The 69,162-nt window shown below is 43.8% G+C and overlaps 2 protein-coding genes and 1 long non-coding RNA gene across 3 annotated transcripts; 1 reads left to right on the forward strand and 2 right to left on the reverse strand.

Moving 5' to 3' along the window:
* Positions 1–1,351: 1,351 nt before the first annotated feature.
* Positions 1,352–16,765, reverse strand: LOC127186248 (uncharacterized). Its single transcript, XR_007830376.1, has 3 exons — positions 16,655–16,765; positions 2,748–2,837; positions 1,352–1,432 (listed from the first exon to the last, which is right to left on the reverse strand). It is a non-coding gene; the product is annotated as an uncharacterized LOC127186248 (long non-coding RNA).
* A 111-nt stretch (positions 16,766–16,876) lies between these two features.
* Utp14a (UTP14A small subunit processome component) lies at positions 16,877–41,850 on the forward strand. Its single transcript, XM_051142692.1, has 15 exons — positions 16,877–17,011; positions 18,319–18,394; positions 19,149–19,219; positions 20,136–20,200; positions 24,277–24,419; positions 24,836–24,994; positions 31,754–31,873; positions 31,952–32,046; positions 32,767–32,890; positions 32,975–33,052; positions 33,831–34,218; positions 36,934–37,331; positions 38,054–38,247; positions 38,366–38,465; positions 41,548–41,850. Exons 1-15 carry the CDS (start codon positions 16,986–16,988, stop codon positions 41,815–41,817), a joined length of 2,307 nt encoding a protein of 768 aa, XP_050998649.1. The 5' UTR covers positions 16,877–16,985; the 3' UTR covers positions 41,818–41,850.
* A 2,472-nt stretch (positions 41,851–44,322) lies between these two features.
* Positions 44,323–44,644, reverse strand: LOC127186251 (40S ribosomal protein S27-like). Its single transcript, XM_051142695.1, has one exon. It carries the CDS (start codon positions 44,615–44,617, stop codon positions 44,363–44,365), a length of 255 nt encoding a protein of 84 aa, XP_050998652.1. The 5' UTR covers positions 44,618–44,644; the 3' UTR covers positions 44,323–44,362.
* Positions 44,645–69,162: the final 24,518 nt, after the last annotated feature.

Below are 69,162 nucleotides of genomic sequence, written 5' to 3' on the forward strand. Positions count from 1 at the left end.
AAAGAAAGAAAGAAAGAAAGACAGACAGACAGACAGACGTGCCAGGGTAAAGATGGAGCAGAAATTGAGGGAATAGCCAATAAATGACTGGCCCAGCTTGAGACCTATGCCATGAGAGAGCCCATCTCTGGCAGTATTAATGACACTCTGCTAAACTTCCCAACAGGAACCTAGCATAACTATCACCTGAGAGGCTCCACCCAGCAACTGATGGAAACAGATGCAGAGACCCACAGTCAAAAATTAGGCAGAGCTTGGGCAAATCTATGGAAGAGAAGGATGAAGGAATGAAGGATCTAGAGAGGTCAAGGTCACCACAAGAAAACATACAGAACCAACAAACCTGGGCACGTAGAGGCCCACAGAGACTGAGCCACCAGAGGGCACAAATGGGACAGACCTAGGCCCTCTCTGCACATATGTAACAGCGGTGCAGCTTAGTCTTCATGTGGGACTCCTAACAGAAGGAGCAGGGCTGTCTCTGACTCTGCTGCTTGTCTTGGGATCCTTTTCCCCTAAGTGGGCTGCCTAGCCTAGCTACAATAGATGATGCACCTAGTCCTACTGTAATTTGATATTCCAAGGCAGGTTGATATGCATGGGACCCTTTTCCCCTAATTGAGCTGCCTTGCCTAGCCACAATAGGAGAAGATGCGCCTAGTCCTTCTACAACTTGATATGCCAAGGCATCTTGATATTCATGGGAGGCCTCTCTTTTTTTGAGGCTTTTCTGAGGAGAAAAGGAGGACAGGACGGGAGGATGGCAGGGAGGTGAGGTGACAGGGAGGGACTAGGAGCAGAGCAGGGAGGGGAAGCTGCAATCAGGATGTAAAAGTAATTAATTAATTAAACAAATAAAAATTAAAACCCAGAACACCATAGTTAACCAGGTATGTAACATGGGCTATATAATAAAATCATATGAAAACAAAACATAAAAACCAAAAATGATTATCAGATTAGATAAAAACAAAAAAATTTTTAAAAAAAACCCGAAGACCACATATATACTTTGTGTGAAAAAACAGACTTTGGGCTAGACCGATGGCTCAGTGGATAAAGGTGCTTGCCACCGAGCCTCATGACCTGAGTTTGATCCCCAGGTCCTACACAGGGAATCAGGGGAACTGACTCCTCTAACTTGTCCTCTGATCTCCACATCTATGCTGTGACTTCTGCTCACATGTAGGTTAAATTTATTAAGAAGTTAAAAAAAGGAGTCTATCTTAAATATGAAGGAACATACAAATGACATTTTTAAAAGATGAAGAACAATCTATCATTTAACACCAATAAAAATAAACCTTTTGAAATGATATCAACATCAAAACAGATTACAGACACAGGAGTAGTGCTCACCTATAATCCCAGCATTCGGGAGGATAAGGCGGGAATGCCAAATTCCAGGCTGGCCTGGGTACGTAGTGAGCACCTGTCTCAAAAAAAAAATCAAAATAGATTTCAATTACAGAATATTACTAGAGTCAAAAATTGGAATTTTGTGATGTTAAAAGGACCAACTCAAGAGAGCATAAGCTAGAGCAGGGCCACGGTGGCGCACACCTTTAATCCCAGCACTCAGGAGGCAGAGGCAGGTGGATCTTTGTGAGTTCAAGGCCAGCCCAGTTTACAGAGTGAGCTCCAGGGCAGCCAAGGCTACACAGAGAAACCTTGTCTCGAAAAACAAAACAAAAACATAAACTGAAATATTTCTATACCATTATTTGTTTTTTGTTGCTGCTTAGCAAATTACTACAAACTCAGTGATTTAAAGCAGCGTGTCTTTTCCATTTTCCTCTTTACATGGATAAAAGACTGACAGTGGCTTCTTAGCTAAGTTCTCTACCCAGAATTTAACAAGGCTATAATCAAGGTAACTTTTGTTCTCTTACGTTAGATAAACAAGGAAAGAATATATGTTCAGGCTCCTTCAGGGACTTGGAGGATTTTATTTCCTTGTAACTGTATGACTGAGGGCCACACCTTGACCTATTTACCAGATTAACCTAATGGGCACTTCTAGAACACACCAATCACCAACAGCATAATAGCTATTTATTTTTCTTTTTTAAAATTTTTAAATTTTATTTTATTAATTTATTCTTATTACATCTCAATGGTTATCCCATCCCTTGTATCCTCCCATTCCTCCCTCCCTCCCATTTTCCCCTTACTCCCTTCCCCTGTGACTGTGACTGAGGGGGACTTCCTCCCCCTTTCAAGAGCCCATAGAATAACTATCAACATATACCACAGATAGAATCACCAAACAAGTTGCAATATACTGTGAAGGATTAAAATAATAAAATGTATTATCTCTAACTACAACTGAATTAGGAGTTGATAAAAGAAAGACTTCTGGAAAATCCTGAAATACTTCAAAAGTAAAGAGCACACTTATCGTGGCTGGAGAGATGGCTCAGAGGTTAAGAGCACTGACTACTCCTCCAAAGGTCCTGAGTTCAATTCCCAGCAACCACATGGTGGCTCACAACCATCTATAGTGAGATCTAATGTCCTCTTCTGGCATGCAGGAAGAGCCCTGTATACATAATAAATAAATAAATAAATAAATAAATAAATAAATAAATAACACCCGTATCAATAACCCATAGGTCAAAGAGAAAATCAAATGGAAAATTCAAAATAAGTTGGAACTAATAGGAATTTAAATTACAATAAAATATTTGAAAACTTCCGGGACACTGAAAAGCAGTACTTGGGGGAGAAAGAAAGGTTTATAATACCTGGTGCTTATGTTATAAAACAAAAAAGATCTTCAACCAGTGACCTCATCTTCAATTTGAAAAGCCTCAGTAGATAAGAGCAAATGAAACCTAAAGTAAGCAAAAGAAGTAAAATTAATTATAAATTAACAAAAATTATAAAACTCCAGTCAGTTTCATCAGGACAAAAGATAAAACACACATAACAAGAGTCTATAGACATTTGAAAATGACAGTTGATTTATAAGTTCCTAACAATGAACATGAAAATGAATATAAGACAGACAAATTTTTTCTTTTCTTTCCTTTTCCTTTTGTTTTGTTTTGTTTTGTTTTGTTGAGACAGTGTTTCTCTGTGTAACAGCTCTGACTGTCCTGGAACTCACTCTGTAGACCAGACTGGCCTTGAACTCGCAGAGATCCACCTGCCTTTGCCTCCCAAGTGCTGGGATTAAAGGCGTGAGCCACCACTGCCCAGCTCAGACAAATTTTTTAAATCCCACAGCTTGAGTCTAGAGAGATGACTCAGTGGTTAAGAGCACTGGCTGTTCTTCCAGAAGACCAGGGTTCAATTTCCAGCACCCACATGGCAGCTCACAACTGTCTGTAACTCTAGTTCCAAAGGATCCAACAGCCTCACACAGATACACAGGCACGCAAAACACAAATGCATATAAAATTAAGATAAAATAAAATAATTTTTTAAAAAAAAATCCCACAAACTGCCAAAGTTCACTTGAAGAAAAAGGAAAGCATACAAGGGCTAAAGGCTTTTGTCAGTGGTTAAGAGCACTTGTTGCTCTTGGAAGGGACCTAGGTTCTATTCCAATCACCAACATGGTGGCTCAAAACCATACATAACTCCTGTTCTAGAGGATCTGACATTCTCTTCTAACCTCCTTGGGCACCAGGCACACATGTAGTACATATACATACATGCAGGCAAAACACTTAAAATAAAATAAAAATTGAAAACAAAACAAAAAAGAAGTATGAAACTGGGCATAGTGGCACGTATCAATAATCCTCAACGTGGGGACCTGCATTGCGCACTTTAAATGAGTGAAAGCATGGCATGTTGGGAGGGAGGGTGGGACCAGGAAGAGAGGAGGGAGGGGGCTATGACCAGGAAGTAAAGTGAATAATTAATAAAATAAACCCTCTATACAACAACAATAAAATCACAAACAAGCCGGAGCTGGTCTAGTGATGCATACCTGTTATCCCAGCACTCAGGCAGCTGGAGCAGAAGGATCTCAAGTTTCAAACCAACCTATGGTACTTACTGAGTGCAAGGCCAGCCTGTGTTACATAGTAATATCCTGTCTCAAACATAACAAAAAAGAACTCTAAACAGAAGTTCAGCAAATCAACCTGCCAGAGGTGGCACACACCTTTAATCTCAACACTCAGGAGGCAGAGGCAGGAGGATCTCTGAGTTGGAGGCCAGCCTGATCTACAGAGTGAGTACCAGGATGGCCAAGGCTACACAGAGAAACCCCATCTGAAAAAAAAAAAAACAAACAAAAACAAAAGAATCAAACAAACAAAAGGGTCCAACAAATCAAATCCAACAATATGTTCAAAAGTATAACACATCAAGCCGGGCATGATGGTCCAGGGCAGCCAAGGCTACACAGAGAGACCCTGTCTCGAAAAACCAAAAAGAGATGTGATTCACCATATTAACAAACTCAAAATAAAAGCTAGGGCTGGAAAGGTTCCTTCGTAGTTAAGTACACATGCTGCTTTCCCAGAAGACCTGAGTTCTGGTCAAGTACCCACCTCAGGAGGCTCAAAACCCCAATGAGTGCAGCTCCACAAGAGTTCAGCACCCTCTTCTGGTCTCTGCGGGCATCAGCACTCACATGTGCATAGACACACAGGTACTGTTCTTTTTTGTTTGTTTGTTTGTTTTTTATTTTTTGAGACAGGGTTTCTCTGTGTAATCTTGGCTGTCCTGGACTCTTTTTGTAGACCAGGCTGGCCTCGAACTCACAGTGATCCACCTGCCTCTGCCTCAGAAGTGCTGGGATTAAAGGCGTGCGCCACCACACCCTACACATACTATTCCTTTTTATTTAAAAAGCCACATAATAATCTCTATAGCAGTGGTTCTCAACCCATGGGTCTCAACTCCTTTGGGGGCTGACTGACTCTTTCATGGGGGGGGTCACCTAAGACCACCGGAAAAAACAGATATGTATGTCACAATTCATAACAGTGCCAAAATTACAGTTGTAAAGTAGCAATGAAATAATTTTATGGTTGCGGTCACCACAACAGGAGGGACTGTATTAAAGGGTCACAGCATTAGGGAGGGTGAGAACCACTGGTTTATAGGTATAGAAAAAGCATCTGACAAGCCACGTTCCTTCCTAAGGAAAGACATGGTGGCAAGAGCAACTCTAGTTGTCTTTAGCAGAGGCCACCAGACAGCTGGTCACGTTGCATCCACAGTCAGGAGGCAAAGGGAATATGAATAGTGTCTCCACTTGCCTTCTCCTTTTGATGAAGTCTAAAACTCGGTCCCGTGGTTGTGCTGACTACATCTTCAGGGCGAGTCTAGCCTCCTCAGGTAAGCCTCTCTAAAAACTCCTTCACACATATATCCAGAGGTGTGAGTCCTAGATGATTCTAACTGACAGTGGCGATAAACCATTACAATGATAAAGCAGATGTATACAAACAAAACCCCGTACAATTAAATATTACATAATGCTGAAACATCAAATGCATTCCCTAAGATTAGGAGCAAGCTGGGCATGGTGGCTCACATACACCGTTAATCTCAGGCAGAGGCAGGTGGATCTCTGTGAGTTTGAGGCCAGCCTAGTCTACAAGGCAGTCCAGGACACACAAAACAGACCCTGTCCCAAAAAACAAAAACAAATGAAAAAAAAATTAGGAACAAGGCCTGGAGGCATGGATACCCACTCCTACTCCTCGATTCAACATTGTACTGCAGGGAGGCTCCAGTCACTGCAATAAGGAAAAGGAAAAAACCTGCCTGAAGATTTAAAAGGAAGAAATAGGGTTAGAGGTCAGGCGTGGTGGCACACTCCAGGAATCCCAGCACCTGGGAGGCAGAGGCAGGCAGATCTCTGAGCGCTCCAGGCAAGCCTGGTCTACAGAGAAAGTTCCAGGATAGCCAAAGCTATACAGAGAAGCCTTGTGTTAAAAAAAAAAAAGGAAATAGAGTTATGGGTGTAGCTAATGTTTATTGTGTAGGGCCTTGGGTTCCCTCCCCAGCATTGCAAAAAGAAAATGGGGGAAAGGAGAGCACACAGGAGGCGAAGAGAGAGGTGAAGAGGGAGGCGAAGCATGCGAGGGAAAGGAGAAGGAGGGGAGAAGAAGGGAAAGGAGAGCACAGGAATAAATCTCCTTTGGATTTTTTTAGATGACATGATTATGGCACAATAGAATCCTGTATCGAAGCCAGATGTGGTGGTGCACACCTTTAATCCCAGCATTCGGGGAGGCCAGCTCAGTCTACAAAGCAAGTTCAGGACAGCCAAGATTACACAGAGAAACCCAATATCCGGAGGGGGGGGGAAGGGGGGAAGGGGGGTGAGAGGAAGAGAGTGGGGGAACAGGGCGGGGAGAGAGAAGAGATCTGGATAAAAAAAGACAGCAGATCATGACTGGGCATGGTGGCATAGGCCTTGAATCCCAGCACTAGGGAGCCAGAGACAGATGATGGACCTCTGAAAGTTTGAGGCCAACCTGGTCTACAAAGTGAGTTCCAGAACAACTAGGGCTACATGGTGAGACCCTGTTTCATAAGAATAACAACAAAACCCGGGCAGTGGTGGTGTACACCTGCAGTTCCAGCACTTGGGAGGCAGAGGCAGGCGTATCTCTGTGAGTTCAAGGCCACCCTGGTCTACAAAGTGAGTCCAGGACAGTCAAGGCTACACAGAGAAACCCTGTCTCGAAAAACTAAAATAATAATAATGATGATGATGATGATGATGATGATGATGATGATGATGATGATGATAAAAAACAGCCTTAAATTATTTCAGGAGATGGCAGGCATAAAGGTACACATCTTTAAATACAGCACTCATAAGGCAGAGGCAAGTAGATTCCTATGAGTTTAAGACAAGCCTAGCCTATATAGTGAATTCCAGACCAGTCAGGGCTATATAATAGCCTGTCTTAAATAGAGAGGGTAGGATTGCAGGATAAAAGATTTCAAGTAACAGCAAATAACTGGAAACATAAGTTTTAAAGGCAATACAATTTTAAACAGTGTAAAAATAATCAAGCACAAACAAATCTACAAGACCTGTACCCCTGAAGACTTTGAAACAGCAGTATAATTAAAGAAGACCTAAATAAATATAGGTTGGTTCATTGTTCAGATAATTCAATGTTGTTGAATAGAAATTGTGTCCAGGCCAGCTAGGGTTACACAGTGAGACCAGTCTGAAAAAAGAAGAAGACGAAATTGCGTCCAAATTGATCTAGAAATTTAGTAATTTCTAATCAAAACCCTAATAATATTTCCTTTAATAAATAAAAAAAATACTGGAAAAGTACAACAAAAGCATAGCTACTTGGTTCTAATAGAATTCTGTTACATGAAGGAAAGAGCCAGGCAGCCTTACAAAAATAGCTAATTTTAGGACGGGAACAGGAAATATACAAGCTCTTATAACATCTTGTGGTGCCAGAAAATAAGGAAGTGCCCAAACGAACTGAGCAAGACCACTTTGATGAGAGTTCCTGTCTCAAAGGGACACAAGAACCAACGGAAAGCATTCCTAGTGATCAAAGGCACAATAATTTCAGCAACAAAATAGTGCCATGTTGAATACTAACCCAAAGCATAAAAGAAATATTCATGAGTTCATAGCATTATAGTGATCAAATAGCTTAAGATGAGGTACCAAGCCTCACTTTTTTTTAAGAATCCAGAGTAATAATTGGGGTAGTCAATCCTCGAAGAGAGGCAGCATTTCTGTCCTTTCCTTGAGTATGAACTGCAAGACAGATGTCCTTCCAAATGGTACAGTAGGAAAACAAGGAAGGAGTCAATGAACAGTGGATCAAACTTGACAACGTGCTACCCAAGCCAGTGGCCAAGGGCTCTCAGCGGCAAAAATTCACGTTGATAACTGCACTTTGGGCATAATATGATGAAATGGCATGCTACCTCTGTAGTCTTTCCAGCAATGCTGAAATCTATCCATGAGGAAAACAACAGCCAGGGTGGCGCATGCCTGCAATCCCAGGATTCTGGAGGCTAAAGCAGGAAAGAGGATCATACACTCAAGGCCAATCTAGACTACATATCAAGTTCTAGCCAGCTATACTACATAATTAGACTCTGTCTTAAAAACAAAAAGAAACTGTTAAATTCCAATAGGAGAATAGCCTACAAAATACCTAATTAGTACTGTTGGAATTGTCAAGGTCACTAAAAGCAGGGAAAGTCTGAGAGACTGTCACAAATGAGAGGAATCTAAGGACAGGTGATGGATAAACGTAGTTGGCATTCTGGATAACAGTCTGTAACAATGCCAGTAATGGTGATGCACAGCTTTGATCTCAGCACTTGGGAGGCAGAGACGGGGATTTCTGTTAATTCAAGGCCAATCTGTTCTACATAGTGTGTTCCAGGACAGCCAGAGATACATAGTGAGTGAAACCCTGTCTCAGAAAATAAATGAATAAATAAAAATTAAAAAGTAGAAGTTTAAGGATTCTAAAACAGAAAAAAAGGATTAAAAACTAAGGAAATATGAATTCAATAAATAGGTAAAAACTAAGAAAAAAGAATATAGTGTGGAGTCTGATTAATAATAATGTATCAATTGAGTATTATAATATTAGATGCAGAAATATATTAAAAGGAATAATAATCAGTGAGAGTGGGAGTATAATTAGCAGTAGAGCTCCTACCTAGCATGCATGAGGACACCTTGGTTCCTTCCCAAGCCTAAATTTTTAAATCATAAATCATTCAATGTAATTAATTATTTTGACAAAATTATATTGAAATTTAAATATTCACTTTATTAAATGCAAAAAAGTTTGAAAAATTCATGCCCATTCATGATATTTAGAAAATGTTGGTAAGATGACAATATAAAAGACGACTTCCTCCATCTAATAATAAGGATCTCTAAAAGAAGGGCTACACTGATGTCTTAGCAGTTAAGAGCACTTGTTGCTTTTATAGAGGCCCCTCCATTTCCACCACCCATGTGGTGGTTCAGAACTACCTATAACTGTCCCGGAGGTCCAATGGGCTCTTCTGACTTACAGAGGCTCATGCATGCATTTGGTACATAATCATACACTCAGGCACACACACATGAAAAAAATAATTATTTTTCAATTGCTAAGATATAGCTGTAGTAGCAGAAGACACATCAGAAGGACAGGATCACAATTTCAAGGCCAGCCTGGTCTACATAGTGAGTTCCAGATCATCCTGGGGCTACGGTAAGCTCCTGCCACAGAAAAGGAATCTATGAACATCTTACAGGACCAGGAAGATGGTTCGACAGGTAAAAGTGCCTGATGCACGAGCCTGACAACCTAAGGTCACCAACTCCAAACCCCCTTTAAAAGTCCACTTATGATCCCAGCACTCCTACAGTGAGGGAGATGGGAGAGCTGGCCAGAAGCTCATGAGCCAGCTGTGGAGTAAACAGTACAGTGACAGAAGAACAAGGGAGAGAGACCTTGCCTCAGCAAGGTGGAAAGAGAAAACTGAGTCCTAAAAAGCTGTCCCCGGACCGCCACACCTATGCTATCGCATGAGCATATATGCTGTGTATGCACATGTGAACAAAGAGAGAAAGAGGGAGGGTAAATAAATAAAATGTTAAATAAAAGAAAATCCTACACCAAACATATTTAATGGAGAGGTGCTGAAGCTTTCTCCAAAAGAGTTGAAGGCAAGCAAAGATATCTACTTTCATCATTTCTTTTTTTTTAAAGAGTATTTATTATGTATACCATGCATATGTGCCTGCTTGCCAGAAGAGGGCACCAGATCTCACTATAGATGGTTGCGAGCCACCATGTGGTTGCTGGGAATTGAACTCAGGACCTCTGGAAGAGCAGAGAGTGCTCTTAAGCTCTGAGCCATTGCTCTGGCCCTTCTTTCACTATTTCAATTCAAGATTGTCCTGGATATCCTAATCAATGCAAAAAGGCAAAGAAACAAAAGGCACTCGTTTTTGAAAAGAAATGAAGTGTGTTGGTGCTACTTTTTAACTCTATTTTATTTGGGGTTCCTTAATTCTCTACTGCCCTTCCAACCCCCACCCCCACCCCTAGGTAGGAGAGAAATAAGATTAGAAGGGACAGGGGATGTAGACCTCTTTAGACTTAGTTCCGGCTGGTTAGGGTCTTCGGGTTCTTTGGGAAAATACCAATCTCAGTCATCAGGATATCTAGCAGTCCAATAGCAAGCAGCAAACACAAAAGCAGGAAGAACCAGCAGCTTCCCTCTTCCTCTATCCTTCTCGAAGCCCTCATGCCTTCCTCTCTCTAGGTGCTCATATTTCTACCTTCTCCAAGTCCTCAGAATTAAACTGTCTACAGCTGGCAATGACCATGTCCCCCTCCCAGCCACAAGGGGCAGTTATCAGCTGTGGATAAACTAAGACAGTCTGATATGCCACACTAGGGATTAAAACAAAAACATAATTATATAACATAAAGCTGAGTTGTCAAAGAAACCAAAACTACAAGTGTGTGTGTGTGTGTGTGTGTGTGTGTGTGTGTGTTGCTGGGGACTGAACCCAGAGCCTTATACATGCTAGGCAAGTACACTACTATTAATTTGTAACCTCAGCCCACCTTAAAATGTATTTTTATGGACTGGGGAGATTGCTCACTGGTTAAGGTGCTTGCCACACACATAAATACTGGGTAGATGTGGTGCCTGTAATTCCAGCTTTGAAGGTTGGAGATAGGAGATTCCCCAAAGCAGACTGGCTAGTGAGACTAGTTATATCAAAGGGAAAACTCTGGACTTGATAGGGAGACCTTGACTCAATGAAAAGATTACTGTATCAATCTTGGGCCTCCACATGCAGTCAAACATATGTGCACACATACCCATACACATGTGCCCACACCCATGCAAACATGCAAACATATACATGCATACTCACTGGAAGGGAGAAAGGAGGAAAGTTTTGGGGGTATTGTTTTTTGTTGTTTTCTTTTGAGACAGGGTCTCACTAAGTAGCTCCGACTGTCCTGGAACTCATTATGTAGACCAGGATGGCCTCAAACTCATGTGAGTCCACAAGACTCTGCCTCCCATGTGCTGGAATTAAAGGCATAGATCACTATGCCCAGAAGAAAAAAAATTTTTTTTTTAAATTTTGAGAAAGGGATTCACTAAATTAACCAAGTTGGCCTTAAACTTTAGAAATTACAGGTTTGCACTATCAGACCTGGAAAAAAAATGTGTTCACTTAGAGATGACATTATTCATCTGGAAAGTCCTCAAGAGACTTCAAAACCAAATATCAGAACTAATTAATGAGCATGATGATATCACAGGTCATAGATAAAAGATTTATTTTTATTAATTTTAACAATATGGAAAGTGCTCGTGTCTGTACGTTGGTATGTGCATGTGATTTTAGGTACCTGTGGAAGCCAGAAGCATCTGATGCCCTGGAGCTGGGGTTACAGACAGCTGTGAGCTGCCTGAGTGGTGTTGGGAAATGAACCCCAGCTCCCTGGAAGAACAGCAAGTGCTCTTAAGCACCAAGTCATATTTCTACCCCATATTTTAGACAGGGTTTTGCTATGTAGCGCTGGTTAATCTGGTACTAATTGCGTGGCATTGACTGGCCTGAAATGCTTTGAGCTTGAGTCAATCCTCCTATCTCAGCCTCAGTGTGATAGAAACACAGTGCATCTTACTCTTTCAAAAACAAATCAGCTTGTGAGTGGGTTGGTGTTTCCCTCCCTCTACTAGGAAACTTGTCTAGTTAGAGGGTGTCCTCTTCAGTTTCTATGACCCCTGCTACTAGGAGTCTCAGCTAGAGTCGCTCTCTTATCCCCCTGGGAGCCTGCCCTGACTTAGGTCTCCAGCTTGTCAGAGAGATGGCCCTGCCCACATTTTCTTTTTTCTCTACAGTTTCTGTCCTCCCATTCCCACTCTCCCAAGGTTTGCTCTTCCCCCTCATCTCTCTCTGTTTCCTCTCCTATCTTGTTCCATCTCTTCAACCACTACCTCTGTCTATTCTATTTCCCCTTCTGAGAGAGATTTAAGCATCCTCCCTTGTATCCTCCTTATTACTCGTCTTCTTTAGGTCTGTGCACTGTAGTATGTTTATGCTGTACTATATGGCTAAAATCCACTTATAAGTGAGTACATACCATGTGTGTCTTTTGGGTCTGGGTTACCTCACTCAGGAAGCTTTACCTCAAAATTGGCCCTGCCTACAAGATGTGCAGGGATAGAGTAGATAGAGCAGAGATTGAGGTAATGTCCAACCAATGCCTGGCCCAATCCAAGACCCACCCCATGAGGGAGAGCCAGTCTCTTTACACTATTAATGATACTCTGCTATGCTTGCAGACAGGAGTCTAGCAGAGCTGTCCTCTGAGAGACTCCACCCACAGTGCCTAGAAACAGATGCTGAGACTCACAGCCAAACATTGGGCAATGCATAGGGAGCCTTGTGGAAAAGGGGGGTGGGGAGAAAAGGACCTGGAGGTGACAGAAGCTTTACAAGAAGGGCAACAGAGCCAACCAATCAGGACCCAGAGGGGCCTGGTGAGACTGAAGTCCTGATGTGACTTGATGAGCTGGATGGATGGGAAGGGGGAGATTAGGAATAGGGGAGGGAGGGTGGGGGAGAGGGAGGGAGGGCAAGACAGGGAGATGAGGAGGGATGGGGCTACAACCAGGATGTAAAATGAATGAATGAATGAATTAATTAATTAATTAATTAGTTAGTCAGCTTGATATTGCTTCACATATCATATACTTCATTCATTTAACATATACAAGTCAACTGGGCATGGTAGTGATACACACCCAAAATTCCAGTGTTCCAGAGACATCACTCGGGGGGTCATGTCTGTAATCCCAGCATTTGGGAGATGGGGGCAGGAAGACTAGAACTTCAAAGTCAGATCTGGCAACATAGTGAACTTGAGACTAGCTTGGGCTATGTGTGACACTGCCTAAAATAAACATAATTTAGGAGAATTGACATTTTCCAACACTTCTCTAGTTATTACTTTATCTCCATACTGTTCTGTAGAATTCTATGTAGACACAATCCCCATTGTATACAATTCATCCTAAGGATATTATGTTTTTAGTCTTTTTAAATAGTAGTTTATAAAACTTCTTTCTTTCTTCTTAGTTTTTGAAGATAAGGTTTCTCTATGTAGCCTCAGAACTCGCTATATTGGCAGTGATGGCCTCAAACTCACAGAGATCTGCCTGCCTCTGCCTCTCAAATGCTGGAATTAAAAACATGCATCACTTTTCTACATGTAGCCATCCAGTTAGACCAGCACCATTTGTTGAAGATGTTGTCTTTTTTCCATTCTATGGTTTTGGCTCCTTTGTCAAAAATCAAATGTCTGTAGGTATATGGGTTTATTTCTGGGTCTGTGATTCGATTCCATTGATCAACCAGTCTATTTCTATGCCAGTACCATGTGGTTTTTATTACTATTGCTCCATAGTATAGCTTGAAGCCAGGAAGAGAGATACCTCCAGAAGTTCTTTGCTGTATAGGATTGTTTATAGCTATTCTGGTTTTGTTGCTGTTGTTTTGTTTTTCTATATGAAATTTAGAATTCATCTTTCAAGGTCTGCAAAGAGTGGCGTTGGTATATTGATGGGGATTTCATTGAATCTATAGATTGCTTTTGGTAAGATGGCCATTTTTACTACGTCGAACCTACTGATCCATGAGCATGGGAGATTTTTCCATCTTCTGAAATCTTTTTCAAATTCTTTCTTTAGAGACTTGAAGTTCTTGTCACTCTCCTACATAACTACATATTTGCAACCAGTTTTACTTAGAGTAAAATTCAAATTCTTCCATCATCTATGAGGTCCTACATGACCTGAACTCTTATCTCTCTTCCCATTGTCTGTTATTTCCTTATTACTCACTTTGATCCAGCATTCTGACTTTTCTGTTTCTAAAATATTGTAAGGTCTTCCCAACCCTGAGCGACTGTGTATGCATTGTTGACTATGCCCCAAACATTCCTCCCCAGTTCTTTGCAAAACTGGTTCCTTCATATCCTTTAGGTTTCAGCTACAATATGGCATTGGCATTCCTATAATTCTATATTAGACAGAACTGAAAGGCCTAGACATAGTGGTGCACACCTTTAGTCCCAGCACTTCAGAGGTAGAGGAAAGCAGATCTGTGAGTTTGAGGCCAGCCTGGTCTACAGAGAGAGTTCCAAGATACCTGGGGCTACACAGAGAAACCCTGTCTCAATAAAACAAAGAAACCCCAAAAGTCAATGATTTCTAAAAATGCTATTATTGATATTGTATATAAAATATTAAGACATCATCTATCCATAAAAATATAATTTGAAGTATCTTAGGAAAGTGGCAAGTAAGTCAAAGAGGATAGAAAAAGCTTGTATTTTATTTTATTTCCTTAATAATAGTCTCTTTGCACCTTTTAAGTAAGGCCATGATATGGTCTAATTCCATAATTGGATGGAGAGACAAACGATTGAAAAACTGGTTGAGATGATTGTCATTATCACAGTTAACAATTATTGAGCCTTTGATGTATGACTAGCTACTTTAAGAGTTTTCCATTTATTTTACTGTTTCATGTACATATTGTTTCATTTAGTTTTCTTAGCTACCTAATGTAGTATTAGTCCCTTTTTTTCTTTAGAAATGGTCTCATGTAACTCAGGCTAACCACAACACTCACTATGTAGTCGAAGACGAGCTTCAACTCCTGGTCTTCACGCCTCTTCTTTCCAAGTGCTACAAATACAGACATGTTCCACTGATGCCTGCCTGGCTTTATCATCCCATTTAAAAGATAAAAAACAAAGATACATAGGGCCTAAATGACTTAAGAACTACTAGTCTTGGACAAAAATCAGCAGCTTGCCCCCAACACTGACGACAACCTAGTTCAATCCCTGGGACCCACACGGTGGAAGGAGATATGACTCCCATAAATTGACTTCTACCTTCTACATGCAGCATGCCATGTGTCCCCCTAACAAACACAAAGTAAAAATTTAAATATGTTAAAAACCTAATAAGTGACAGAACTAAGTTTCAAACACAATCTAGCTTTAAAACTCATAGTCAAAATGCTACAATTTCCCCTTTTCTATCAGATTACTGCAATACCACAGACCTGAAATTGCAAGAATCTAAATTAATATAAAGACAATAATTAGGGAAAGTTGAAAGCTATTTGAGAGAGTCAGGAAATTAAACTGATGGTGTGGGGGAATACCACAGAATGGTGAGTCAAAGATGACTCTCAAACATCTAACTTGATTGAATGACCAATCAATAAATCGTCGTTTATGGACCATTATAGAAATGAAGAATACAAGAGAATTCTGGTGGAAAAGGCAGAGATCACTAGTTATTTTTGTGTGCTTGTGGAAACAAAGAAGTCAATCACATATACTAGCTTATAGTTTAAGAAAGACATCCAAGCCGGGCGTGGTGGTGCACACCTTTAATCCCAGCACTCAGAGTTCAAGGCCAGCCTGGTCTACAAAGTGAGTCCAGGATAGCCAAGGCTACACATATAAACTCTGTCTCAAAAAAAGAAAGAAAGAAACACATCTAAGCCATAACTGTAGATTTTGGAGTTCACATCTTAGTTTTAAAAGCAATTTTCCTAAGGAAGAACAAATGGAACAAAGAGGCTGACAGTAGAATTCTAGGAAACACCATCATGTAGGGAATACATTTATTAGAAGTATCTAGAAGAGAAAACGGAAGAAGATGGTCACAGACCTAAGACACCAGGAAAGAGTCGTCAGGGAACTCTGGGGTAGAGTTTCAACAACATTAAAATTGCTCTTAAGACCACTGGAAAGTAGTGTCTATGAAACCATAGAACATAGCTACTTTGTTCACCAATGTATCAATAACTCCTAAAACTCTGGCGCATAGTCAATGATTAAAAAAAAATACTGAATGAAATTCTGGGAAGACAAAGACTAAGAAGTATTATTTTACTGAAGAATTTTAGAGTGTCACTAATTATCATAAGAAATTTCAGTGCAACCGTTGGGGAAAACAAAAATGGAAATGACCTAAAAAAAAAAAAAAGTGGCTAGAATGTCTTTATGCAAGAAGTTTCAGGCTGCTAATATATATAGCTCAGTGGCTAAAAGCATTTGACCCCAAGCCTGACAACCTAATTTTAAGCCCCTGAAGCCAGATGGTGGAAGGAAACTCCTACAGATTTTCCTCTGGTTTCCATATGTGTGCAGTGACATGTACACACACACACACACACACAAAGAGAGAGAGAGAGAGAGAGAGAGAGAGAGAGAGAGAGAGAGAGAGAGAGAGAGAGAGAGAGAGAGAGAGAGAGAGAGAGAGAGAGAGAGAGATTATGTAGCTCTGGAAGAGTGCAAAAGATCTTCCTGCCTCTGCCTTACCAGCGCTAGGAATAATCCAATAACTCATCCTTGAATGGCATTTTGTTTTGTAGGAAAAAGGAACAGTGAGCTGCAATCAGAGGTACACAGGATCAAAAGGAATCCTCCTTCAGATGAGAGGAAATTTACATGTTCAAGTCTCCTCGATCCTTCTGGCCACTATGCGGGAGTTCAACACAGCCTGGGACTGGCCAGTGATTGAGTTTGTGTGACACAGGCCTGGAGGCTTTGTTTTCTAAGCTTTTGGCAGGGCACGGGATCCGTCCCCGACAGCACAGCACTCTCGCCCTCACCTCACTCATCTTGGGCAGCAAGAAAACCGAAGGACTAGGGAACGCCGGCGCTGAGTAACAGAGCTCCGAACAGAACCGGGACTGCAAAGTCCCACCCACCAACAGTGCCGCCCCCGGCTAGGCAACGGGGTTTTGCACAGGCCAATCCTGAAGCGCCTGGTTTTACATAGGCCAATCCTTAGGCACAATTCTTCGCAAGTCCCTCCCTAGGCGGAAATGACGCGTCTTGTCGTGCGTGATTGGCGGAAGCAAAAATTGCTTTGCGGCAGGCAAGAAGCATACTCTCTTTTGGGCTTCCGCTCTTGACCCATGTGAGAGACAGGCTGCAGTGATGAGCCGGATCAAAGCTACGAAGGGGTAAGGAGTAAAAGGGAGAGGAGATCCTGGGTCTCTTTGAGGGCTGAGTTTCCTGTATGTAGGGAAGTGGGAGCCACCTTCTACCAAACAGCAGTTATTCGCCTCCTAAGATTATCAGTAATTAATGTATCTGCGATTTATCATTAAAGCCCCTTATGTTCATTTTGCACCTCTGTTTCTCGGCTCTTTAGTTGCATCGCTGTTAGGCCTGATGATCGTCTGCTCTTGGCAAAGTTAATATTGAGTTCCTTTTATTTGTCACGTGCCCGTTTTCTGCCTCTGCCACGCGCTACGTGCGCGGGCAGTGCCAAGTTGTGCGAGAGTCATCCACAGTGTATTTCCTCCCCTCTGGTATTTAATGTGTTCCCCCTCAATGTTAGAAAATCTAAGTGTAGTCTATTTGGCAATGTTTGTCTAGTAAATACCGAGATACACTGTTAATTAATAGTAGACTCTAAATTCTAATCACCTTAGTTACACACCCCTTTATTCGGTTTGTTTCAATTATTCCGCTATCTCCGCAGTTCTGGGAACAAATGATCGAGGTTACACTTTGAGTAGGTTGCAGTTATCAAGGCACCTGACCAGTGGGAGATGCATAGAAACTTTAATAGACTATTTAAAAGGTTGCCCAGGCGGTGGTGGCCAAGCCTTCAATCCCAGCGCTCCGGAGGCAGAGGTGGCAGCAGCAGCAGCCGCCGCCGTGGCGGCACAAATCTAGGACAGCCAGGGCTACACAAAGAAACCCTGTCTCAAAAAAAAAAATATTTTAAGAAATTAGTTAGGAAACTGCCTTTGCCTCAAAAGCCAGCAGTAGCATCAATGGTAAAAAAAATAGTGCCAGTCACTAACCAATATTAAGTTTTTCTCTTAGCGATTTGAATGGTTTTGACACCTTGGAAGTGATGCCTGGCTTCTGTCTAAATGTCACATTTTAACAAATTACTAAAAGTGCTCTTACTGTTTTGCACCTGTTCTCAGACTCAGAACTGAACGAACTGACTATTGATTTAGACCAGTGGTTCCCAACCTTCCTAATGCTGTAACCCATTAATACAATTCCTCATGTGGTGATCACCAACCATAAAATTATTTTGTTGCTACTTCATAAATGTAATTTTTCTACTGTCATGAATTGTAATATAAACACCAGATATGCAGGATATCTGACATGGGTGACCAATGGGAAAGGGTCTTTTGAACCCCCATGGTGGTCCAGACCCACAGGTTGAGAAACAGTGGATTGGACGTTGTTTTAATAGGGTTATTTTATATGCTAATATTTCTATGTTGCCTTTTAAAAACAGCCTCTTGGCTTTGAGCCAGCAAGACGAACTAGTGGATTTGCCAACCAACTACCCCTTGAGTGCCAGCGAAGATGAGGTGGGTGACAACTGTTGAAATGACTCAGAATTTTGGCAAACAACACATTCCTGGAGAGGAAAGGGGGAAAAAAGTGTGTGTGTGTGTGTGTGTGTGTATGTGCGTGCGTGCGTGCATGCGTGCGTGTAGGGGAGTAGCTAAAACTCCAACTTGTGCTCTCGGACTTTTAAACCTATTCCCCTGACAAAACTACTTCAATTATTTTTCCTTTTTGTTTTTGAAACAGGGTTTCTCTGTAGCCCTGGCTGTCCTGGACAGCTTTATAGACCAGGCTGGCCTCTGAACTCAGAGAGATGCACCTATCTCTGCCTCCCTGTGTGCTGGGATTAAAGGTGTGCACCAGCACCACACCCAGCTATAAGTAAAATATTTTAATTCTGGCACTTGGGAGGCAGAGTCAAGTGGAGCTCTATGGTCTCAAGGCCAGCCTGGTCTACACGATGAGTTCCAGACTAGACTCAGTTACATAATCAATGCTTCTGTATGAAAATGCTTTATGCAGAAACAGTATTTTAAGCTGTCTTCTTAAAAATCAGAACATTAGCTCCTAAGGATGTACATTGCCTGTATAGTGTTTAGATTCTGAAACAATTCCTATTTCCAGTTCCAGCTTGTATTAGAGTATTTGCATATAATAGCTTATCTGATTCCCCTGTTCGCCACCAACCAGAACCAAAAATTTTATATAGACTTGTTTCCAAGTTGTCTTTCCTTCCTCTTTGTCCTAATGGAGATTTTCCTTTTCTGTGTCTAGGGGGACAGTGATGGAGAACGAAAGCATCAAAAACTTCTGGAAGCAATTGGTTCCCTTAATGGAAAAAATAGGTAACATCCCAGTCAGCCTGAATAACTTATAGTTAGCTTGCTTTCTTTCTTTCCTTCTTTTTCTGTGTTGGGGTATACAATATGCCACTTGGCACCAGTGGAGGTGAGAGGAATATGGGGTGAGGGGTTACTTATAGGAGCTAGAATGACCCAAAAGCACCAGTATTGCCAAAAGCTCACTGCAACACTTGTAGAGTTGGTTCTTTCCTTCCACCATGTGGGGGATTCAGGGATCAAACTCAAGATAGTTTGGCTTGGCAGCAGTGGCCTTTGCCTCTTGAGCGATCTTGCTGTTCCTATAACTAGCTGTTTTTGTGAGACTTTTACTAAGATTCATTGGGTGTCTCTTGTAGCTACACTTAAGTGTGGCACATAGTAAAAAACTGTATGATTGTTGGCTATTTTCCTTATTGCTATAACTGTATTAAAACATTTCACTTTTGAAGCTTTACTTAATTCACTTACAGTCTTTTGAAGCATTGAATAAATATTAACCCCATTAAAGAAATTAATTAAAATTTATCTCCATTGTGAACCATTTATAAGTGACTAGTCCTGTATTCAAGTTCTTGTGGGCTTAGATCTTTTTCATTGTACTACGCTGTACTTTTGAAGGGCTAAGTCTATGTAAAAAGATGAAATGTAGATTAGGCTACTAAGTCTAAGTTTAGGAACAGTTTGGTTGCTCAGTGACAAAAGTAGACCATTGCAGGCCTGTACTTTAAAACCAAAGCTGCTTTTGAACAAAGAAGTATTGTATTTAAAGATGTACCTCAGTGGTAGAACACCTACATAACATATATGAAACCCTAGGTTCCAGCACCTTAGAAGCAAAATAACGAAAATGAGTGTGTTCCCCATGTGAGTGTGTCCGTTTCTATTATATTATTTTGTTTTTGTTTTTTCCTAATTTCAGGTGGAAAGTGCCTGAGAGATCTGAGGCTAGTCTGAAAGTGTCTGAGTTTAATGTTAGTTCTAAAGGTAAGTTTTTAAAAGGTATTTATGCATGAAACCATAAATATTTACCTCTGAAAATGGATTAAGGGTAGTCAGATGAAGAATGCTAAGGTCAATATCTCCTGTGGACCTCAATAAGATGCTTATTACATAAAGTGGCTTGATTTTTGAGGCAGGGTTTCTTTGTGTAGTCCTGGAACTTGCTTCGCAGACCAGGATGGCCTTGGACTCACAGAGATCTGCCTATGTCTGCCTTCTGAGTGTTGGGATTAAAATTGTGCCGCTGGCACCCAGCTATATGAAGTTGCCTGAGTGATGGTAGCCTCTTCTCACTAGCTTAGCTGTCCTGTTTGTATAGCTCTTTAATGTTCACAGATGCATTTGTATCTCAGTTCTCTTGTGCTTTGAGTTAGGACAGATACTCCTCTGGAACCATGTTCTGTGTAGAAGGACTTTCACTTAACACAGTATCTTGGCTCTTAGTCTTTTTTTGGTTTGGTTTTTTTGAGACAGGGTTTCTCTGGGTAGCCTTGGCTGTCCTGGACTTGCTTTATAGACCAGGCTGGCCTTGAACTCATAGCAATCCTCCTGCCTCTGCCTCCCGAGTGCTAGGATTAAAGGCGTGTGCCACCACTGCCCTGCTGGTTCTTAGTCTTTATTAGAGCCATGCTAGAATTGTTTCGTGTTGGTGAACCAATGAGTTTATAGTGGGGTGACTAACAGGAATATGGGGTGAGGCATTACTTATAGGAGCTAGAATGACCCAAAAGTACCAGTATTACCAAAAGTTCACTGCAACACTGGTAAAGACTGCACCCCTAGACTTCTTGCAGGAATTGAACAAGAAAAGCCTCTGCAGCTAGCTAGTCAGGTCTCCTCCCCAGCAGTCGTCAACCACTTCTGTAAAGTTGAGGGGGGGAGGGGTGGCTTGGATAAACTTGCAAGTTTCAACTTTCCCAGACACATGTCATTTGTTTACCTCACCACGAGTCTTCATGGGCTTTCCCCTCCCTCCTATGAGAATATTTCAATTTGTAAGAAACTGCCTTAAAAGAGGCCATCATTTTCCTCCCTCCTTCACTGTGTTCCCTTAGACTTAAAGAGGGTAATGCAGATGTCCATATGGCTAAGCATCGTGCCACTGTACCACAGCAAGTTAAGGCTGACCATGGCAGTGTTCTTTTCCTCTAGTGCTTCAGAGTTTCTGGTTTTATGTTGTAGTCTTTTTTTTTTTTTTTTTTTTTTAATTCATTTGTTTATTGTGTATACAGTGTTCTGCCTGCTTGTACACCTGCATGCCAGAAGAGGGCACCGATCTCATTATAGATGGTTGTGAGCCACCATGTGGTTGCTGGGAATTGAACTCAGGATCTCTAGAAGAGCAGCCAATGCTCTTAACCTCTAAGCCATCTCTCCAGCCACTTACATTGTAGTCTTAAACCCACTAGGAGTTTGTGTGTGTGTGTGTGTGTGTGTGTGTGTGTGTGTGTGTGTGTGTGTGTGTGTGTGTGTGTGTGTGTGTGTTTTGTTTTGTTTTTAATTTCTGGCTTCTGAAACATCAGCCATCTTCACTATGGTTTCCTCCCAAAGCAGCATGTCACAGAGCAAAGAATCATCAAGATAGAGTCTCCCAGGCTCCTCAGCAGAAAGGAAACACAGTGACAGATTCTTACGTGGCCTAGGGAGATGTCAGACATCTGTTTTTGTTGTTGTTGTTGTTTTGTTTTTTTTTAATTTTTTATTAATTTATTCTTGTTACATCTCAATGGTTATCCCATCCCTTGTATCCTCCCATTCTTCCCTCCCTCCCATTTTCCCCTTATTCCCCTCTCCTATGACTGTTCCTGAGGGGGATTTCCTCCCCCTGTATATGCTCATAGGGTATCAAGTCTCTTTTTGGTAACCTGCTATCCTTCCTCTGAGTGCCACCAGGCCTCCCCATCCAGGGGACGTGGTCAAATGTGAGGCACCAGAGTACGTGAGAAAGACATATCCCACTCTCCACTCAACTGTGGAGAATGTTCTGACCGTTGGCTAGATCTGGGTAGGGGTTTAAAGTTTACCGCCTGTATTGTCCTTGGCTGGTGCCTTAGTTTGAGCGGGACCCCTGGGCCCAGATCTGCCTATCATAATGTTCTACTTGTAGGTTTCTAGGACCCTCTGGATCCTTCTACTTTGCCATTCTCCCATGCTTCTTTCATCTAGAGTCCCAATAGGATGTCCTCCCCTCTGTCCCAGTTTCCTGGTAAGTGAAGGCTTTCATGGGACATGCCCCTTGGGCTAGTATGCAGATATAAGTGAGTAGCCCCTTTGCCTTCCTGTCTATGAAAGTAGTAACTAAAGAATGTGCACATATTAAGTCTTGGAAAGGCACAAAGTTTAGCCATATCTAAGGTTTTGGGGTTTTTGTTTGTTTTTCTTTTTTCATGTACCCCCAACCACTCGAGCCCATTGCTATTCCTTGAAGTAAGAGAGGAAGATGAAAGGACAATATCACCCTGTTAATTCCACCTTTAATCCCAGCACTTAGGAGGCAGAGGCAGGCAGATCTCTGAGTTGGAGGCCAGCCTGGTCTACATAGCTAGTTCCAGGTCAGCCAGGGTTACACAAAGAACCCCTGTCTTAAAAAAAAAAAAAAAAGGCAAAAACAAATAACAAAAATACATGCTTTATCTGGTGTAGTGGCATAAACCTTTTATTCTCAGCATTCAGGAGGCAGAAACAGGTGGATCTATGTGAGTTCAAGCCCAGCCTGTTCTACATAGCAAGTTCCAGGCCAACCAGGGTTACGGTCTGAGACTCTGCTCCCACCAAAAAAAGAAAAGGTTTAGTAAGTGGCATAATTACTGTATATAGATACCATTTTTTCCACCCTGTTCTAAACTTAGCTTGAATAAGTTTTGGGCTTCTGGTGATCACTAACGGAACCTCTCAGAACAGTTAACAATACTATCAGTAAGCTAATTGAATCAATTCAACAGGTATTTATTGGGGTTCGGCTGTGTGTCTACCAAAGTAACTATCAATAGTAGGTGATGGTTTTGTATTAAGTCAACAATGAAGAATATGGCATGATCACATGGGCCCTGCAGTTTAGTAATGGAGGGGAGAAAACGAAACCAGGATAATGCAGCTGAGCATAGTGGCCTGTGCCTTTAGTCTTGGTGCTTGAAAGCGGTAAGGTCAGGAATTGGAAGCCAACCTGACTGCACAGTTCAAGGTCAGCCTGGTCTACATGAGCCCTTGTCTTAGAAGCAAAACCCAAAGCCAGGACGGTATAATGACTTAAGTGAATACTTCGGATTGTTTGGTCGTGAAGGTCCCTCAAGAGGAAGAGTTGAAGGAAGGAAAAGTCAACCATGCAGAGGTGGGAGAAAGCATTCCGGTCACAGGAACAGCTTAGTAAGAACGGTTAAAGAAACCCAGACCAACATTGAGATGTAACAAGAATAAATTAATAAAAAAAAAAAAAAATTAACTCAAAAAAAAAAAAAAAAAAAAAAGAAAAAAAAAAAAAATAAATAAAAAGTAAGTTATAAATTTTTAGTGCAAAAAAAAAAAAAAAAAAAAAAAAAAAAAGAAACCCAGACCATGTTTGGAAAATTCAGGAAGAGGATTCAAGTATGAGTGCCTGAGTACTGTACTCCAGTATGACTATAGTACATTGATGGGGGTTAGAGAGGAAGATGGAGACCAAATCCCATATGAGGTTTATTAGATTCTACGTGTAATGAAACACCATTGAGTCCTTTTTAGCAGGATTGTGACATTGAGATACACATTTTCAAAAAGTGACTGGCTGCTATGGGAAGCCTGAATTGCAGTAAGAGAGTAGAGCATAGGGACCAGGAAAAAGGTAAACAACTGACATTTTGAATTCCTGCTATTCTCCTTAGTTCTACCCACTAACATATTTGGAAATGTTTGCCATTAGTGGTGTCATAGTCACTGTGGCTAGGGATAAAGGATTGAAGTAAGAATTATTTGTACTTCCCTATGCATTTGCCAGCCTATCAGCATTGTTTGGGCCACTCCCCACGCTACGTTGAGATTTTTGTCTCACTTCCAAAACTGACCAGAAAATTGGCCATTTTCTACAGGTTCTGGAGAAAAATTGGCCCTTTCAGATCTGCTTGAACCTGGTAAGACCTCATCCCCATTGGCTGCTGTAAAAAAGCAACTGCGCAGAGTCAAATCGAAGAAGACTCTGGAATTACCTCTTAACAAAGGAGAGCTTGAACAGGTAAGGTCCATAGAAAGTGCTCTGTTAAAGGGAAGAGCTGGGGCTGGAGAGATGGCTCAGCGGTTAAGAGCACTGATTGCTCTTCTAGAGGTCATGAGTTCAATTCCCAGCACCCACATGGTGGCTCACAGCCATCTATAATGTGATCTGATGCCCTTTTCAGCACTGTATGCATAATAATAAATAAATATTTTTTTAAAATAATAATAATAAAGGGAAGAGCTTGAGCTAGAAGGGGGCAGAGTGGGGGGTAATGGAGAGCCCGCTGACATCTTCAGAAGTAAGCAAGCACTGTCTCTAGGCTTCTGATAGGGAGCAGTGGGGACTAAAAACACTGATCCTGACCTCGTGTTATCGCTTTGTGTTTGCTGTGGAGTTTCATGGCCCTTTCCACGTATGTCCTTTGCCTGCTTTAGATCCACAGAGAAGTGGCCTTCAGTAAAACTTCACAAACCCTCTCCAAATGGGATTCTGTTGTTCAGAAGAACCGGGAAGCGGAGCAGCTGGTTTTTCCCATGCAGAAGGAGCCATCTTCTTCCTTTGCTCCCATGGAGCATATGTTTCGTGACTGGAAGGTGGGTGCAACAAAATGAAAGCAAACCTTGGGGTACAACTTGAAGACTCAGAACTTTCTTCCAGTTTGAATGAATAGATTAGGCCAGCTTAATGTCATTTCGTTCAGTGGTCAGAAAAAGAAAGGAGAGACAACATATTTTAATTGTCAATCAGCTAATAGCCCAGCCACACAGTAGCTCTATAGTAATTCTGCTCATGCTTATTGTATTCAGAACATGGTTTTGTAACACATCTCACCACAAACAGAGGAACATGGACATACATACGAATAATCCCAGCACTTAGAATGTTTAAGCCTAAGAATCAGGAGCTTGATTTGAGGTCAACTTGGGCTAGCTACATGAGACAATAAACTAAAAGAGTGTGTCTGTGTATGTATGTATGTGTGTGTATGTGTATATGTATGTGGTTTTTTATACATATATGAAATTGATTTTTATTTATGTTCATTGGTGCTTTGTCTGCATGTGTGTCTGAGAGTGTCAGACCCCCTGGAACTGGAGCTGTAGACAGACTTGAGCTGCCATGTGGCTGCTGGGAGTTGAACCTGGGTCCTCTGGAAGAAGAGCATCCAATGCTCTTAAACCATTAAGCCACCACCCTAGCCTCTGTGTTTTCTTTCTTATCCCTTAGTTCTGTTTTGTTGTGATGCTACCACTCAAAAATATATTACTGTTTAATGACGCGAACTTTAGGAAGTCACTCACGACTCTGAGTTGAAGGGAGTGAGGAATATTTTAAAGATGCATTACCCAAACACTGGCCCCTGCTACTTTCTATGTGGGTATGTTAGTTGGATAGGTTTTAAAGTACCAGCTTTTCTTTATTATCAGGTATTCTTCTCTCCTTATAGATGTTGCTGGCAGCTGGGTGGTGGTGGTGCACGCCTTTAATCCCAGCACTTGGGAGACAGAGGCAGGTGGATCTCTGGGAGTTCAAGGCCAGCCTGGTCTACAAAATGAGTCCAGGACAGCCAGGAATGTTATACAGAGAAACCCTGTATCAGGAAACTAAAAAAATAAAATAAAATTAAATAAATGGTGCTGGTAGTAAATGATGAGGTTCAGGTAGAATGGCACTTATGCTTTTGGCGAAATTAAAGTTGGTCCCTAGACCACTATATGAAAAACTCCTTCAGAACAGCCAGCCTACTTTTCTAGTATGCCATTGGTATGGAGTCTCTACTAGTATGGCATGTGTTAAAGAAAAAGTCCTACATACATATGTTAGATGCTTCTTTATGTTTCTTTGCTTTCTAAAAACCAGAAATGATGGTGATGATGGTCTTTTATGTCAGGAACTTGAACTAATTAAAACTATTCAAAATTACATTGTTTGTCGCCTTAACTAAACAAACTTTACAAAGTTGTCCTCTGCCACCCACACCCACATCACAATAGTAAGTAAACATATTATTTATTTATTTATATATATGCTTTTTTGGGGGGGTTGGGGCTTTGTTTGTTTTTTGTTTGTTTGTTTTTTGGGGGGGTTGGTTTGGGTTGGTTGGTTTTTTTTTTTTTTTTTTTTTGAATCAGGGTTTCTCTGTGCAACCTTGGCTGTCCTGGACTCATTCTGTAGACCAGGCTAGCCTTGAGCTCACAGTGATCCGCCTGCCTCTGCCTCCAGAGTTAAACAGTCATTTATTAGGGAATTAAGCTCTGTTTTCTAATGGTATTTTTGAAGTCACTACCATTCTCTTTCTGGGATTCTTCCCTTTTTCCATGAAAAAGAGATCAGGTATGGAGTGTGCCTGCAGTATAAAGGGAGACTTTAGGAAAGATTTGAGGCAATAAGTTTTGGGGTTTTTTTGTTTGTTTGTTTTTATGATTTTTTTAAGACAGGGTTTCTCTGTGTAGCCTTGGCTTTCCTGGATTTGCTTTGTAGACCAGGCCAGCCTTGAACTCACAGCGATCTGCCTGCCTCTGCCTCCCGAGTGCTGGGATTAAAGGCGTGCGCCACCACGCCCAGTATAAAGACAGGTTTTTGGGAGTTTTTTGTTTTGTTTTGCTTTTTTGTTCTTTGTTTTTTCAATATAGGGTTTCTCTGTGTAGCCTTGGATGTCCTAGACTCACTCTGTAGACCAGGCTGGCCTCAAACTCAAATCGTTCCGCATGCCACTGCCTCCGGAGTGCTGGGATTAAAGGCGTGCACCACCACCACCCAGCAGTAATAACTTTTTGAGGGCTCAAAAATACAAGTTTATTGTTGATTTAGAGTTTGATTTATATATTCATGGTTTTTACCCTCTTTTGGATGGAGAAAGTAGTAGTTTGCACAGTGTTCTGCACCTTGCTTTTTCCAAATGCTGGTGTAATCTGGGAGGTAGCAGAAGACTGCCATGTTGGTGAAAGAGACTACAGTAAGACTGCACAGCCTCTTCATCAGTGAGTGGGGCCCATAAGCTATACTTGGAGTATACTGTGCCATTCATTCTAAGACTGAGAAACTATGCTAGTGTGGCACAAAAAGAAAAAGGAAGGAGTTTCGGCTATCAGCTTCCAGTTCTTTCTTTACAATTTAAGAGTTCAAAGTACCAAAGTGGGTAATAGGTCAGGATTCTAGAGGTGGACAATCAAAAAAGCCTCATCACCCTTCATTCCAGCTGATGAGACTTAAGTGAGACAAAGCACAAGAAAGTGTTTGTAAAATACAAAGTGCTCTAAAGGATGCAAGGTAACTTATACCCGTCTCTCCTTCCTTTAAGTTGGCACCTGCATTTCCCAAAGTGTTCCCCTTTAAACCCTTGTCTCAGCATGTACTCAAAGAGAGAGTGTTCAGCATGGAGCCCAACATGGTGGTGCACGCCTTTATTCCTGACACTAAGATACAAAGACAGGTAGATCCAGGGCTATACAGTGAGACCCTGTCTCAGAGGCAGAAAAAGGAAAGGGGAGAGAGAGCAAATAGATGATGAATGCCTCGACTGGAGAGTGAAGATTTGCAGTGTACACTAGGTGTTTTTTAAGGCGGTGTCTTGCATTAACCTCTCTCAGTCCTGGAATTGCAGGCACACGCTACTGTACCTGGTTCCTTTACCAGAATTTTAAAGGCTATGAGCAAAGACTGAATACATCTATTGGACCTAATCTGAACCACGAACTAATTTGGTAAAAAAGTGAAGTGGCGGGCTCCATATCATAGCTTTTGCCTGCAATCCTAGCACTCAGGAAACAGAAGAGGGTTGCTTTGACCCATCTCAGAAAAGGGGCAGTCTGCCTAGGCATAGTGTGAGTGCCTGTAATTCCTGCGCTTAGCAGAGTAAGACCAAAGGATTTCTAGTTCAGGACAAATTCAAGCAACGTAGGGCTGGGTATGGTTATGGCCTGTAATCCCAGCTGTTTAGGAGAATGAGGCAGGGAGTTTAAAAGGTCCAACCAGCCAAGGCAATTTAGCCATTTCTATCTCCAACTAAAAAAAATTTAAGGTTGAGAATAGAAAAAAAAATGGCAACGTTATTGTGTTTTAAGCTTTTACAAAATGAAGCAAATCTCAGTATTATCTCATGAAGGGCTGGTCTCTGCTGCTATGTCTACTATCTTCCCTTCTTGTCCCATTGCCGCTTGTCTCGAAGTGCATTAGTGATGGGTTGCCAGATTGCCTTATCCAAATCGCTCACAAGCTTCAACCTCTCTGACAACAGCATTGATATTCTGCATTCTTAAATAGTCTCCCATCCTTGCCTTCTGTCATGTACTTCTGAGGCCTTATTTCTCCAGCTTTTCATAGGCCTTTTAATTCTTACTCGGAGTTGACTGTCACTCTGACTCTCAATCTGTCCCAGACTCTAGTCTCACAGCCTGTATGACACAAAAGGCATCCCGGGGTCTCCATGCACACTGTCCCAACCGATCATCACATTTCTAAATTCCCAAGCTTTGACTACCACCTTTATTTAGTTAGCAGCCTAACTCCCTATTTGGTCACCTAGGTTGAAAACCTGCATCATTCCCGTAGCTGTCCCCTCCCTAGCACATGTGGTGGGATAGTCTTAGGAACTCTGTCATGGCTCCAGGTACCTGCTTTCTGTTTTCATTTTTATTTTTTGCTACCCTTGTCAAGGTCCTCAAAACCATCAAGATTTCCATTTTGAAACACAAACTTCTTTGTCACTCTCCTGTTTAAAATCCATCATGGGCCAGTGAAATGGCTCAGTAAGTCAGTGTGCTGCCTGTCACGCCTGTCAGCTTGAATTCTATCCCCAGGACCCACATGGTAAAAAGAATTGACTCCCAAAAGTTGTCCTCTGACCTCCAGCTGTGCATCATGGCATGAGCACACCTACACACACACACACACACACACACATACACACACACACACACACACACACACACAATGAAAAATAGAAGACAAAATAAAAAACACCTAGTATTTTGTGCTGAACAACACATTGTTCTCTTATGTACCACTCATTTCCTGGTACCTGTGCTTTTATTTATGCTCATCTGTTTGGACTATTCCCACCCCTGGAAGAATTGCGCTTAAGCCTCAAAGCCTGAATTTAAGAGTTCCTTCCTTCCCTCTCTAACCCACCCACCTCCTAATCAGAATTAGTGGTTCCATCTTGTGTGCTTACCTTTATAGACTAACATTTAACCCATTAATGTTACATTGTTAGTAGCGTGCTCTGAGCTCCTTGAAGACAGGATCTATCTTAATTAATGGTGTAGTCCTAGCACCCCTCACAAGTGCCTCGAATGTAGCTCCAATCAATAAATGTTGGCAAATTGAATTGAATCTGAAGGGCGATTACAACATCGTAATATAAATCACCTTGTAGCCTGTGATTGATCACTGCTGCAGATACTAAAAATGGAAGAACATGCACCTTTCCCATTCACGGGAAGAGGTTTATGGCTAAATCAATAGCACCGTGGAACATGTGATGATGTGTATTTATGCGTTTCCTCAGATATTTGTAACTTTTACACTGACCATGATGCATGTGGCTACTGGAGAAAAACGTGCATAAAATGTGTGTGAGGTTTGAAACTGGCTATTGCCTAAAGCGGTCTTTGTCCCTTGTCAGGAGGAGGGACAATGGCATGATTGGCCTGATTATTTTAGTCATCCTCACAATCTCAGTCAAACAGCAAATCGGGGTTTTGATTGGCATGTGGTACACAGTTTATTTCATAGATACCACCTACCATGCAGAAGTAAGTGGAAAGTAAGGAGTTGGAGCCAAAGTTAGAAAATGAGTTAAGTTTTAACTTCACCGAAGCAAGATGATTGCATGAAGGTCATAATTTTTCAGAAGCAATGTCCTTTTATGCTCAGGAAATTAAACCACATACCTTGCCTTAAAGTAAATTACTAGGCACATGTGCCTAAAAATGACTGTTCTTCTTGTCTTGTTTGTAGTGAATGAAAAGTTAGGAGCCAGACATAATAGCGCATACCTGTAATGCCAGCACTGGAAGGCTAAGAGAGAAGTTTGAGACCAGCAAAATATATATATATATATATATATATATATATATATATATATATATCAACGTCCTGGATCATAAAACAAAAAAGAGCTTGAGAATTACAGCTCAATGGTACAGCACTTCCCTAACACACACAAGGGCCTCGGTTCAGTCCTCAGCACTACCAAAGTAAATAAGTACATGAAAACTAGAGTTCTCTGGTAGCGCACGCCTTTAATCCCAGCACTCGGGAGGCAGAGGCAGGTGGGTCAATGTGAGTTCGATGCCAGCCTGGTCTACAAAGCGAGTCCAGGACAGCCAAGGCTACACAGAGAAACCCTGTCTCGGAGGGAAAAAAAAAAAGAAAAAAATTGGAGTGCTCATCTGGGTTGTTTTTTTTTTCCATTTGATCAGTGTCAATGCTTAAGGTCCAATGGCTTCTTCCCTGTAGAACTTTTGTTTTGGTTTTTTGAGACAGGGTGTCTCTGTGTAGCCTTGGCTCCCTGGACTCGCTTTGTAGTTCAGGGTGGCCTCCAACTCACAGAGGTGCTGGGGATTACAGGTGTGCACCACCTCACCCAGCTGTAGAACTTTTTGGTTTTTTTGAGACAGGGTTTCTCTGTTTAACAGCCCTGGCTGTCCTGACTCCCTTTGTAGACCAGGCTAGCCTCGATCTCACAGAGATCCACCTGCCTCTGCCTCTCGAGTCCTGGGATTAAAGGCGTGCGCCACCACCACCTGGCTATAGAACTACTATTCCTTTACTTTTGTTTTGCCTTTTTTGAGTCAGAAGCTTGCTATATCACCCCGCCTGACCTTGAAGTTGCTGCTATCATCTGCCTTTGTCTCCCAAGTGCAAGGATTATAGGCATGCACCACCCTCACTTCTGATAGTTTGGGGCTTTTACAATTAGCATGACAATTTGGTGGTGGTCTCCCAGCCTTTGATTTAAGGGTATCATGCTTAGATTCCTACGAAAATAGAGCTCTATTTTTAGAAAACTTTTCTCATAACTGATAACAGAAAATGATCCCCCAAGTAATATAAAAGAGACTCAAGTATCCTTGAGGAAGTTGTCTCCATTAAACTTTTAGCACCTGCCTATAATCACAGCACTAGGGAAGTGGAGACAGGAAAGCACCATGACTTCCAGAGTAACGTGGACTATAGCGAGTTCCAGGCCAGCCAGGGCTAACTTTCTAGAGTGAGGGAGAAGGAGAGAGAGCGAATGAGTGAATAATGGATGTATGCATTTTTGAAATTCAGAATGAAATAAGGCATTGTCTATTCCTCTAAACAGCTAGAACTTAAGATTTGGCATGTCTTGTTACCTCCTTAAGGCAAGAACCCCTCTGGAACAGGAGGTCTTTAACCTCCTCCATAAGAACAAACAGCCAGTGACAGACCCTTTACTGACCCCTGTGGAAAAAGCCTCCCTTAAAGCCATGAGCCTGGAAGAGGTAAGTGTTGTAGACCATTTCACACACCTAGCGTCTGGCCTCAAGTCCAGGAGTCATTGTAAATGTCATTCATTGTAGGCTAAGATTCGCAGAGCAGAGCTTCAGCGGGCCCGAGCTCTGCAGTCCTACTATGAAGCCAGGGCTCGAAGAATGAAGAAAATCAAAAGTAAAAAGTAAGGAAGCGGTGGATCTCCTGGAAGACAATGGTGTGGTTAATCACAAACTCTGTGAAGAGAACTTTTACCATGACAATTAGGGTCATGTAAAAGAAGTCCCAAGTAGGAGTGACTGTTCGCCTTTTCCTGTAGTTGTGCCTGTTTCAGTAATGCCCTCTCTGGCTTTAGCATCCATGCTTGACTTTGACAAGAAGAGGACTGTTTGATTGCTTGTCTCCTTCCAAACGAGCATGGAGTGGCTCTGCAGAGTGAGCTCTGAATTGCCACAGCTGTTGAATCCAGAACTTCTCTTTGGCCTTTTTGCCTCTTTGGAACTTGTTCTGTTCCTTCTTTGAGCTATAAAACAGGAGAGCCTGCTCTGCAGAAGTCTGAAGGGCCTGAGAGCCCTGCAAGTCTTGTCAGGTTCCATGTTGGCTCCCTAAAAGTCATTCTAGATGGGCTGGAGAGATGGCTCAGAGGTTAAGAGCACTGGCTGCTCTTCCAAAGGTCATGAGTTCAATTCCCAGCAACCACATGGTGGCTCACAACCATCTATAATGTGATCTGGCGCACAAGCAGAACACTGTATATAATAATAAATAAACAAATCTTTAAAAAAAAAAAAAAAAGTCATTCTAGCGCCTGCATAAGGAAACCCCTTGGATAGCATGGGCACTTGTGCATGTGGTGTTCAGAGTTTCTGCTAAACCCAAGCCCCCACCTCCTCTTACCCTGTAGATACCACAAAATTGTGAAGAAAGGAAAGGCCAAGAAAGCCCTTAAAGACTTTGAGCAGCTGAGGAAGGCTGATCCAAATGCTGCGCTGGAAGAACTGGAAAAAATCGAGAAAGCCAGAATGATGGTGAGATTGCCTCTTGCTTTTTACACCTTCGTCAACAACTGTCCCTGGAAGGTGTTAAAGATCTCGTCTGTCCTTCCTTTCCAGGAGCGAATGAACCTTAAGCATCAGAACAGTGGGAAATGGGCCAAGTCAAAGGCAATTATGGCAAAATACGACCTGGAGGTAAGAGATGGACAACACAAGAGGAGGTGAAATGGGAGCAAAAAAGAAAGGATGGTACACAAGGATGGTAGCAGAATTAGAGTTGGGGGAAAAGCCACAAGGATGAATGAAAAACAATGACTATAAAGAAACATCAGAAAAAAAGTTTAAGACAGGCAATTGACCAGGGAAAAAGGTGGGAAAAGATCAAAAGAAAATAACTGTCAAGGCAAATCTAGTGGGGGGGCATTTTATTTTTTTTATCACTGTATTTCAGGTGTTTCTTCCTTATAGATAATTTGTCTTTCCATTTTATTCCATGGCTACTATACAATATATGTATATTGTCTCAACAGTACATACCAGTAATAAATACCAGGGGAACGGGGAAACTGGGTTTGTACCATACTTAACTAGCATAGTGAAAGCCTGAGCTTCCATCCCCAGCACTATGAAGAAAACATGAAAGGCAGCAGCTTGAGCTGAATGTTGTGATACATACCTATAAACCTAGCACTAGAAAGGTGGGCGCAGAAGGACCGCCCATTCAAGGTCAGAGACCCTGTCAGGAAAACAAAAGAAAGGAGGGGAAGCTGGGAGGTGATGGCACACGCCTGTAATCCCAGCACTAGGGAGGCAGAGGCAGGTGGATCTCTGAGTTCAAGGCCAGCCTGGTCTACAAAGGGAGTCCAGGACAGCCAGGGCTACACAGAGAGACCCTGTCTTAGGGAGAAAAAAAATGAAGGAAAGGTCACTGTGGCCACTAAATGACAAAGTGCTGGGGGACTCTTTCCTCTAGGCCCGCCAAGCTATGCAAGAACAATTGGCTAAGAACAAGGAACTGACACAGAAGCTGCAAGTTGCTTCAGAGAGTGAGGAAGAGGGAGGTGTTGAGGAGGAAGAAGCCCTAGTCCCTGACATAGCGAATGAAGTACAGATGAATGCTGATGGACCCAACCCATGGATGCTCAAGAGTTGCAGCCGGGATGCAAAAGATGATGAGATCCAGGCAAACTCTGAACAACTGCCTGAGCCTGCAGCTCATGAGGTCTCTAAAAATGAGGAGACTGAAAAACCCATGGCAGAGGAAGATGTTTTGTTAAAAGAATTTAAAGAAAGGAGATCCCATAGGAAAAAAGCTGAGCTCAGCCAGGATGCTGAGCTAGTGGGTGGCCCAGAACCAAAAGGTGAGCTGTGAGGAGGTGGAAGGGACAATTTCATAGTGCTGTGAATGGACTGAGAGAAAACAGAAATGTCTGCCCACTCATACTCCATAGTGAGTAGGCTCTAGGGACCTTCAAGAGTGTGTGTACTAGGTCCCTGAAGTGAAATTAGATTCATAATAACCATTTTTCTTCTAAGGCATTTGATAAGCAAATGCAATGTGCTCAAACACATTTTCTGCTCTTGGGGCTTATAATCTTCAGAAGGACATTACTAAGCTAGCCTAGAAGAGAGGGTGTGGCTTAGTGTTCCTGGTATGTACCTACAGACTTGGCATCTGGTGACACGGTAAGTGTCAAAATCTATTCAGACGTACAGGTACATTTGAAGAAATTGTTGAACTGCTTTAAATGTCTGGAGTCTAATTTTTGGTTTTGTTTGTTTTTCTATTGCTTGTAAAGTGAGAAAGTGCCAGTTTTAGCACTTTAACGTGCTAGGGTTTATGCGCCTGTATTGGGGTGACACTTGCCCGGAATGAGTAGTACTGCAGGCTATATGGGAAGTTTATTGGTTGTATGTAGTGCAGGATGGGATTCAGGGCAACATTCTAGGCAAGTGCTACACCACTTCCCTATATCCTCAGTCGCTCTAAGATTTTCCACAAGCAATATTCCTGCTCTGGAGGCTGCTTGAATTTTTTATCTTAAACATGAGTTCATGTAGCCCATGCTTGCCTTAAACTCACTGTGTAGTCAAGGATGACCTCGAACTTCTGATGCTCTTGTATCTACCCCTGGAGTGCTAGGATTACAAACGTGTGCCACCATGAATACTTTTAGACAGTGTTAGATATCAAACTCGGGGTCCTGTGCATATTAGGCATCATTCTACCAACTGAGCCACACCCTTAGCCTATAAAAATTATTCTTAAAGCAATGCCATTAGAATGTATCGTGACCTTCCCATAAAGGTTCACGGGTGGAAATTTCTGGATTAATAGTTATCAGCAGTCGTTTTAGAGAGCAATGTTCAAGGCTAATATCATGAAACAAGTCCATACAGCCAGAAAATGCCGGCCGGGTGTGGTGGCGCACACCTTTAATCCCGCAGAATGCTAATACTTTCCTTCTGAGTCCCTTAAGTCTGGTTGTCTAAGGAAAGGATGCTACATGCCTACAGTCCCAGCACTTAGGAAAGAAACTGAGGTAGGAAGTTGCACGCCAGCCTAGGCGTTATAGCAAATTTGAGGATAATCTGGGATACCTTGTAAGATTCCTATCTACAGGGATGGGGGAGGGAGCTGATCATATAGATGAGCAGAAAGATAAGCCCAACTGGGGTCAGGTGGCAGAAGAAATAATGCCCTAAAATAGGAGGAAGTCGTGGGTGTCTGCCCCACCCATCAAAATGAGCTTAGAAATTTATTCTTGAGACATACTGGCACACCTGTCTCAAGGCCAACTCTAAAGTGATACAACAGCCCTAAGCCAAACCTAGAAAGCAAGGTCCACAAGGAAAGGAAACAGCTTTAGTTATTGCAATGGGCAGTTTTAGAAGAAAAGTATGCTATAAAAAAGTTACTACTTCATTTTTTCTTGACTAAGATACACACAACAGGTTGTAAAATCTGTTTAAGATATGTAGTGAGCCGGCGGTGGTGGTACACGCCGTTAATCCTAGCACTCAGGAGGCAGAGCCAGGTGGATCTCTGAATTCGAGGCCAGCCTGGTCTACAATGCAAGTCTAGGACAGCCAAGGCTACACAGAGAAACCCTGTCTTGAAAAAGCAAAAAAAAAAAAAAAAAAGATATGTAGTGAAAGGGAGAGATATGCTCAACATATGTGCTTGTATGAAAAAAAAAAATAAGTTTAGCTAAGTATGAAATGAGACTAGTATAGTTGCACTTGCCTATAGGCCCAGCACTTAGAGAGTGTGGTAGAGGGGTCAGGAGTTTCCAGGTCATCTTCAGCTACATAGCAAGCTTGACGCTAATATGAACTACATGAAAACTGTCTCCAAAGAAAAATTATGAAATGAGGATTCTTGGGTCAGTCTATACAAAACCATCTAGAGAAGGTTTTTTTTGTTGTTTGTTTTGGTTGGTGGTTTTTTGTGCAGGGGTGCTTTGGGCAGTGGTGGTACATGTCTTGTTTTGTTTTTCGAGACAGGGTTTCTCTGTGTAGCCTTAGCTATCCTGGATTCACTTTGTAGACCGGCTGGCCTCAAACTCACAGCCCGGCTGGTGGTGCATGTCTTTAATCCCAGCATTCAGGGAGCAGAGGCAGGCAGATCGCTGTGAGTTTGAGACTAGCCTGGTCTACAGAGCGAGTCCAGGATAGGCCAAGGCTACACAGAGAACCCCCATATTGAAAAACAAAACAAACAAAAAAATCTATGTGTTTGGTCTTTTTGTTTTGTGTGTGTGTGTGTGTTTGTTTTGTTTTGTTTTTTTCCGTGAGCTTTTGGATAGGAGTGAGGCTTCATGGCAGTATGTTTGCCTGGTATGTGCCAAGCCTCGGCTTTGCTCTCCAGCACCACACTTGGGATGGTTTTACCCAGTAGAGTTACTATACAGGGACTGGTCATTAGCACGCACCTGGGAAACAGGACTCTGTTCATCCTTATTAGAATGTATTTCATGGCACCCAGCACTTAGTAGTTGCTTGACAAGTACCCATTAACTGGGAACCTTCCAAGTTCCTTCTTTGGCAGCTTTATTTCCCTCCCCCCCCTCCAGCTTCTACCAGCCAAGAGGTATTATCTGAATTGAGGACATTATCTAAGAAACTCAAGAAGGAAAATCATCTATCCAAGGAGCAAAGCGAGAATTCAACAAAAACTGTTCCCCTGGTCCAGAAAGAGGAACCTGCCGCAGAGGAAGAGGGGCCTCTATTGCTGCAGAGACCAAAGAGAGTGCGAACTCTGGAGGAACTGGAAGAGCTAGGTGAAGAGGACTGCCTTCCAAATAAGGAGCCCCCTAGACCCGCAGTACAAGGGGAGCAAATGAGCAGGAACCCACAAAATCAGCCCAAGGGAAAGAGCAAGAAGGAGCAAATGATCAGTCTACAGAACCTCCTGACTACAAGAACTCCTTCTGTGACATCACTGGCGGTCCCCACAGCAGTAGAGGAGTTGGTGAGCAGAGCCAGGGTCTTGGGCTTGTGGGTGGTAGTCGAAAGTTGGAACAAAACGGGTCCTCCCACAGTCAGTGCAGACTGGTTTTGCTGGGACTACGTTTCAGGAGTTAAAAAGTCCACATTACCACGATGCCAAGCTAGGCCCAAGTGTCAGTTTAACAGATGCAGCTTTGTGGACACAGCTGAACCACACAAGCTGCATAAATTCTGAACCAGTAAAGCTTCCTGGGGTGTCTGTCAACCTCCCCTCACCCCCCAAAGGAGAAGGTAGTCACTGAAAGCTCTGGCTGGATCCCAGGCAAGACAACTCAAAGGTCAGTTACCGGACTTCTGTCCTATGCTCCCTCCACTCAACCCCAAATGAGCTAGTTAAAATTAGTAAGGCGAGGCACCCTGTCTTTTCCTGGGACTGAAACTGCTGGAAGTTCACGTTCTGGCCAGGGTACTTGTAGCATATGCTATTGACACAGGGCTTCTTTCTTCCCATCACAAATCTTCCTGCTCAAAGGGTTAAAATTGTGTCTTGTGATGGTGAGCTAGGGATACTTATCTTAGAGAGAAGTAAATTGGAGCACAATTGGCTGATTGGTTCCTATTGCAAGTCCATCATTCTTTCAGTACACTCCCCTAGGGGGCGCTAAGACGTCACAACCCAGGATTCGGTCTGGTCCTGAAGCACTCAGGAGACAAGTAACAGTTCTTGCTCTTGTTTCTTCCCAGGAAGAGGAAGTGGAGAGAGACCAAAAGCAAATGATAAAGGAAGCTTTTGCAGGGGATGATGTCATCAAAGAGTTTTTAAAAGAGAAGAGTGAAGTTATCCAGGCCACTAAGCCAAAGGACATAGATCTGACTTTACCTGGCTGGGGAGAGTGGGGTGGGATGGACCTGAAGCCCAGTGCCAAGAAAAGACGCAGGTAAGAGGGGGAAAGCCTGTCAGAGGAGCCCAAGTTTCTCCAGCTCACCCTAAAGTGTGGTCCCTGAGCTTTTGACTGAATCCTGAATACTTGTTATATATACTGTTTGACTTTGTAGGTTTCTTATTAAAGCCCCTGAAGGTCCTCCAAGGAAAGATAAGAATTTGCCCAATGTGATTATCAGTGAGAAGCGCAACATCCATGCTGCAGCTCACCAGGTGAGGTTTAGAGAGCTCGCTACTGTTGTGATCTCCACGGTTTCTCTTGCTTTAAGGAGCTATTTTAGTACCTATGGTGAAAGGGATATGTGATGTTTTCCCTTTTCTTTTTTGGATTTGTTACGTTTGTGTGCTTGAGACAGTGTACCTCCAGGCTCACCCTGAATCCCAAATCCTCTGTGCTGGGCATGGCCCACACCTCTAATCCCTGATCTCAGTACGCCTTAAGGTCTATGTTCCACCATACCTGGCTGGGGTGTGTGCTGATGGCCACAGGATCAAATTTGTCCTTTTCCCCGATTGACTGTTGAGTAGTAAGGCTCTGCTACTCTAACTTCTGACCAGGTTTAGTCTGAAAAGAGAATCTTTGCAAGCAGTAACAATGCCCCCAAGTCAGTTTCAACTGCTAACCCGGATCATTATGTTCTAAATGAGTTTTGACAATGTAAAAATTAGCCATTCTGCTTGCAGTCAAGGTCATCCTCGGGGACTAGAAGGTTTGAGCCACATGTCAGGAAAAGTGATGAGGAACCAGTATCTGTCCACAAAAATGAAGGGATTTTAAGTTGGATCATATGGCAATAAGTAAGGGATGAGCTGGGAGTGGTGGCACCCACCTTTAATCCTACCAGAGGCAGGTAGATCTTTGACCTACAGAGTGAGTTCTAGTACAGCCAGAGCTACATAGTAAGGCCCTGTCTCAAAAAAACAAATAGTAATAGTAAACAAGGAATGTTTGCACTGTAGAGCATGATTGGGGTCCCCTAGAATATCACAGGCAATGGGGAACACTGTTGGGTAGAGTCACATAAAGTAGAAAGGTTAGAAAACAAACAGAAGATCCAGAGAGAAAGTGGGCTTCTCTAGGGGCAAGCATGTGACCCACATGACATTGAACTCTGTAACCTGTATGTTCCCTTCAGACCTGACATTTGCCCCTCATGAGTACAATATTGAAATGAGCTATACTTGCCCTTCTGAAAGTGGAATGAACTATTTAATGAGTACAGAACAGAGATGAGGGCTGGGGATGGGACTCTAAACACCTGTCTAACATGCAAAAGGCCCTGGGTTCAAATACTAACACTGTGTAACACTGGCCATGACCACACCCCTAATTCCTAATCTCTGCACTCTGGAGGCAGAGGCAGAAAGGTCAAATTTTCAAGGTCATCCTTAGCTACAGAGTCGTCAGTTGGGGGCCAGCCTGGAATACATGAGGCCCTCTCTCTCAAAAAAAAAAAAATTGTGAGATAACAGTTATATTCTGTTTGATCTTAGTTTCTAAGTCAATCATTGCAGAAATTGTCACCACTATAATCCCAGCTGAAAATATATCACTAGACAATTGAATATAAAGGGGGAGGGAAGAAATACCTTAAGGGGGCTGGTGAAATGACTCAATGGGTAAAAGTACTTGTTGCCAAACCTGATAGCTTTATTTTAATCTGCGGAGACCCACATTGTAGAAAGAGAGTGTTCCAGTGGGCCAAAATTACAGATGACAGCTGAGAGCATGGTTCTCAGAAAGGATCACCTTTGCTTCCTAGAGTCCTTCCCGTGTTGATTTACTATTGTCACAGCAAAGTGTGAAATGGTTTTCCAAGAATAATCTCGACTTTTGATTTGCTTTTTTTCCCCCCATGTGTAGTGTAGTCTTTGAATTCACTATGTGCCTAAGCATGACCTTGAACATCGGTTCTTCCTGCCACGCCTCCCCAAATTTTGAAGTACAGGGATTGAACCTAAGACTTAGTATGTGCTGGGCAAGCACAGCCAACTGAACTACATCCCCAACTTTGCCTCTTCTTTTTAGTTTAGTGCTTCTCAACCTCCCTAATGCTGTGACCCTTTAATACAGTTCCTCATGTTGTGACCCTAACCATAAAATTATTTTCATTGCTGCTTCATAACTCTATTTTTTTTTTGCTACATTTTGCTACTGTTATGAATCATAATGTAAATCTCTCTTACGTGACCCCTATAAAACTATTGTTCAACCCCAATGAGGTCGTGACCCACAAGTTGAGAGCCACTGGATTCTCTAGCCATTTTAGGAGCAATAGAATGAAGTGTATCAAGACAGGAGAGATCTGGGTGCAGTGGCACAAGCCTGTAATCCCAGCGCTTTGGTAGGCAGAGGCAGGCAGATCTCTTGTGAGTTGGAGGCCAGCCTGATCTAAAAAAAAAAAAAGACAGGAGAGGACTCCTGAAACTGAATTTATTTTCCGTAAGTAACATACACAGGTAGAGTTCAACTCAAACAAGACATTTCCTTCGCCTAAAGGGAAAGGAAACCTTTGTCAGTACTAGCATTGGTTAAGTGGGACAAAGACCAGGAGCCTAAGGGCTGTGTTCTCTCACACTGCTCTTACTTGGGAAAATCGCTTCCCCTATCTATAAACATGTTAGTCTAGACACAAGGGAGATGACTGCTGCCATCATCCAGGGCCATCCATTCTCTGATGTCTTAAGGGGATGAAGCTGAACACAAGAACCGGAAGCATTCAGGATTCAGAAGCATATCTTCAGTTTCCTTAAAACATCAATCATGTGCCAGGCATGGTGGCGCACACCTTTAATCCCAGCACTCGGGAGGCAGAGGCAGGCGATCGCTGTGAGTTGGAAGCCAGCCTGGTCTACAAAGTCCAGGACAGCCAAGATAACATAGAGAAACCTTGTCTGGAAAAAACCAAAACCAAAAAAAAGAAGAAGAAGCACCCGCTGGTTAGCAGCCTTGAAACTGCTATAGCCAGAAAAAAGTGGTCTTCTGGGTTTTCAGTCCCAAAACCATTGGCTAAGCCTGAGAGTATGGGTACCAAATAACTTCAAACAAATTAGCACTCCTAAGATTATATGGGAACAGTTGGGTGCTTGGGCCTCTTAAAAGCTTACCTACTTGTGATTGTCACATAAAGCTGAACTATGTGGACCTGGCTGGCCTTGAACTTGTGATCCTTATATCTCAGCCTTGCAAATGCTGAGACTACAGCATGAGCCACTGTGCTGTCTCTGAGTTGCCTTTAGCATAAACAACTGCAGCCTAGGGCCTCACGCTGAATCCCTCCTCTTTCCCTTCCAGGTGCGGGTGCTTCCATATCCATTCACCCACCATCAGCAATTTGAAAGGACCATCCAGACTCCTATAGGATCCACATGGAACACCCAGAGAGCCTTCCAAAAGCTGACAGCTCCCAAAGTTGTTACCAAGCCAGGCCATATTATCAACCCCATAAAAGCTGAGGATGTGGGTTACCGTGCTTCTCCAAGGTCTGACCTGTCTGTCCTGCAGAGCAATCCAAAGCGACACTTCAAACATCCAAAACAGCTGAAGAAAAGTTCTGGAGACTGAAATGTCTGAGGAATAGCCTGAATATATTCCTCTGCTTGTAGCTAAGGCATATCTTAGAGATAAAGGCATTTTTACCTTTATAACTCGACTACCTTCTGTATTACCACCCTGTTGAATCTTTTTCAAGTCAGACACTTTGGATACCCCAGCTTTTTACATCTCTACTTACCCCTTGTCAGGGGGACTCCATTTCCTTTTCTTAGCAAGACTTGTGGCTGGTCATGAAAATAAAGGAAATTTATTGAAGTCTCGGGTGTTTTGGGGTGTTTTTTTGTTTCTTTGTGGTTTAGTTTTGTTTTTGAGACAGGGTCTCTCTGGGTAGCCTTGGCTTTCCTAGAACTCACTCTGTAGACCAGGCTGGCCTCCAACTCAGAAATCAGCCTGCCTCTGCCTCCCGAGTACTGGGATTAAAGGTGTGCGCCACCAGTGCCTGACTTTCCAAGTCTTAGGTTGTACATCATCAATCATGAGCCACTGTAAATAGACAAGTTTATAGTCAGGGATGGATAAAGTACTATGTGGTTTAACCTCTGCATCTAGAAGCAGCATGCACACACCACAGCTGGATCCTGCCCTTGATTGGCCAGAGAACCAAGCTGAAGTGGGAGCTAATGGCAGCAGTTGGAACTTAGCCTTTTTTTTTTTTTTTTTTTTATCTTTTTAATCTGTGGGCTTGCCAGTTCATTCAGGTTGCTGTAGAGTGTCATTTTGGGATGATGGAGCTCAGTGGGGAGTTTTGTTTCCTCTGTGAAATAAACATTCTCTCCTTCAGGAAACGTCTTATGCATTAACAACTCAGAATAACCTCAGGAACTCCATGAAAGGGACCAGATTTCAGCTCCCCTCCCTGCCATGGTCCCTCTCAGATGGAGAATGTCAAAAAGACCCTTAGACTAGACCTGCTCCCTAGAAGAGCTTTACAGCAACCGAGGCTCCTGACAAGGACACTGGAGCCTGTGGAACTGCTTTCAGGCTGTGCAGTGTGCTCCAGGTTCCCAGCTTATGAGCTGTCACCATGCTGGGGTGGGCTTTCATGATGCCTTTGAGTCATTTTGCTCCTGTAAGTGACCCCAATAAAATTCATTGGTTCACTAAGTTGTAAGGAACCCCAATAAGTCATTGGTTCACCAAGTCGGACTTCAGTGATATTGGTACTTTGGTCTGTCTTGTGTTCTCTATCTGGGGTAAGTACACATGTATGTTGTGTCTCTACACACAGAGGAGTTCGGTTCCTCACAGAGTTTTGTCACCACAATAGTGTACCAGCCTTTCAGACCTAGAAGGCCCCGGTTTGATTCCCCTAGCAACCCCTAAAAGTGGGGTCATGGAGCCATACTAGGTTTGTAATGTAATCCCTGACGCTCCATAGGTGGCAGCTGAAAGATCAGTATCATTTTTTAATTATTTATTCATATTACATCTTAATTGTTATCCCATCCCTTGTATCCTCCCATTCTTCCCTCCCTCCCATTTTCCCCTTACTCCCCTCCCCTATGACTGTGACTGAAGGGGACTTCCTCCCCCTTTTATATGCTCATAGGGTATCAAGTCTCTTCTTGGTAACCTGCTATCCTTCCTCTGAGTGCCACCAGGTCTCCCCATCCAGGGGACGTGGTCAGATATGGGGCACCAGAGTTCGTGTGAAAGTCAGTCCCCACTGTCCACTCAACTGTGGAGAATGTCCTGTCCATTGGCTAGATCTGGGTAGGGGTTTGAAGTTTTTGTATGCCTTCGTAACAAGACAGGCTTTATCCTCACTTTACAGGTACACGTATGCAATTTCAGAAGTAAACCTGTTTCCTTTCTAACTCACCCAGCCAGTTCCTCACCGTTGATTCAAGCAGTATTTAACCATATGGCAGTTAACGTGGCCTTTTTGCCTCTTTTTGTATCACAATATCCACAAGGCTTGAGGTGGGTAGACCAAGAACGTAGTATGCTTAAGGCCCTGAACCACACTACACTTCATGTCTTCCCATGGAGGCTCACCCCTCATAACTGTATCACAGGATACAAACCGAGACGGTGTTGAAAGTTGTGAACCCTGAGAAAAAGAGAGTACACTATTCTACATAGTTTCTGCTTTAGACATTTACAATCACTGCACCATTGCTACCACGCTTTTTGGTTTGTACAATCCCCCCCGCCCCCTCCCCACACACACTCCATCTGGACCTAAGCACACTACTCACCAAATCAATTCCAAGATGTTTAGACCTCAAAGTGCCTGCTTACCAATGCCCTGAGTTTTATAGGCAGAAGATTTCAGTGTGGAGTGGTAAGTCCCGTGTTCCACAGTGAATTAGTAGGAACTAAGAGGACCTTAGCCTAACTCGGAAGCCAAACACCATACATTTTTTCCCCCCTGGCTTTCTGAATGCTCAATGTGTGGGCTCTTACCAGCAGTCTTCAGGATGTAACTGGGGCTGTCTGTCAAGGGATATGAATATAATGAGAGGTGTTCAGTGCCCAAAGGGCATTTTTTTATATATATCCAAAATGTGTTTATTGGGGTGGTATCCCCCTCATCTTGCATTAGGTACTTTCAGTGCTGCTTCCTCCTGAAGGAGCATCCTTCTGTCAGCCTTGCTTTTCCTCCTGTAGGCTGACAGAGAACAGTGGAGCAGCCAACACACAAGACTACCGTTTGTGCATGGCTAAAGACCATGGTGATTTTATAGCAGCCTGGGCACTTGACATCCATAAAGTAGGAGTTGGGGCTCTGCACCAGGCGCTTTTTCTTGTGTTTCCTCTTCTCCTCTTCTGGAGAGGGATGAAGGAGATCCTTTGCGAGAGGCATGTTCTCCTAGGGAGGCCGTCTCCGCCGGAAAGCCCAAAGGGCATTTTTTAAGTTATGCACTGGCTTGAGATTGTCCATAATAGGCTCCGCTAGTTGACACTTAAGTCAGTAGCCAGTGGAGAGGAAAAAGAAACCTCTACCTTCTCCTGCCTCCATTTAAGATACCTCAACATTCTTTCACTCTTAAGCACGAAGCTGCCACCTAGGTGCAACCCACTCCCCAAATCGAAGCACCTATACGTGGACAATTCGCGGTCTACTTTCTCGGGACCCTCCTACATGCTGTTTGCGCTGCACAGCACTAAAGTGATGCAAGCCACCCCATCCTTCAAAGGAGAGTGCAAACACTGGAACATGACATAAACGATGCCCACTCCCCGTTTTCCAAGCCCCCAAACGGATTCGATTGTTGTTTCGTGGGGCCTTTTTTTTTTTTTTTCCTTTTCTTCCTCCGAACCTCCGAAGTGTTCTTCCTTCCCATTGGTCGAAGCTGCCCCTTGACGCCACCCAGTCTTTGCTTGCTGATTGGTCGACGCTGGATGTGCCCAAGCCTTTTTCCCAGGGTGTGGCGCCCCCCTCCCGCCCCCAACAGGGTTCTGACCCCTGGCTCCTCCCTTCCCCCCAACACCCTCCCCCGTTCCAAATGGTACCGCCCTGGCTCGGCTCCCCCACGGCCCGGCCGCTGCCCTTAGGGCCCCCGGACGGGGCGGGGCACACTGGGGACGGGCAGGAGGCGGTGGTGGCGCCTTCCTGCCGAGCCCGAAGCCACCCCCGCCACTCTTCTGCACCCTTCTAGGTTCCACTTTCCCCTGAGCAGTTTTCTACCTCCTTGGTAGCCCCGTCCCGTCTGTTGCAGCCCACACTGGTCTTTTGGTCACCCCAAAAGGCAGCTTTCCCTCCCAGCCCTCCATGCTCCACACGCCCATCCGCCTCCACCCTTGGGTTCTCTAAAGGCTCTTTTCTCCCCGCGTCTCTACACCCTTCCCCTCCCAGTCCCTCTTTCTAGCGGACTGTCTATCCATCCCCGGGACCTCCCTCCCAGTGTGTGGCCATTCCTCCCAGCGGCCTCCACTTCGCGGCGCCCCCTCCCCTTAGTGGCCAGCGTGGTGGAGCACTCCTGCCCCTCCCCATACCCCTGCGCTCTCTTATGTTGTCCCTTCACGTCCCACTCTAAGTCCCTCCCACGCCATTGCCCCCCCTCCCTCCGCCGCCTCCAACACACACACCCCTCCCGGCGAGGCGTCCCCCCAGTGCCCCTCCCCTAGCCCCGCTTGTCTATGCCCCTCCCACACACCCGGTCCTTTTGTCTCCTCTTTGGTCTCTAAGTCCCCCGTCCCTCCCTCCCGTCCGCCCTCGCTCCCCGCGAGCACACTCTTATCTTCCCCAGGTCCCGGCGCCCCGCCCCCTGGCCGCGCCCCGCAGGCCCCCTCCCTCCCGCGGCCCCATCTCCGCCCTCGGCGCTCCGGCCCACCCCCCCACCCCCATCCCCGGTGGCTCGGGCCCTCCAGCTTGGCCCACCTCCCTCGTCCCCTGGTTCGCTCCTCCCGCCACAGCCGCTGTGGATCCAGACCCACCCTTCCCCGGCCCGGCGGCTCGCGCTCCCGCGCGCTCTCCCCACACATTCACTCCTCCCTCCGCCTTGCTTCGCTACCTCGCCCAGGCCCCAAAGCCGCTCGACCCAAGGCACCTTGCAACCCGCCCTCGGGGAAGCTTCTCTCTTTGCACCCGGGCGCCCGAACCTCAAGAGCGGACCTACAACCCAAGAGCGCGAACCCAAACTGGGCTGGACCGAGCCACCTCTACATCGCCTGGCCTTCGGAACCCGCCTGGGACCTGGTGCCCGTCGGAAGTGTATAGGGACCGGCTGAGTGCGGCTCCTCTGGCCTGCACTGCATGCCCAGGGAGGACGCTGCAACCAGAATGCCAGGGATGTCTTTACCCAAAGCTTCTACCCCAAACCTGTGCATTCAGTATGCTGCTCCCACCTGAGGCTCCTGTTCAGCTGGCCAAGGTTGGGATGCTGTACCAAAACTCAACCCCCTACACACACACACACACACACACACACACACACACACACACACGCACGCACACACATACGCGCACACACACACACACACCAGCATCAGAGGCCTTAGTATGGACAATCTGGCCCAGTCCTTGAGAGCCAGTGATGTGCCCTGACCACCCAAGGAGACAGAGTTCATGCCCCAGCCTAGTGCTAGAGGAAGGGGCCACCTCTGGCTTCTGGCCCATCAGAGAGACCGACCATTCCTCTGCAGGTGGAGGGCCTGGAACTAAACTTTTCTCAAGTGAGGGATGTGTCCTAAGCAGAAAACCCAGCCACAAGCCAGTAACTACTTAAAAGTATGTCTGTTCCATAATGCCCACGTTGATGGTATCTCTCACCCGAACCTCTTCTGTCACGACCTTATTTACTCACCAGACTAGAAGCTCTTTGAAGGAGGTCCCTGTTCCTTTCCCTAGCTCACTCAATGGGTCTCTTGTGATTGGCAGATAACTGGATGCGTTTGTTAACCGCCCGCCAGTCCTTTTGTGACTTAAGGTTGTAAACTGGCAAGGGCCAGGACCAGATTGGGATTACTAGCTTGTGCCAGGCACAGCATAGCACCCAAAGGAATGAACAACCAATGGTTTTTGAAACCGATGAAAGCAATTATGCAGGAGGCAAATGCCTATCTCTGGGTCCCCAGAACTGTTCCAGGACTGCACCTGAGTAAGGGAGAACTCACTGCTCATCTGCAATCCAAAGCAGAGCTGGTGGCGCCAGGTATAGGTCCAGTCACCAACTGAACACAGTAGGTAATAGCACCATCCGCTACTACTGGGAGTGGGTTTGAGAGGAGACATAAAATCATCCATTCTAGTTTCCAGTTTACAACTGAAACGGTGTGTGTGTGCGGGGGGGGGGGGGGGGACAGGGGGGGGAGTAGCCAGAGTTTTCTCATTGTGAAACAAACTGTCCCATATAAGGAACAAACCTGTAGCTCTCCATCTACTTGTCCCAAGGTCGAGCTGAACCCCAATCTGTCATTAGGAGAAGGCTGCAAACAGACTGGAATCCATCAGCAGCAAATACCGCGCGGGGTGGGGAGGTAGGGGTTGGGGGGCAGTGAAAAAACTCCTTCCTCCCATTTATGGCTATATTTGCCCTGTGCTTCGCAGCTGCTCATTTGTAACCTGGTCCCTTTAGGGTTAGGAAAGCTCCCTGCTCATCTCATAAGGCCACCCCCAGTTGGTCTGTGTTCTCTGTCCTTCCTCAGCCCTACACGGTCTTCACCCAAGCCAGCCTGCTCTAAATGGGCGCTGGTCAGTGATCCAAGCAGAAATTGAAACAGTAACAATCAGACAGTGTCAAGAGACTCCGGCAGAGATGCCTCGGATCGCCCGGCCTCCTCCTCTGCCTTGGCACAGATGTTCTTATTGTCCAGGAAAGAAATACCAAATTCCCTCTTCTAGCTAGAAAGGGGATATTGCAAGGCTTACCCCCAACGCCCAGCCCAGTTCCTCTGCCCCTGATTATTCATCAGCTTGAGACTGTCACCATCCCCTTTCCCCCATGCTAGCCAAGATCCCCTCCCCCCATTACCAAAGAGATTAAGGGGAGTGGGGCTGGAGCTGCATGGGATTACTGAACTGTTCTGCCACTCTCTTTAGGGACTGTTAGAACATCAAAATACATATTTGGAAAATGTTCACAATTAACACTGGGGAAAAAACAGTAAACACAGTGTCACTTTGCCAGGCTCAACAGTTTTGTTTTGTTTTGTTTTGTTTAAATGCTAATGGCCTCAAATGGGGAGCAGCATCCATCAGTTAAATAAACAAGCCATTAGACTGAGACTAGAAGTGTCAACACATGACTAATCTACTAATTGGGAGAAGCCATAGAGTATTGAGGGACAAGGCAGCAAAGCATGCTGGAGTCTGTGTAGTGGGCAGCTTAAGCACTTAGCATGTGGGGGTCAGAGCCAACAAGACCTAAGTTTGAATCCTGCCCTCAAACAGTTAACAGCACTGTCCTCAATGAGTTGTTCCATTGAGTTGGGAGAGTGGGCATAATGAAGGTCCCCATATCACCAGATTGTTGGAGGCTGAACTGAGATGATACCCCAGGAAAGCTCTTGATACCAGGCCCCCCCATATCATTCGCATTCCATGCCTTGTTGACTACACTTGATAACGAGGGGTACCTTGTAAACAGTGAGCACTTTGTCAAAATGAAAAAAAAAATTTGACTTATGATTGTCAGATATTAATCATAAAAACTGGACAGTCTGTAGGTATGTATGTCTCGTGTTCCCAGATCCCCAGACTCCATCATCTACCTCCACCTACCAAATGCTGAGATTAGAGGTCTGTGTCACCTAGCCTACCTGGTTCTAACTTCCTTTCTTTTCTTTGTTTCAGACTGATTCCCACTATGTAGCACCAGTTGGACTGGAACTTGCTATGTAGAGCAGTCTGGCCTTAAACTCACAAAAATCCATCTGCTTCTTCTACCTCTCCAAGGACTGCAATTAAAAAGGTATTCACCACCACACCCTGGCAGTAACTTCTTAAGAGGGCCATGCCTTCAACCTGGGATTCACTCTAGGTCTTAAGGAGCTAGTATCCTCTCTCCTAGCACCTGCCAAAGAAACAAAGTGAGTTGGCGCTCCAAGTGAGGACCATCTTAGTGGCCAGCCAGGCCCATTCTTATAGTGCTGTAGACTGTTCTTGGTTACCTTATTCTTAAGGTGTGTGGAGCCATGTGGTGCTTATAGTATTGACAGGGCACAGAGTGTAGAAGGAAAGGGCAGAAACAGGTGCACAAGACATCCCAGAATATATAGCAAAGAAGTTGCTGATCTTTACTATCTTGTCCCACTTGTTTCCGTTAAAAAAAAAAAAAAAAAATATATATATATATATATATATACATACATACTATTTTTGGTTCGTTGGTTGGTTGGTTGGGGTTTGTTGTTGTTGTTGTTGTTTTGTTTTGGGGGTGGGTTTTTTGGTGTTTGCTTTGGAGGTTTTTGTTTTGTTTTTTTGTTCTTTGTTTTTGGGGTGTTGGGTTTTTTTGTTTGTTTGTTTGTTTGTTTGTTTTAAAGATTTATTTATTTATTACATATACAGTCTTCTGCCTGCATGTACACCTGAAGGTCAGAAGAGGGCACCAGAACTCATTACAGATAGTTGTGAGCCACCATGTGGCTGCTGAGAATCGAACTCAGGACCTCTGGAAGAGCAGGTGGTTCTCTTAACCGCTGAGCCATCTCTCCAGCCCTTTGGTTTTTTTTTGAGACAGGGTTTCTCTGTGTAGCCTTGGCTGTCTTGGCCTCACTTTGTAGACCAGGCCTGCCTCTGCCTCCCTGAGTTGTGGGATTACAGGCATGTGCCACCACGCCACACACCAGCTAGTTGGTTAGTTTTTTGAGACAGGGGTTCTCTGTGTAGCCCATCACAAGGGATGGGGTAACAATTGAGATGTAATATTAATAAATTAATAAAATATATATATATATATATATATATTTTTTTTTTTTTTTTAAATCTCACTCTGTAGCCCTGGCTGACCTGGAACTCACTGTGTTGACCGGACCAGTCTCAAAAGACTTGCTGGCCTCTGCCTCCCAAGTTCTGGAATAAAAGACAAATGCCACCATACCTGGTCCTGCATTTATTTATTTAGGTGTGTGAGTTGCAAGTCCTATGTGGGGAAGAGAGCTTGCAGGTGTTTCCACTCTGTTTCCACTATGTGCGTCTTGAGGATTACACTAGGGTCATCAGGCTTGACAGCAAGAGTTTTTACCCATAGGGCTGTCTCACCAGCACCTTTTTCCTGCCAAGAAGCCCCATCCTCAGCCAAATAGACTTGCTTTCTTAATCAGCCAACCCTGTGTTTCTGGCATGGACATTCCCATTGTTTTTCTTCTTCTTCTTCTTCTTCTTCTTCTTCTTCTTCTTCTTCTTCTTCTTCTTCTTCTTCTTCTTCTTCTTCTTTTTCTGCCCTTGGAGACTTGCTCACTATGTAAAAGGTTGGTACATTTTGGATATTTCTTCTGTGCAATTAAGAAATTAAGCTGGGCCAGGTGTGGTGGCTCACATCTTTAATCCCAGCACTCGGGAGGCAGAGGCAGGTGGATCTCTGTGAGTTGGAGGCCAGCCTGGTCTACAAAATGAGTCCAGGACAGCCAAGGCTACACAGAGAAACCCTGTCTCGAAAAACCAAAAAGGGGGGAAAAGGGAAAATTAAAGGTGGATCACCTGGCAGTGGTGGTGCACACCTTTAATGCCAGCACTCGGGAGGCAGAGGCAGAGGCAGGTGGATCTCTGTGAGTTCGAGGCCAGCCTCATCTACAAAGCGAGTCCAGGACAGCCAAGGCTACACAGAGAAAGCCTGTCTCAGAAAAAATAATAATAATGAGGAGGAGGAGGAAGAGGAGGAGGAAGTAATAACAGTAGTTATGGTGGCGCACGCCTTTAATCCCAGCACTCAGGAGGCAGAGGCAGATGGATCACTGTGAGTTTGAGGCCAGCCCGGTCCACAAAGTGAAACCCCATCATGAAAAACCAGAAGAAAAAAAAGCTAAGCTGGTTGTGGCTTAACCTGCCACCCCACTTCCTGGGACTTGTTGTATACTAGCTAGCAACTTTCTCTTTTCATTACTTTAAAAAAAAAAAAAAAAAAAAAAAGAATCCTGCCTAATGGTTCAAGCCTAAAATCCTAGCACTTGGGAGGGGGAGGAGGGAGGTTCCCTCAAAGAACAAAAGTCTCTGTTAGTACCCAGAAAAGAAAACTATAGATTTGAGGGGGTTGTCCATCTATTAACAGGTTAGTATGGAAGACCCTCTGAGATCCACAGTTTTCAGTGATTCATTTCTTTGTTGTTTGCTTTTCTCATTGTTATAATTTTATTGGTTTGGGGAGTTAGGTTTTGGAGTGGTTTTTTTGTTTGTTTGTTTTGTTTTGTTTTTGTTTTTTACTTATTGGAGGGGCATCCATGGCAGTCAGAGAACAACATGCTTCCACCATGAATGTTCTAAAGGAATTAAACTCAGGTCGCCAGGCTTGGCAGCAAGCACCTTTACCTGCTAAGCCATCTTGCTAGCCCAGTCCTGACTTTGGTTACTGTTTTTAACTTTTTTAAAAAAAGATTTGTTTATCTTATTTTCACATATATAAGTGTTTCTGCCTGTATGTATGTGTGTGCATGTGGAGCTAATGGTTGTGAGCTCCCACAGGGGTGCCTTGGAAACCAACTCCAAGGCCTCTGGAAGAGCAACAGGTGCTTGCCATCTTTAAGCCAACTCTCTAGCCTCTATTTTTTTTTTTTTTTTATGACAAGGTCTCAAGTAGCCCAGGATGGCCTTGAATTCAATATGTAGCTGAGGAAAAGCTTGACCAGTTGGCCCTTCTGCCTCTCCCCACCCCTACCCCCCAGTGCTAGGATTGCAAGTGTGTGCACTACCATACCTGGCGTGTGGACTTAGACTCCATGCTTTGTACAGATTAGGTAAGCACTCTATCAACTGAGTGGTCACTCCGGGCTTCGTAATCTTCAGTGTTGCTTCTGGTAACTTCTGCCTTGATTTACAGTTCTAAGTGGACGGACTCTCAGCCATACCCATAGGCATTATTCTCCCCAGTTCTACAACTGGGGTACTATCACTGGCAATAGAATTAGTTCTCCAACTCCATTCTCCTTCAGCTACCTTTCCACCTAAGCCTTGAGAATCAGGCTCCTCCTAGCTCCATCCATATTTTTGCCTTTTCCCTGCTCACCCCCACCCCAGATTTCTCACCCTGTAGTCCAGGCTGGTCTCAAAGTCTCTGAAATTCTCCCACCTCAGTCTTCTGAGTGTAAAAATTACAGGCCTGCATACTGGAGCCCTAGCTTTTGGAATAACAAGCAAAGGAGAGTGGATTCACCTGAGTAAACTCTCCACAGGGATTAAGGGGTTAATGTGTTCTCCTTCCAAATTCAATTGCACTTCTCCAAGCACAAGTTCAGTTCCAGAGTCCAGGCTATTGGCAACTGCCTTGCCTATTTGGACCACCCAAATTAGCCCCTCCCCCACCCCACCCCCACCCCTGTGTTCTTTGCAAATCAAATTTTCCACGTTAAAGGACTAGCTAGTTAAACTGACTGTGCTGCAGAAAGCTGCCCAGAGCCCCCAGGTGAGCTCAGCTTTTCACTTCCTAGTAGTCCATAACATGGTATCCCCACCCCACCCCGTGCCCCGCTTTGGAGGGCCCCCTTGCCAAATACCTGGCATAATGTTTTTTCTTCTATTAGAGAGATGTAACCTTCCTGAAGACAAGAAGCATTTCAGAGCCAGACAGAAGTGGTGGCATAGGACTTTAATCCCAGCAGTTGGGAGGGAGGCAGAGGCAGGCAAATCTCTGTAAGTTAGAGGCCAGTTTGGTCTACATAACAAGTTCTAGGCCCATCATCTAAAAAAAAAAAAAAGATTATCCATATGTCCTTCCCAGGTTATATCTCATTTCGCATTCACTATACTATGTAAAATAGGTACTGTTATTGTGAAGGGCTGCATTTCCCTTGGGTTGCTCAGATAAGGCAACAGAAGATCTGGGATTCAAATCCAAGTCCAACGCTTCTTACCCTCCAAAGGTGCCAAACAGGCTACCGCCTTCTCTGTTTGCGTTTTACAGTGTAAAAGACATAATGTGTGCACACCCTTGGCAGTGTGGTGTGTGCTCACACACAGTGACCTGTGTGTTCTGATGTGATTGTAAAATACTGAAACTGGTTTTCTTTTTTCTTTTTTACCTCCCTGTATAAAAATGCTCCTAAATCAACTCAGCCTGGTAAGGAGTAGAAGATGGCTGGCCACAGCTATCTACTCCTAAAGGGGGGGGGGCACAAAATTGCTTTTCTCATGCTCCCACCATTAAAGCATGTGACCTTGGAACTTAAACCATTCTTTACAGTCTAACTGGCTTCTTGCTACCTGTCTTGTTCTTTACAACTTTGATGGTCTTATCTGGGTATCTGTGTGTGTGTGTGTGTGTGTGTGTGTGTGTGTGTGTGTGTGTGTGTGTGTGTGTGTGTGTGTGCCTGTTTGTGGACTGTCTCCAAATCTCCAAGTGCCCACATGTGGATTCCTGATGTCCCAATAACCTGGTATACCCTCCCCCACCACTCTCCTACCCAAATTCTCCAAGTCAATGTTTCAGTTTTACCTCTTTCCAGAAGCATTTGCAGACTCTGATCACCTGCCAGCCTTTTTTTTTTTTTTTTTTTTTTTTTTTTTTTTTTTTTTGCATCGGGTCTGATTTTGCTGTATGTCTCCATCTGGCCCACACTCTAGATCTTTGTGCCTCAACTTCCAGATTACCGACTTTACAGGTATGTTGTCATCACCACCACACCCAGATCTGATGTTTCTTTGAACTCAAATCTTGACTCTCCTCCTGATTCTCGGCTTGCACTCTCTCCCCACTCAGTCTCTAGTTGCTTCTTATGCTTCTTAGGTCCCTTGAATTTGTAGATAAAGGGAAGTTTAGAGGAGACATCATCACATTCCTTTCCCTTGCCTGTGAACTTCTTGCTGCCTCTAACCTACACACATGTAGTGGCACGAGTGCCTATACAAATGAACAAAAATAAGTAAATAAATGGGATTTTTAAAAAAGGGCACAGACCAGCCCTGGTGGTGGTGCACTTCTTCAATCCCAGCACTTGGGAGGCAGAGGCAGAAGAATCTCCAAATTTGAGGCCAGCCTGGTTTACAGAATTAGTTCCAGGACAGCCAGGGCTACACAGAGAAATTCAGTCTTGAAAAACAAACAAAGAAACAAAGAGGCTTAGGCCAATTACCCACCTTAAAATGCTACCATGTAGGTCCAGGGGATTGAAGCCAGATGTTTAAGCCCCTGAGTGCTGAGCCATTTCACTGGCCCCGTGGTAGGCTCCTTGCTCTAGTGTCTTGTCTTGTGGGCAAAGTGAGAACACATAAGGCAGAAAATGGTTGGAATGTCTGTGCTTTTAGCCCTCGCTAGGAAGTTAGGTAGCAGTAAGGGGGTTATAGTTCACACTGTACTCTTTTGTCCAGGCATTGGACAGTGGGTAATTGGTCAGTTGGCACTCTGGGCTTGATCTTGACACTCTACTTAAAAGACGCCCTTCTGAATGCCTATATGAAAAGAAAATACCACCAGCAGTGGTTCAAAACAGATGCTGAGACTCACAGCCAAAACATTGAGCGATGCATAGGGAAACTAGTAAAAAAAAAAGTAGGGAGAGGAGAAAAGGACCTGGAGGTGACAAGAGTGCCACAAGAAGACCAACAGAGCCAAGTAACCAGGGCTAAGATGAGCTTGCTGAGACCTGAAGCACCAACCAAGGACCTTGCACCGGCTGGACCTAGGCCTTCTACACATATGGGCAGCTGATTGGTCCTCTAGTAAGGAGGGAGGGATGGGGACGGCCTTGCCAGGCCACAGGGGAAGAGGACTCAGTCCTGATGAGCCCTGATGAGCTGGTGTGGGTGGGTAGTGGGGATCCCCCTTTCTGAGGAACAGAGGAGGCCTGGAAGAACCACTGAGGTCTGCCAATGGTGAGTGGTGTTGGGGCACCTGTGGGAGTATCTGGCAGCCTGCAGAGCTTGGCCTGCTAAGCTGAGGCCTCCTGCAAGCAGGCCTCCACTGCCCCAGGGGGCCACCCAAGGTAGGACCTCTTCCTTTGCAAGTTCAGAGCCCTGCAGAGCTGCTTCACCAATGCCAAGAACATCATAATGGGAGGCTCCTAGGAAGGGCTGTGGTCACAGGTGCCTTGCACTGATGGCACACATGGAGAGCTTTGGGGACTGAAAGAAAGAGTGGGCAGCGAAGATTCTGGTGTCTCATGGTCCTTCTCAGCTTGAACCTGGGCAGGGCAGGGTTTGTTTAACAGCAGTGTGCGCATGAGGATCTGGATTTGATTAAGATATAACATAAACAACAATGAAGATTATTTAATCTGGAAAAAAAAAAAGAGAAAGAAAAGAAAATGCGGGAGTGCCTGTAATTCCAGAACTCAGAAGTCTAAGGCAGGACAATTGCTCCTTTGGAGACCAGTGTGGGCTACAGATTGAGACCCCCCCCCCAATATGACCCTGAGCTTGGGACTATGCCATGTGTGAGTCTCTAATCCCAGCACTTAGAAAATGGAGCCAGATTCTTTCACATAGCAAGTTCAAGGCCAGTTTGAAGCACATGACCTAGGTCAAAAAACAAAGGTACCATCTTTGATTCTTTTGGTGGGGATGGGAGGTGGGAGGTGGTGGTGAGGGGTGGGAAAGGGTGGGGTGGGAAAGGGCAGGGTTGGTGGATGGGAAGGGTCAGTGAGGTGGGAGGGGGTGGGGGTGGAGATTGAGACAGTGTTTCTCTTTGTTGAACAGCTTTGGCTGTTTTGGCACTCACTCTGTAGGCCAGACAGGTCTAGCCATTCTCCTGCCTCTGCCTCTGCCTCTGCCTTTTAAGTGCTGGCATTAAAGGCATGTGCTATCACTGCCTGGCTCATATCCGATTTTTTTTTTTTTTTTTTTTTTTTTTTTTTTTTTTTTGGTTTTGTGAAACAGAGTTTCTCTGTGTAGCCTTAGCTGTCCAGGAACTCATTCTGTAGACCAGGCTGGCCTCGAACTCACAGCGATCCGCCTGCCTGTATCTCGAGTGCTGGGATTAAAGGCATGTGCCACCACGCTCTTCATGTTTGATTCTTAAAGAGGAGAAGTTACTGACTGACCCATATTCTGCTCTGTACCTAAGTACCCTACAAACTTTCTTTTGAGTCAGGGTCTTATTTTATACTGGCTGAACTACCATTCACTAGGTATCCCAGGTTGCCCTTGAATTTGAAATCCTCTGCCTCAAACTTCTTGGGATCAGCTGTGCACCATCACACCTTCCAGCCACAGATATTTATAATATGGGTAAAAGTAGGTGAAGAAAGGCTTATTACACAGCACATATGGGGAATCTTACTCTGGCCAGGTTCTGGAGACTGGTCTATATATGTACTTGAGGGCTCCACTGTGACCTAGATAGAGTAAGGTGAAGTTTCAGGATTAGAAGTCAGGGCGGCTGTCAAGTCCCTGGGGGCATCCTAGTCAAGACAGCAGACAGGACTGGGGATATGACTCAGTAGCGAAGTGCTGCCTAGCACAGATGTGGCTCTGGGTTTCATCCCCAAAGTGATCCCTGCCAGGAACCGTGTTTACCTGGGATTCCGTGTTCTGGAAGACAGCCAAGGGTTCATGAAATCAGCCTCAGGGGCCACCTTCCCCCCCCCCCCCCCCCCCCCCCCCCCCCCCCCGAGACAAGGGTTTCTCTGTGCAGCCTTGGCTGTCCTGGACTCACTATGTAGACCAGGCTGGCCTCAAATTTACAGCAATCCCCCTGCCTCTGCCTCCCGAGTGCTGGGATTAAAGGCCTGCGCCACCATCGCCCAGCCCTCAGGGGCCAACTTTGATTCCTGACTCTGATACTACATTTCTCTACAGGAGTAACGATGCTGATGGTGGTGGTGGTGATAGTGATGGCGGCATTAGGCAAATCATTCCCTGTCTGTGACCCAGAGCCCTCCCATAAGCAGTGCTAAAGACCAGCGTTAGTCTCTAGAGTCCCATAAAATAATATGAGAAAGACTCTGGAAAATGTAAAGGAGAAAAAAAAAATTAAATGCTATTTTCCTCCATTAAAAATGTTACATGGGGCTTAAGAGCACTGTCTGCTCTTCCAGAGGTCCCGAGTTCAATTCCCAGCCACCACATGGTGGCTCACAGCCATCTATAATGGGATCTTGTGCCCTCTTCTGGTGTGCAGGCATACATGCAGGCAGAACATTCATATACAATGAATGAATGAATGAATGAATGAATGAATGAATGAATAAATAAATAAATAAATCTTTTTAAAAAATATGTTACAGAAAGGACTGGGGAGCTGGCTCGGTTGGGAGAGTGCTTGCTTAGCATGCATGAAGTCCCAAGTTTCATGCCCAACATGAAATAATCCAGGCATGGCAGAGTGTGATTGCAATCCCAGCCTGGAGGTGCAGACAAGAGGAGCAGAAATTCAAAGTCCTCTTCAGCTATGTAGTAAATGTAAGGCTAACATGGGCTATATGAGACCATTTCTCAAACATGACTATCTATACTTGTGGATGTTGTCAAAATATGAGAAGCTATAAAAATCATAAAACTCATGTGTAGTCCAACAAACATAAGGCTTAGTAGTATTAAGATTTTAGCGCTTTATTTGTATCCACTACATATTTATTTTTTCTTATTTTTAATTTGGCATTTATTGACCACATACAAAATTAATGATAACATGTTAAGGATGGAACATTGCTTTTAACATTTTTTCTCCTTTTTTAAAATTATAATTTGTTCAGATTACATACCAATTTTTAACCACTCACGTGTATCTTCCCATTCCCACCCTCCCTCTTTTGCCCTATTCCCCTCCCCTAGACCGCTGACAAAAGGGGACCTCCTCCCCCACCATATGGCCACAGTCTATGAGGTCTCATCTGGATAGGCTGCTTCCCCTTCCTCTCTGTGCCCACCGGGCCTCCCCAGCAAGGGGAAACAATCAAATTGGGGCACCAGACTTCAAGTCAGAGTCACTCCCTGCTCTCTCCACAGCTGTGGAGAATGTGCTGTTCATTGGCTAGATCTGAACAGGGGGTCTAGGTTTGCTGCATGCATTGTCCTTGGTTGGTGCAACAGTTTGTGCAGGCCCCTTGCGTCCTCATCCACCAGACTTGGTGGTCTTCTTATGGGGCTCCTGAACCCTCTGGGTCCTTCCATCCCCCAGTTCTTCCATACCACTCTCACCTGGAGTCCAGCAGCAAGTCTTAGCATCTGTCCCATTCCTTTGCTGTGTGAGGCTCTCAGAGGACATCTATGTTAGGCTAATATCCACTTATAAGTGAGTACATACCATGCATGTCTTTTTATTATATTTATTTAGTGTATGTGAGAGCACATGTGTATGCATGCACACATTTCTCTCTCTCTCTCTCTCTCTCTCTCTCTCTCTCTCTCTCTCTCTCTCTCTGTGTGTGTGTGTGTGTGTGTGTGTGTGTGTGTATCCAAGAATAATTTGTGGGGACATGTTCCCTTATTCTGCTGTGGGTATTGAACTCCAGTAAACAGCCTTGGCGGCAAGTGACTTTATTTATTGAGCTGTCTTGACTTGACAGCTCTTGATTGATTGATTGATTGATTGATTGATTGATTGACTGACTGACTGGTTGGTTGATTGATTGGTAGTGAGTTTCAGTGTGTGCGCCATGGCCAGCTTGCCAAGGTCAGAGAGAAACTTGCTAGAAATGATTCTTTCGTCCTACCACATGGACTCCAGGGATCAGAATGGAACTCAGGTTTTTAGGCTTGGTAGCAAGTACCTTTACCCACTCAGCCATCTTGCTGGCTCTATGTTTTGTTTTGTTTTTTGTTTTTTGTTTTAGTTTGGTTTGGTTTTTCGAGACAGAGTTTCTCTGTGTACCCCTGGTTGTCCTGGACTGGTTTTGTGGATAGACCAAGCTGGCCTCAAACTCACAGAGATCCACCTGCCTCTGTCTCCTGAGTGCTGGGACTAAAGGCGTGCACCACCAGGCCTGGCTATGTTTTGTTTCTTTGAGACAGAGTCTTGCTATGTCTCCCAAGCTGGCCTCAGCCTTGCAATCTTCCTGCCTATCTGCCACTACACCCACTTTATTATATATTTTAAATTAAAATGGAATCATGTAGTATATAACCACTTGATAACTTGCATTTTTTTTGAAAGAATTATTTTTTTAATTTTATTTTATTAATTTATTCATATTACATCTCAATGGTTATCCCCTCCCTTGTATCCTCCCATTCCTCCCTCCCTCCCATTTTCCCCTTACTCCCTTCCCCTACGACTATGACTGAGGGGGACTTCCTCTCCCTGTATATGCTCATAGGGTATCAAGTCTCTTCTTGGTAGCCTGCTATCCTTCCTCTGAGTGCCACCAGGTCTCCCCATCCAGGGGACATGGTCAAATATGAGGCACCAGAGTACATGTGAAAGCCAGACCCCACTCTCCACTCAACTGTGGGGAATGTCCTGTCCATTGGCTAGATCTGGGTAGGGGTTTGAAGTTTATGACCTGTATTGTCCTTGGCTGGTGCCATAGTTTGAGCAGGACCCCTGGGCCCAAATCTGCCTATCATAATGTTCTTCTTGTAGGTTTCTAGGACCCTCTGGATCCTTCTATTTCCCCATTCTCCCATGCTTCTCTCACCTAGAGTCCCAATAGGATGTCCTCCCCTCTGTCCCAGTTTCCTGGTAAGTGAAGACTTTCATGGGACATGCCCCTTGGCCTAGTGTCCAGATATAGGTGAGTACATACCATTTGACTCTTCCTGCTTCTGGGTGAACTCACTCATTATGATCATTTCTAGCTCAATCCATTTGTCCACAAATTTTGGGACTTCCTTGTTTTTAAAAGCTGAGTAGTATTCCATAGTGTAAATGTACCACAGTTTCTTTATCCATTCTTCTACTGAGGGACACTTATGCTGTTTCTATGTTCTGGCTATTATGAATAAGGCTGCTATGAACATGGTTGAGCAAATTTTCTTGTTGTGTGCTGGAACATCTTCTGGGTATATTCCAAGGAGTGGAATAGCTGGGTCTTGCAGAAGTCCTATTCCCATTTTTCTGAGATAGCACCAGATAGATTTCCAAAGTGGCTGTACTAGTTTGCATTCCCACCAGCAGTGAAGAAGTGTTCCTCTCTCCCCACATCCTCGCCAGCATGTGGTGTCGCTTGAATTTTTGATCTTAGCCATTTTTCATATAAAATGTCTGTTTTATTTTTCAGTGGTAATGAGCATTCTTTGAAAACATGATTTTTTAAAGGTTCAGTGTACTGAAAGAAAGAAAGAAAGAAAGAAAGAAAGAAAGAAAGAAAGAAAGAAAGAAGAGGCAGGCGGATCAATATGAGTTCAAGGCCAGCCTGGTCTGCAAATTGAGTTTCAGGACAGCTAAGGCTACATAGAAGAAACCCTGTCTCAAAAATAAACAAGCAAAATACAAAAAGAGAAAAGAAGGAGGAAAAGAAAGGCCTTTTCTGTGTTCTACCCAGTGAATATGCAGTAATTTATTTAACCAATCTTTCGTTGAGTGTATAAATGGTTTACCTTGTTACTTTATTGTTATCAATATAATTTCTTTTTAAATGTTTTCAAATTCTTTTGTTTTATTTGATGTGTATGGGCATTTTGCCTGCATGTATATATGCACACCAAATGTGTGCCTAGTACTCATGGAGGCCTGAAGAAGACATCAGATCCTCTGGAACTGGAGTTACAGATGAGGGTGAGTCACTATGTGGGTGCTAGGAACTAAACCTGGGATTCCTGGAAGAGTAGCCAGTGCTTTTAATCCCTGAGCCATCCATTCCATACAATTTTATAATTTTTTGAGACAGGGTTTCTCTGTGTAGCCTTGGCTGTCCTGGACTTGCTTTGTAGATCAGGCTGGCCTTGAACTCACAGCGATCTGCCTGCCTCTGCCTCCCCAGTGCTGGAATTAAAGGCGTATGCCACCACGCCAGGCACAAATATAATTTATTATTAATATCTTTTATACACATCTAATTTTAGGAACCCCTAGATCAAGAGGTACACAGATCAAATTACATGATAGAAAATTTCCAACACATACAAAGGAAAGCATTTAAACAAGCTCTAGTTTTTGTTTTGTTTCAAGTGAGTCTCGTTTAGCCCAGGCTGGCCTCAGACTCACTAAGTAGCTGCGGCTGACCTTGATCTCCTAATTCTCTTGTCTCCCAAATGCAAGGATTACAAGTGTGCAGCACCATACCTTGCTCAAGCCCCAAGGTTGTTTCACCTATGTCCAAAACTATTTCCTTCTTACCAAGAGATTTGTGTGCTGGGGATTAAACCCAGGGCCTCTTATATGCCCATCATACATTTTACCATTAAACCATAGCCACAGTCTATTCTATTCTGTTTATTTTTTATTATACTGGGCAGTGTAGGGCTGTCTTCATGCCATTATGTAATGCACTACTATCCTTTTTCTTTCTGTCCCAGAATGGATATTTCGATATTTTTTCCCATAATTTCTAAGTATAATGTACTTTGGTCATATTCTCCCCATTACTGTCTCTTATCCTCTTCCCTCTTCTATTGAACTCTATTCTTCCCAAGTCCTCTCCAACTTTCAAGTCTTCCTTTGTGTGCTCCCCTTCATTTCATTATGCTTGCTTGAATGAACATGGGTTAGGGTGTTTTCTTGAACAAGGACAATTTACTAATGTCTACACCGCTGAGGAATATGACTCCCCTTCCCCTAACAAGTGTTAACTGCCTATACCTCCTCCAGGAGGGGTGGAGTCTTACAAGCCCCTACTCAGTCAATGATGCAATGTTGATAGGCCCAGTCTTGTGCAGGTAGTCTCATGCAGGTCATCACTGCTGCTGTGGGCTTATAAGAGCAACAACCCTGTCACAGCCAGAGGACAGCGTTTCACAACACTTCTACCTATCCTCTGATCTGATTCTGGGTTTTTTTGGGAGGGTGGTTTTTTTGTTTGTTTGTTTGTTGTTTAGTTCGTTCGTTGTTTTTTGATTGTTGTTTGTTTGTTTGTTGTGGTTTTTTTGGGGGGGTTGGTTTTTCCGAGACAATGTTTCTCTGTGTAGCCCTGGCTGTCCTGGAACTCATTCTGTAAACCAGACTGGAACTCACAAAGGTCCACTTGCTTCTGTCCCCTGAGGGTTGCGACTAAAGGTGTGGCCCACCACTGCCTGGCTACTATGACATTCTTTGAGTTCCTTCTGCACTAGTACCTGAGCCTTCCTGGATTATATATAGATGTTCCATTTAGGGATGAGAACCCACACTCACTCTTGGCACATGGACTACTTCTAAGTCTTTGCATTAACTGTTACCTACTACCAACAAAATCTTCTCTGACCAAAGCTGAGAACAGCACTAATCTATACCAGGACCATAATGGATTCTTTTTATGTGCATGAATGTTGGCCTGAATATATATGTATGTGCACCATGTATACACATGGTATCTGCAGAGGCCAGAAGAGAGCCTTGGATACCTTGTAACTAGAGACAGTTGTGAACTGTTCTGTAGGTGCTGGGAACTGATCTAGGTCCTCTGTAAGAGGAATAAGCCCTTTCAACACTGAGCTACTTTTCCACACTCCCTAATGGATAATTTTAAAAGTAAATCCTGGAAAGCACATACTTTTGGCATGCATGTTTTAACATGTATAATTTTGTCATATAAAAATTCTATAGCTCAGCAGCTAAGAGCACTGACTGCTCTTCTTGAAGACCTGCCTTTGATTCTCAGAACCTACACAACAGCTCACAACTGTCTTTTTTTTTTTCTTCGTTTTTCGAGACAGGGTTTCTCTGTGTAGCCTTGGCCATCCTGGACTCACTTTGTAGACCAGGCTGGCCTTGAACTCACAGCGATCCGTCTGCCTCTGCCTCCCGAGTGCTGGGGCTCATAACTGTCTTAACTCTGGTACCAGGAGGATGCACTGTCCTCTTCTGGCCTCTGTGGATATCAGGCACTCACCTGGTGCACAGACATACATGCAAACAAAACAGAAATACACAGAAAAATAAATGTAAAACGTTTAATTCCATAAACTGCAATCAAATCAGGCAAATCTGAGCACCCTGGAGGCAGAAGGAGGAAGATAGAGAGTTCCAGGCCACCCTAGAATGTACACCCAGACCCTTTTGAACAAACAAGATTGGTGTAGTGAAAGGAAGTAGATCAATGCAACTCTGGGAACAGATGGAGGAAGCAGTGACTTGTCAAGAAGCATAAGCAAAGTTTTTGGGGAACAGATATGTACTGTGTCTTGATTGTGCTGATGGTGTCATTTGTCAAAATTCACCTAATCATATAATTTAAATGAACTCAGTTGGGCTAGGAGGGTAACTACAAGGTAGAATGCTTTCTAGCATATGTGAGGCCGTAGGTATATTTAATTTATGTTTATGTTTTATGTGTGTGAGCTTGTGAGACAGAGGCAAAAGGACAGTGTGGTGGTTTGAAAAGGAATGGTCCCCGAAGGCTCAAGTGTTTGAGTGCTCAGCCCATAGGGAGTGGCACTATTAGGAGGTGCGGCCTTGTTGGAGGAAATGTCTCTCTGTGAAGGCAGGCTTTGAGGTCTCCAATGCTCAAGCTATGCCAGTGTGGCACACAGTCTCCTTCTGCTGCCTGCAAATCAAGATGTACAACTCTCAGCTCCTTCTCCAGCACTAGGTCTGCCTGCGCGCCGCCGTGCTTCCCGCCATGATGATAATGGACTAAACCTCTGAGACTGTAAGTCAGCCCAATTAAACGTTTTCCTTTATAAGAGTTGCCCTGGTCATGGTGTCTCTTCACAGCAATGAAATCCTAATTAAGACAGATAGCCATGAATTTGAAGTCAATCTGAGATATAGAGGAAGACCTTTTCTAAAAAAAAAAAAAAAAAAAAAAAAAAAAAAAAAAAAAAAAAAAAAAAAAAACATTTTCTTTTGGCAGCATATATTCTAAAACTGAAATGTAAAGCAGGCTGGCCATGAACTCAGAGATGTGCCTGTCTCTGCCTCCTGAGTTCTGGGCTTCATGTGCCACCATCAGCCAAGTAATATACATGTAATATATCATGAGTATGTTTTTTGAGGCAGGGTTTCTCTGAGTAGCCTTGGCTATCCTGGATGGCTTTGTAGACCAGGTTAGCCTCCAACTCACAGAAATCCAACTGCCTCTCCCTCCCAAGTGCTGGGATTAAAGGTGTGTGCCACCACGCCTGGCTTATATGCATATTTAAAAAAAAAATTGTCTGCCCCAGCTATTCCACTCCTTGGAATTACCCAGAAGATGCTCCAGCACACAACAAGAAAATTTGTTCAACCATGTTCATAGCAGCCTTATTCATAATCGCCAGAACATGGAAACAGCCTAAGTGTCCCTCAGTAGAAGAAGGGATAAAGAAAATGTGGTACATTTACACTATTAAAAACAAGGAATTCCCGAAATTTGTGGACAAATGGATTGAACTAGAAATGATCATAATGAGTGAGCTAACCCAGAAGCAGAGCGACTCAAATGGTATACACTCACTTATAACTGGACACTAGCCCAAGGGGCAGGTCCCACGAAAGTCTGCACCTACCAGGAAAGTGGGATAGAGGTGAGAACATCCTATTGAGACTCTAGGTGAGAAAAATATAGGGGATAGGGAAGTAGGTGGATCCAGAGTGTCCTAGAAACCTACAAGAAGAACATTATGATGGGTGGATCTGAGCCCAGGGGTTCTGCTTGATCAAAGGTGCCAACCAAGGACAAAACGTGCAGTCATCATCAAACCCCTACCCAGATCTAACCAAGGGACAGAACATTCTCCACAGTTAAGTGGAGACTGGGGACTTACTTTCACAGGATCTCTGGTGCCCCATATTTGGCCATGTCCCTTTGTGGGGGAGGCCCAATGGCACTCAGAGGAAGGATAGCAGACTACCAAGAAGAGACTTGATACCCTAGCACCATATTCAGGGGGAGGAGGTCCCCCTTGGTCACAGTCATAAGGAAGGGGATTGGGGTGAAAGTGGGAGGGAGGGAGGAATGGGAGGATGTAGGGGATGGGATAGAAAATGAGATGTAATATGAATTATTTTATTTTTCAATAAAAATGTGTTAAAAAATTGTCTGCACTACTGGAACTTTTTCTTAGATTTATTTTGATTTTATGTGTGTGGTTGTTTTTGCCTTCTTGTATGTCTATGCACCAGATGTGTGCCTGGTACCCAGAAGGCCAGAAGAAGGTGTCAGATTCCTAGGAATTAGAGTTATAGACAGTTGTGGGTGCTGGGAATTGAACCCAGATCCCCGAAAGCTGTAGTTACAGAAAGTTGTTAGCTGAAAGGTTCAACTCCTAAACCATCTCTCCAGCCTGAGTTCCATATATTTTTAAGCAACTAAATAAATAAAGCTGATTTTAAAAAAAGAAAAAGACTTTTCTTAAACTCTCGACGCTGACTATAAATAAAACAAATATTAAAATTTATAGCTCGGTATTTAAAATTGCACTTCTTGGGCAAGAGTGCAGCTCAGTTGATAGAGTCCTGCCCCAGCATGGAAGAAGCTCTGGATTCTATCCCTAATACTGTAGAAACTGGGGATGGTAGATTTCTGTAGTCATGTTGCAGTTTTTTCTAGTTTATTATCCATTTGTTTTTGTTCAATTTTTAAACATTGTCATTATAGTGTGATTGTGTGTGCACTAGAGTATATGTGTGTGGAGGTCAAAGAACAACTTTGTGGAGTCAGGTTTCTCCTTTCACCTCTACATGGGTTCCAAGGATTGAACTTGGTTCACCAGGCTTTCGAATCAAGGCCTCTTATTTTTTGAGTCATCTCGCTGGGCCGCTTTTGATTTGTTTTTGTTTTGTTTTTGGAGACAGAGTCTTGTTATTATGGATAAGACTGCTCTCAAATTCACTGTGTAGGCCAGGTTGCCCTTGAATTTAAGATAACCTTCTTGTCCAAGCTTTTCTAATGCTGGGATTACAGGCTTGTACTGCCACTCCCAGTGTATTATCTATCAGCATTTACTATAAACCAGGAGTGGTGGTACACGCCTTTAATCCCAGCAGTTGGAAAAGGAGGCAGGCGGATCTCTGTGAGTTCGAGGCTAGTCTGGTCTACAAAGTGAGTTCAGAACAGCCAAAGCTACACAAAGAAACCCTGTCTCAAAAAAAAAAAAAAAAAAAAAAAAAAAAAAAAAAAAAAAACCCACACCTTTTCTTTAAAATGATTGGGGGGGGGCGGCGCTGGAGAGATGACTCAGTGGTTAAGGGCACTGACTGCTCTTTCAGAGGACCCAGGTTCAATTCCTAGCACCCACATGGTAGCTCACAATTGTCTGTAACTCCAACCTAATGTCTAACATAGACATACATGCAGGTAAAACACCAATGCACATAAAATAAAGGTAAATGATTTGTGGAAGTTGGGTGTCATGGCACACACTTTTTTTCTTCTTCTTCAAGACAGGGTCTCTGTGTAACAGCCTTGGCTGTACTGGCTTTGTAGATCAGGCTGGCCTTGAACTCACATCGATCCGCCTGCCTCTGCCTCCCGAGTTCTGGGACCAAAGGTGTGCGCCACCACGCCTGGTTAAGGTTTTATATTTTTGCATAGCCAAATCGATTTCATTCCTCATTGTCCCTTCATTTACTTTTATGCTAAGATCAAAAGGGTTTTGTTTTTGTTTTTTGTTTTGTTTTGATTTTCGAGACAGGGTTTCTCTGTGTAGCCTTGGCTATTCTGAACTTACTTTGTAGACCAGGCTGGCCCCGAACTCACAGAGATCCTCCTGCCTCTACGTCTCTGAGTGCTGGGACAAATGTTATCTGAGTGCTGGGACAGATGCTATTTTAAATTTGTATGTATTTGTTCACTTTGCATCCTGATTGTAGCCCCCCTCCTCTCCTCTCAGTCCCTGCTTTGCACACCTCTCCCTCTCATTCTTTCCTCTCCTTCTCAGAGAAGGAGGAGGTCCCCCATGGGTACCAACCCACCCTGGAATGTTAAATCACAGCTGGATTAAGTGCATCTTCTTCCACTGAGGCCAAACAAGGCAGTCCAGTTAGGGGAGCAAGATACAGAGTCAGAGAGGGCCCCATTTCCTGCTCCAGTTGTTGGGGGAGCCACATGAAGACCAAGCTGCACATTTGCTACATATTTCAGTTATCCTTTATCATCCCTTCATTATCTTTATGCCTAAAACAACTTTCCCTACTTCCAAGATCAGAAGCTTTTGTTTTCTTCTTTCTTCCTTCCTTCCTTCCTTCCTTCCTTCCTTCCTTCCTTCCTTTCTTTCTCAAGACAGGGTTTTTTTCTGTGTAGCTTTGGCTGTTCTGGAATTCATTCTTTAAACCAGGCTGTCCTTGAACTCACAGAGATTTGCCAGTTGAAGCCATTCTTGATCACTTTAGTACATAGTAGACAACAAAACGCTAAGCTTTTATTTGAGACGGGATCTCAAGTAGCTCAGACAGGATTTGAATTCACCAGACAGATAAGGATAACACTGAACATCTGATCTTCCCGTCTCCACCTCCTCAGTGCTGGGATTGCAGGCATGCCTCACCATATCTGGTTTATGGGGTGTTAAGGATTCAACTTAAGACTTGATGATGATAAGCACACACTCTGCAAACTGAGTTACATCTCCAGCCGGAGAAAGGCCTTCAGAGTCAAAGGAAGCCAAGCCTCAGCTTCACTTTTACTTATTAGCTGTGTGATCAAAGGCATCTTCAACTTTGTTCACAGAATGGGGACATCAACGCCTGTGAGATGGCTCTGATGGTAAAGCCTGATCTGAGTTTAATCCTGGGAGCCCAAGTGGTGGAAGAAGAAAACTGACTCCCAAAAGTTGTCTTTTAGTCTCCACATATGTGAAGTGGTACTCCTCCATAAATAAATAAATGTGATTTTTTTTAATGGGGAGATACTAGCTGAACATAATGGTACATAACTGTGATCTCAATACACAGGAGGTAGAGGCAAGAGGTTCAATTTTTCTTTTTCTTTAAATTTTTTTGGGGGGAGCACTTTCAAGACAGGGTTTCTCTGTGTAACCTTGGCTGTCCTGGAGTCGCTTTGTAGACTAGGCTGCCTCGAACCCACAATGACCCACCTGCCTCTGCCTCTGGAGTGCTGGGATTAAAGACATGCACCACCACCGCCCAGCTTCTTTCAGTTTTTTTTTTTAAGGGTTTCTCTGCATAGCCCTGGCTGTACTCTCTGTACACCAGACTGGCCTCCAATTTACAGAGCTCTGCTCTGCCTGTCTCTACCTCCCAGGTGCTGGGATTAAAGGGGTATACCAGAACCACCACCACCACCCTGACTCGAAGATCAGTTTTTCTTTTTTTTTTTTAATGTTTTTATTCAATTTTTTAATTTGTGTGCATTAGTGTGAGGGTGTCAGATCTTGGAGTTACAGACAGTTGTGAGCTGCCATGTGGGTGCTGGGAATTGAACCCGGGACCTTTGGAAGAGTAGACAGTACTCTTAACCACTGAGCCAACTCTCCAACCCGAAGATCAGTTTTTCAAAACTATTCTCAGCTACATATTGTTTTTAGGACAGCCTGGGCTATATATGAGACCCTGTCTCAAACTCACTCCACTCTCTATTAAGATACTAATAGTTTGAAACTTATAGCATTGTTTTAATGTATGTAAAGTAACCAACCATGCACCTCACATATAATTAGTATTTAAGAACATTAGCTGGACATGATTGCCCATGTCTGTAAGCCCACCACTTAAAGGCTGAAACAAGGCTAGGTATTGTGGCACATGCCTTTCATCGCAGCACTCAGGAGGCAGAAGCAGGGGGATCTCTGTGAGTTTGGGGCCAGCCTGGTCTACAAAACAGGTCCAGGACAGACAGGGATGTTACATAGAGAAACCTCATCTTGGG

The sequence above is a fragment of the Acomys russatus genome, unplaced genomic scaffold (genome assembly GCF_903995435.1).
Source record: "Acomys russatus unplaced genomic scaffold, mAcoRus1.1, whole genome shotgun sequence".
Taxonomy (NCBI): Eukaryota; Metazoa; Chordata; class Mammalia; order Rodentia; family Muridae; genus Acomys; species Acomys russatus.

What these genes read in the sequence shown, in the direction of transcription:
- LOC127186251 (XM_051142695.1), bottom strand. Translation starts at nt 44,617, where the DNA reads ATGCCTCTCGCAAAGGATCTCCTTCATCCCTCTCCAGAAGAGGAGAAG.
- Utp14a (XM_051142692.1), top strand. Translation starts at nt 16,986, where the DNA reads ATGAGCCGGATCAAAGCTACGAAGGG. An exon ending in TCCCTTAATGGAAAAAATAG is followed by an intron (nt 19,220 to 20,135) that starts GTAACATCCCAG and finishes TCCTAATTTCAG; the next exon opens with GTGGAAAGTGCCTGAGAGAT. An exon ending in ATATGTTTCGTGACTGGAAG is followed by an intron (nt 24,995 to 31,753) that starts GTGGGTGCAACA and finishes TACCTCCTTAAG; the next exon opens with GCAAGAACCCCTCTGGAACA.